Source organism: Balaenoptera physalus (genome assembly GCF_965194825.1).
Source record: "Balaenoptera physalus genome assembly, chromosome: 1".
NCBI classification, from domain to species: Eukaryota; Metazoa; Chordata; class Mammalia; order Artiodactyla; family Balaenopteridae; genus Balaenoptera; species Balaenoptera physalus.
This window is the reverse complement of record NC_138882.1, coordinates 94,917,263-94,989,351: the sequence shown is the minus strand read 5'-3', so window position 1 is coordinate 94,989,351 and position 72,089 is coordinate 94,917,263. Positions and strand designations below refer to the sequence as shown.

Genomic DNA, 72,089 nt, shown 5'->3' with positions numbered 1-72,089 from the left:
CTCATCTTTCTCCTGAACCCCAAGAGTTCAGACTCCTAACCACAAACAGGCTGTCCCATTCACATCCTTCCTCTGCAGGTGCAGCTCTTCCTCTAGAGCTTTTGTCTGAAATGTTAAGCTGACTACCTTGACTCCTAACTCCCTGGCTTCAAATCCTTCACTGCTCTCTGGATAAGGTGAACAAACCCCACTATGATCTGGTTCCTACCTTCCCCTCCAATCTCATCCCCTGCTTCAAATTCTGTGCTCCAGCAAAATTGAACTGCCTGTTGTTCTCTAATACACGGTTCCTTATATTTTCCTCTCTGCCTGGGATGTTTTACTACCACCTCACCCAGGCCCTTTTCCTAATTAACTCCTGCTTATACTCAAAGGTTCAGCTCCAGGTCAGTGCTTCCAGAAATCCTTCCTAGACTTCCCTCATCTTCCCTTACCAAGTTGGATTAGGTGTTTATCTATTTATGCTGTAATATGCCTAGCTTTGGGATAATGCTTTCCACATTATATAGTATTTATCTGTTTCCATGATTGTTCCTCCACTAGTGAACTATGGTAAGAACTAAGTCCCATTTAACTTTATACCACTAGTTCTTTTAGTCTCTGACTTACAAGAAGCGTATGATAAATGTTTATTGAGTAGGTAAAGAGATTGATGGTTTAGGACATCACCTTTAGGACAAGTGATGTTTAACACGTTTGTATCTTGAAGACCTGACTCAATATGTGTTTTTGCTGCTGATAAGGATGATTCCACATTGCTGTTCTTTGGGTTAAAGATGCCACGGCAGACTCTTGACCAAACCTGTGCCTCACAGCAGGCCTGCAATGCCTGCCTGTTCTTCAACACACATCTTGGTTTACATTGTATAATAATAATAATAAAAATAATTACAAGTTGAGTGGTTGCTCTGTGTGTATTACATGTTCTAACACGTAATCACTAATCCTCAGCAAAACACTGCGAGGTTAACATTATTCTTTGGCAAAGAAACTGAGGCACAGAGGAGTTAAATAACTCTCCCTAGATCATACATCTAGTCTTTGGCAAAACTGGGATTTGAATCCAGGTCTATCTGGCTACAAAAGCTTTAATATTTCCATAAAATTATCTTTTTCCTACCTATAATTTATATTTTAGCAACATCAACAAAACTATAGAGTAATAGGAAAAAGAAGGAAAGAAAGAAAAAAGGGAAATTTCAGCCACAACCCTGCCACATGAAGAAAATCCAGGTGTTTAAATTAAATTTGCCCATGGTCTTGTCCTGTACCTATCTATATGTGTATCAAGTGAACATGGGTAGAGATACCATTAATGCTCTGCTTTTTTTTCTTTTTTAACTCAGTGTTACATCAGAAACATTTTTCAATGTCTGGTTTTAGTCTTCATAATTGTAATTTTAATGACTTACACTTCACTTCTGATCTCAGTGTTAATAACAAGACTCTTCCAACTACAGTGGCACCTCTGTCCCTTCCCCTTTGTACTCACTGCTCTGTAAATGCATCTGGCCTTTATTGGAGGCAGCTGTGAAGACAGTGATGAACTTGGTGTCAGAGAAGTTGGACATAGTCCCAGATCTGACAGTAAATGGTTGTATGACTTGGGCAAGTCAAGTTTGTTCAATTCCAAGCTCCTCCCTTGGTTTCCCAGTAGGGCAGGAACTTTTTTATTTCTCCTTTGTAGGCCTGTGTCTGGCACAGATTATGAGATCAATACATGTTTGATAAAGGCTTTCAACTTTCTCATCTGTAAAATTGGATAATTAAGCCTATTCCATAAGGGTATGGTAATTAAATGAAGTTTTGTACACACATACACTTACACATATATGTACCCTGCAGTTGGTAAATCATTATGGAAATATAAGTTGGCATAACTATTTTAATTGATAGGTTTATACAATTCACATAAAAGTCTATTCAATTATATGGAAGAACAGTGAGTTTCCTAACTGAATGTTGCATCTTCTATCCAGATGTTTGGCATCCTGTAGGCATGGTAGACCAGAGAGAAAGGAGTCACCATTCAGTGTTTATGTTGAATTGTCTGTATTCCTTCTTCATGATGTTCTCTGCTTTGACAACAGAGATTGCATGTGCTTAACTTGCTGGGTACAACACTGTGCTCAGTCAGGACCTTAATAAGGACACTTTGGTATGATTAAAATGAAGGACGTAGAATGTTAAATGTTCAGGTCTAAGGGACAGAGTTTGTAAGAACTAATTTTAGTTGGTGCAGTCCTTGCCTGGGGTCAGAAGCTGCTAGGGTGGGTTGGTTTTATCATTGAGGAAATAGAACAAGATTGTGGGAGCAGTTTTCCATTCTTCCCCAGGTGTAAGGACCATGACCTTACACACACACACACACAAAAGAAACAGTGTAGAGACTTGCAAAGTAATTCCTGTTCATCTATTCTTATTATAATCCCCTTTTCACCACAAAGTCCTGAGAGCCATATTTTCTCATCATTTACACAATATCAGCATTGTAATTCTCAGTCTTAACAAAGATTAAGTTGTTTTCAAGGTTAGTTGACTCAAAAAAAAACCTGGAAACATGTTGGCTACACATAACACTTGGAAAAAATAAAATGAAAATTCAAAACGACCCTATACCTAGCTAAATTTAATTTAAAGATCAAAGAATAAACAGATACAAAGCAAAGTTATTTTTAAACGTACTTCTTCTGCTTAAGTGGTAAAATGGGCTTAAATTGTACAGTAAAAATATTTTCTAGTGTGTTAGAAAATAAAACCAAATGTAAAAATCACCAAACACATTATTTTTTATGGAAAGTTGTTCAGGTGTGCAATACAAAAATATTGTTTAGTCTGATTAATGTAGTTTAAAAGAAGTTATAAAGGAGTGTGTGTCTAGTAATGATAAAGTAGCTTCTATTGTATTAACCCTCCTATGGGTAACAATGATACACTCTGAATTAAAATGTTAAAATCAACCATTTACAGGCACTGGAGAGTGACCAAAAGATAGTGCGAACTGGAGGGATGTCATGCCATGAAAGAGGGCAACTGAGCAAGGTTTTCATACCCAAGCATTCTACCTAGTCTGCGTGGTGCAGGAGGGCTGGACTTCATGCAGAAAGCTCCAGTATTACTGCCATAAAGTGTCAGAGGACAGAGTTTGGGGTTGCCAAAATTGTTGCAAAGATAGGGAGAAGATCCTGGAAAGCAGAGAGCTGCAGAAGGGGGAGCCCAATTTCTGTGTATAAGCTTTACCCAGTTTTTGGCTAATTACTAATTTATGCAACTGGAGGGGAAACTCCAGGGAACCAGGTAGAAAGGAACTGCTGGAAGACTGAAGGAACTAAGTGGATATTTCAGCTGCTGCCCTAATCTGTATCCTAGAAGAAAAATTAACCCCTTTCTGAGGAAAATAACAGTCTCCAGAGACTCTGAAAGGTATCATATACAATAATTGTACAATAAAAAAATCACTAGATATGTCAAGAAATGGGAAAATGTGACTCACAGTTAAGATAAAAAATCAGCCAATAGGAACCAGCTATGAGATGACTCAGATGTTAAAATTATCAAATAAGAACTTTAAAGCAGAACTTATAAATATATACAATGACTTAAAGGGAAATATGATTATAAAGAATGAGAAGATGGGAAATCTCAGCAAAGAAATGTAAATTATATAAAAGAACCAAATGGAAATCCTGGAATTGAAAAATACCATATGTGGAATGAAAAATTCAGTGGATGAGCTTAACAGCAGATTGAGAATGGCAGGAGAAAGGGTCATTACATTGAACTTAGATTAACATAAACTATCCAATCTGGAGGACAGAAGGAAAAAAGATTAAAGAAAAATAAATAGAACCTCAGTAACCAGTGGAAAAATATCAAGTGATCTAACATATGTGTAATTGGAGACCAGAAAGAGAAGTAAGAAAGAATGAGACAGAAAAACGTTAAACAAGTAGTCCCAAATTTGATTTAAAAAAAAAAAAAAAAATATATATATATATATATATATATACACAAATATAGATCTAAGAAGCATAATGATCACTAAGCAAGATAAAACACATCAGGAATAGTGGAAATAAAAGATAATGGAATAACATCTTTAAAGTACTAAAATAATAATTGAAAAACTGTCAAGCCAGAATTCTATAGTCAGCAAAAATACACTTCAAAAATGAAGGCAAAGTGAAGACTTTTTCAGATAAACAAAAGCTGAGAGAAACCAATGTCAACAGACATGACTGCAAGAAATTCTAAAAGAAATTCTTCATATGAAAGGGAAAAGGTCCCAGATGGAAATTTAGATCTACAGGAAAGAATGAAGAGACCTCAAAATAGTAAATATGTAAGAAGTATAAAACATGCTGTATTTTTCTTCTTTCAATTTCTTTAAAAGATATCTAAGTTCCAGTTATGATGGATTAACAAGGACCAGACTTGACTTCCCATGATAAATGACCAGAAAACAGAACAAATATCTGAAACAGTGTTTTCAACAATAGACTACAGGCAGGGTGAGCCTTTGATCCCTAAGAGAAGAGAAATGTATGAGATGAAGTCTGTGATGGCCCTGACATTCTACTTGGAGACACACTCTAAATCAAGGTATAGGGAGGAGGATCTCAAGCAAAATATAGTAGTCCTGCTAGACGATGATATAGAGTTCTAAGTTTAAGGAGGCTGAGGTGACTGGAACCTGTGGGCCAGAGTTTTGTAATGAAGGGAGCTAAACAGAAAGGGAGATCCAAAAATCTGTATAGGTGTCTGATTGAGTCTTTGCTGAATACTAAGCTGCACATGTGTAGAGTGAAGTTCCATAAGGGTGGGCAAAGAAAGACTATGAAGCTATAAGCCAAACAATTACTAGACCTCACATGGGCCTGGGAGGCAGTCGTGTCCCAATCAGCCAAAATAGCGTCCTTATTAATCACCCAGGGCACAAAGAAGAGACTCCTGCAGGGTCACACTTTATTAGTAAGGTGAGAATATCTCTATAAGCATATTACTCTAGAGTCACACTAAGAGAAAGTTGGAAAACAAGCTCTGAAAGGATTAAGCTCATCTGCAATTTAACTTCCTACAAAAGTAAAACACAATCCTATTTTTATGAAAGGCAACAAATTGAGATACTCAGCAACATAAAATTCACAATGTCCAACAAATATTTTTCAGCTTCATTGAGGTGTAATTCACCAATAAAATTGTAATTATTTAAATTGTACAACATGGTGATTTGATATATGTATACACTGTGAAAGAATTTTCACCAAGTTAATTAACACATTATCACCTCACATATTGGCCCTTTTTTTTTTTTGTGAAAACACAAGTTTTACTCTCTTAGCAAATTTCAATTATGCAATACCATATTATCAATTATAGTCACTGTGTTATACATCAGATTCTCAGACCTTGCTCATCTTATTAACTGAAGGTTTATACCAATTTGCCAGCCTCTCCCACTTTCCCCCATTCTCCAGCCCCTGGCAACCACCATTCTATTCTCTGTAGACATGCAGACATATTGTTGTGCAGTATTATTATTGTCTTTCTTTGTCTGGCTTATTTCACTTAACATAATGCCCTCTTGGTTTATCCATGTTGTCATGAATAGCAGGCTTTCCTCTTTTTTTATTAAGGCTGAATAATATTCCATTATACACACACACATACACAGTTGACCCTTGACTTGAACAACATGGGTTTGAACTGCATGGCTACACTTATATGCAGATTTTTTTCAATAGTACATACTACAGTTCTACAAGATCTGAGGTTGGTTGAATCTGCAGATGCAGAATCTCAGAATTGGAGAAACTGAGTATATGGAGGGACAATGATAAATTATATGCTGATTATTGACTGCACAGAGGGTCAGCACCCCTAACGCCTTAGTTGTTCAAGGGTCAACCATACATATGTCACAGTTGCTTTATCCATTCATCTGTTGAGGAACACTTAGATTGTTTCCATACCTTGGCTATTATGAATAATGCTGCAGTAAGCATGGAGCACAGATATCTCTTCAAGAAAGTGATTTTGATTTCTTTGTGTATGTACCTAGAAATGGACTTACTGGATCATATGGTAGTTCTATTTTTAATTTCTTGAGGAACCTTCATACTGTTTCCATAGTGGTTGTACCAGTTTACATTTCCACTGCAGTGTACAAGGGTTCCCTTTTCTCCACACTCTCACTGATAATTGTTGTCTCTTATCTTTTTGATAATAGCCATCCTAACAGCTAAAAGGTAATATCTCATTGTGGTTTTGATTTGCATTTCCCTGATGATTAGTAACGTTGAGCATCTTTTCATGTACCTGCTGGCCATTTTTATGTCTTCTTTAGAAACATATCTATTCAGGTCCTCTCTCCATTATTCAATTGGGCTATTTATTTATTTATGCTATTGAGTTGTATGAGTTCCTTGTATATTTTGAAATATTAACCCCTTATTGAATATGTGGTTTACAGATATTTTCTCTCCCATTCCATAGGTGCCTTTTCATTTTGTTGATGGTTTCCTTTGCTGTGCAGAAGCCTTTTAATTTCATGTTGTTCCATTTATTTATTTTTGTTTTTGTTGCTTTTGCTTTTGGTGTCAAATCCGAAAAAGTCATTCCCAAGACCTATGTCAAGGAGATTATCCCCTATGTTTTCTTTTAGGAGCTTTACAGGTTCAGGTCTTACTTTCAAGTCTTTAATCCATTTTGAGTTGATTTTTGTGTGTGGTGCAAGATAGGGATCCAATTTCATTCTTTTTCATGCAGATGTCCAGTTTTCTCAATATCATTTTTTGAAGAGACTGTCCTTTTCCACTGTATATTTTTGGCCTCCTGTCGAAAATTAATTAACCGTATATGCATGGGTTTGTTTCTGGGGTCTCTATTCTGTTCCATGGATCTATGTATCTGTTTTTATGCCAGTATAATACTGTTTTGATTACTGCAGCTTTGTAATATAGTTAAAAATCAGATAGTGTGATGCCTCCAGCTTTGTTCTTCTTTCTCAAGATTTCTTTGTGCTTTGGCATCTTTTGTGGTTTTATATGAATTTTAGCATTTTTTTCTATATCTGTGAAAATGCCATCAGAATTTTTATAGGGATTGCATTGAACCTGTAGATGGCTTTGGGTAGTATGGACATTTTAACAATATTAATTCTTCCAATCCATGAACACAGTATATTTTCTTATTTATTTGTATCATCTTCAATTTCTGTCATCAGTGTTTTATAGTTTTCAGTGTATAGATCTTTCACATCCTTGGTTAAATTTATTCCTAAGTGTTTTATTCTTTTGGATGCTGTCATAAATTGGATTGTTTTCTTCATTTCTTTTTCCAGTAGTTTGTTGTTAGTGTACAGAAACACACCTGATTTTTTTTTGAAAAGTACTTGGTATGTAGTAACTGGATTTTTTTTTTCATGCTTTAAATATAACATTTTAAATTAATTATTTATTTATTTTTACAGTAGGTCCTTGTTGGTTATTCATTTCATTTATTTATTTATTTTTTAGATACATATATTTAAAACAAAATAGGTAATACTCATGACAGTTAGAGTCTTTGTTTTTGTAACTGTTCACATGGTTGTAGCTGGTATTTATAACTGCCTTCTACTTATACCTTCTGTGTTTCTTTTGCCTTCAGCAAGCACCTCAGTTGGTCTTGGTTCTTTAACTGGTGAAGTGACTCCAACTTTCATTCCCAAAGGGTCTGGACCATTAGTAGTCTTGCTTGGATTGGATTGCTGTAGTTTTCCATTGACTTCCATTGTGGAGCAGTACCCCAGTTTCCCCTTGGTGATCAGGATGAATCACCCCAGCAAGCACATTAACACCCTTCTTTGCTTGCCTCTGGTGATTGACTGAAGCCACTTTGGTTATCCATTTTAAATATAGCAGTGTGTACATGTCAATCCCAAACTCCCAATCTATCCCTCCCCACCACCCTTCCTCCCTCGTAACCATAAGTTTGTTCTCTAAGTCTGTGAGTCTGTTTCTGTTTTGTAAATAAGTTCATTTGTATCATCTTTTTTTAGATTGTGCATATAAGCAATATCATATATTTGTCTTTCCCTGTCTGTCTTACTTCACTTAGTATGATAGTCTCCAGATCCATCCATATTGCTGCAAATGGCATTATTTCATTGTATTTAATGGCTGAGTAATATTCCATTATATATATGTACCACATCTTCTTTATCCATTCATCTTTTGATGGACATTTAGATTGTTTCCATGTCTTGGCTATTGTAAACAGTGCTGCAATGAACACTGGGGTGCATGTATCCTTTCAAACCATGTTTTTCTCCAGGTATATGCCCAGTAGTGGGATTGCTGGGTCATATGGTAGTTCTATTTTTAGTTTTTTAAGGAACCTCCATACTATGCTCCATAGTGACTGTATCAATTTACATTCCCACCAACAGTACAAGAGGGTTCCCTTTTCTCCACACCCTTTCCACCATTTATTGTTTGTAGATTTTTTTGATGATAGCCATTCGACTGGTGTGAGGTGATATCTCATTGTAGTTTTGATTTGCATTTCTCTAATAATTAGAGATGTTGAGCATCTTTTTATGTGCCTCTTGGCCATCTGTATGTCTTCTTTGGAGAAATGTCTACTTAGATCTTCTGCCCATTTTTTGATTGGGTTCTTTGTTTTTTGGATTTTGAGCCACATGAGCTGTTTGTAAATTTTGGAGACTAATCCCTTGTTGGTCACATTGTTTGAGAATATTTTCTCCCATTCTGTGGGAACAACTGATTTTTGTATATTTATTTTGTATACAACTTTGCTGAATTTATTTATTAGTTCTAACAGTTTTTTTTTTTGGTGGAATCTTCAGGATTTTCTATATGTAATATTGTGTCATCTGCAAAGAGATACAGTTTTACTTCTTCCTTTCTGATTTGATGACTTTTATTTCCTTTTCTTGCCTAATTCCACTGTCTAGGACTTCCAGTACTATGTTGAATAAAAAAAAAGTGGCAAGAGTGGGCATCTTGATCTTAGAGGAAAAACTTTCAGTTTTTCACTGCTGAGTGTGATGTTAGCTGTGGGCTTGTTATATATCACCTTTATTATGTTGAGGTACATTGCTTTTTTACCCAGTTTGTTGTGAGTTTTTATAATGAAAGGATATTAAATTTTGTCAAATGCTTTTTCTGCATCTATTGAGATGATCCTATGATTTTTATCCTTCATTCTGTTAATGTGGTATATCATATATATTGATTTGCATGTGTTGAACCATCCTTGTATCACTGGGAGAAATCCCAATTGATTATAATGTATGATCCTTTTAATGTGCTCTTGAATTTACTTTGCAAATATTTTATTGCAGATTTTTGCATCTATGTCCATCAGGGATATTGCTTTTAATTTTCTTATCTTTAGTGTTCTTGTCTTGTTTTAGTATCAAGGTAATGCTGGCCTTATAAAAGGAGTTTGGAAGTATTTCCTCCTCTTCTATTTTTTGGAAGAGTTTTGAGAAGAATTGGTATTAATTTTTCTTTAAATTCTTGGTAGAATTCACCAGTGAAGCCATCTGATCCTGGACTTCAGTTTTTTGGGAGATTTTTGATTACTGATTCAATCTTCATAATCGTTATTGGTCTGTTCAGATTTTCTGTTTCTTCATGATTCAGTCTTGGTAGGTTGTATGTTTCTAGGAATTTATCCATTTATTCTAGGTTATCTAATTTGTTGGTGTATAATTTATCATAATAGTTTCTTATGATCATTAGTATTTCTGTGTTATCAGTTGTAATATCTCCTACTTCAATTCTGATTTTATTTGAGTCTTCACTCTTTTTTTCTTAGCCTTGCTAAGGGTTTGTCAATTTTGTTTATCTTTTTAAGAAACCAGAATTTAGTTTCATTGATCTTTTATATTGTCTTTTTAGTCTCTATGCCATTTATTTCCACTCTGATCCTTGTTATTTTCTTCCTTCTACTAATTTTGAGCCTAGTTTGCTTTTCTTTTTCTAGTTTCTTGAAATGTAAGGGTAGTTGTTTATATGAGATTTTTTTTCTTGTTTTGTTTTATTTTGTTTTTATTGAAGTATAGTTGATTTGCAGTGTTGTGGAGATCTTTCTTTTTCTTAAAGTAGGCATTTATTGCTATAACTTGTCCTCTTAGAACTGGTTTTGCTACAACTCATACGTTTTGGTATTTTGTGTTTTCCATTTTCTTTTATTTCAAAATATTTTTTGATTTCTCTTTTGATTTCTTCCATGACCCATTGGTTGTTCAGGAGCGTGTTGTTTAATTTCCACATATCTGTGAATTTTCTGTTTTTCTTGTTGTAATTGATTTCATAACATTGTGGTCAGAAAAGATGTTTCATATAATTTCAATCTTAAATTTATTAAGACTTTCTTGTGGCCTAACATATGATCTATCCTGGAGACTGTTTCATTTTTGCTTGAAAAGAATATGTATTGTGCTGCTGTTGGATGGCCTGTTTTGTGTGTATGTCTGTTAGGTCAATCTGGTCTAACATGTAGTTTAATTCCAGTGTTTTCTTATTGATTTTCTATCTGGATCATCTATCTCTTGTTGAAAGTGCATTATTGAAATCCCCTACTATTATTGTATTGCTGTCTATCTCTCCCTTTGCCTCATTAATGTTTGCTTTATGTATTTATTTGCTCTGATGTTTGGTGCATGTAAATATTTACAATTGTTATATCCTCTTGATGAATTGACCTCTTTATCATTTTATGTCTCTTGTTACAGTTTTTGACTTAAAGTCTATTTTGTCTGATATGAGTATAGCTACCCCTACTTTCTTTTGGTTTCAATTTGCATGGAATATGTTTTTCACTTTCAGTCTATGTGTGTCCTTAAAGTTGAAATGAGTCTCTTGTAGGCAACATAGAGTTGGGTCTTGTTTTTTATCCACTGAGCCACTCTGTATCTTTTGATTGGAGAACTCAGTCCATTAACATTTAAAGTAATTATTCATACAAATGGACTTAGTTTTGCCATTTTGTTCATTGTTTTCTGGCTGTTTTCTAGTTCCTGTTTCTTTTTTCCTTTCTTCCTCTCATGCTATCTTCCTTTATGTTTTGATGATTTTCTACAGTGGTATGCTTGAATTCCTTTTTCTTTTTGTTTATCTACTATAGGATTTTGCTTTGTGAAGCTTACATAAAACATAACTATCCATTTTAAGGTGCTAACTTAACTTCAAATGCATACAAAAGCTTTACATTTTTATATCCCCCAAGTTCACATTTTTGATCTATTTTCATCTATTTATATTGTATATCTATAACAAATTATTGTAGTTATATTAATACTTTTGTGTTTTCATTGTTATACTAGAGTTGAAAATGATTTACCCTCAACCATAATGATATCATCGTATTCTGAATTTAACTCTATATTTACCTTTTCCAGTGAGTTTTATAGTTTCATATGTTTCATGTTACTAATTAACATCCTTTTGTTTCAGCTTGAAGAACTCCCTTGAACATTTCTTATAAGGCTGGTCTAGTGGTGATGAACTCCTTCAGCTTTTGTCTGGGAAACTCTTTATCTCTCCTTCAATTCCAAAGTATTACTTTGCAAGGTAGAGTATTCTTGGTTGGCATTGTTTTCTCTTTCACCACTTTGATATATCATCCACTCCCTTCTGCCCTGCAAGGTTTCTGTTGAGAAATCTGCTCTTAATCTTATGGGGGTTCCCTTGTCTGTAACATGTTGCTTTTCTCTTGCTGCTTTTAAGATTCTTTCTTTGTCTTTATGTGTCTCTTTTGTTCTCCTTATTTGGTATTTGGGTTTCCTAGATCTGAATATCTGTTTCTTTCTTCAGGTTAGGAAAATTTTCAGCTATTATTTATTTTTATAAGCTTCTGTCCATTTCTGTGTGTCTCTTTTTTCCCCCAGGACTCCTATAATGCATATATTAGTCCTGTTGATAGTGTCCCTTAAGTCCCTTAAGTATCTTCACTCTTTTTCATTCTTTTTTCTTTTTGCTTCTCTGGTGGGATGAATTCCACTGCCCTGTCTTTGAGTTTGCTGATCTTTTATTTCCTGCTTGATCTAGTCTGCTGTTGAACCCCTCTATTGAGTTTTCAGTTCAGTTAGCTTATTCTTCAGCTCTATAATTTCTTTTTGGTACTTTTAAAAAATATTTTCTATCTCTTTCTTGAAATTCTCACTTTGTTCATTCATTGCTCTTCTGACTTTGGTGAGCATCTTTATGAATTCTCTTTTGAACTCTATTAGGTAAATCACTTATCTCCATTTCATTAAGATTGGTTTCTAGAGATTTGTTCTTTCGTTTGGGACATATTTCTTATTTCTTCATTTTCCTTGACTCTCTGTGTTGGTTTCTGTGTGTTAGATAAAAGAGCTACCTTTTCCAGTCTTGGCAGACTGGTCTCATGTAGGAGATAAACCTCATCAATAAACCTGGCCATAGCTCCTAGTTGACTCTCAGATTTTTGTGGTTGTCCAAGCTACTGTCTTTGTTCTTAGTGACTCCCAGCAGTTGAGGGTGTGCTAAGACCTGTCAGTGTCCCACAGGGGAGGGTCTCAGTCAGCACCTAGATGCAGTTTGATTGGAAAAAAGTTGGGACATTAAATGTTGGGTCCAAACCCTTCACTCCTCAGGGAGAAACTGAGAGTTGTGAGTTCCCTTCTGCCTGTGTGTTGCTGCACCAAGGGGGAAGTTTATGAACAGACTGTTTCTGTCTCTTCCACCTATTTCAATGTTTCTTTTTTTCCCCTCATTTGCCTGATGTGTAGGATTTGCTCAGCTAGTTTCTGGATTTCTTTCCATATGTGACCGTAGATTTGTTGTGTCTGTGGGAGGAGGTTAGTTTAGGAGCCTCCTATGTTGCCATATTGAACCAGAACTCCTCAGTACTTCTTTTCAACATTTTACTGGAGGCCACAAATGATAATCTTGCACATGAAAAACCCTAAGGAATTTACAAAAAAATTGCTAAGAGTAATAAGTGAGTTTAGCAAGATCACAGGGTTAAAAAGTTAAGATACAAAAATATACGCAGTTCTATATATTAGCAATGAAATTGGAAAATAAAATTAAAAACGAATACCACCTACAATAATGTCCAGAAACGTGAAATACTTAGGGATAAATTTAACAATTGTGTACCAGACTTGTACAATGAAAGCTACAAAGCATACTTGAGTGAGAGTTAGAAAACTTAAATAAATTGAGAGATAAACCATGTTCCAGGATCAGAAGACTCAATATTGCTAAAATTGCAGTTCTCCCTAAATTGATCCATAGGTATAATGGAATCCTAACAAAAATTCTAGGGTGTTTTTTCATTAAAAATTTTACAAGCTAATTTTAATATTTTATGTAATTGAAAAGAATTTAGGCCAAAATACTTTTTAAAAGAGGAGGAAATTTAGGGGATTGAACTATTTGATTTGAAGACTTACCAAAAAGCTGTAATAAACAGTGTAATATTGATGTAAGGATAGACATGTAGAGCAGTGGGATAAAATAGAGAGTTCAGACCCACACAAACATGGACACTGATTTTCACCAAATGTGCCAAGGTAATTCAGTGGGAAGAGTACAGTCTTCTCAACAATGATGTTGAAACAATTGGTTGCCCATTTGGAAAAAATGAACCTCAGCACTTGACTTATTCCTTATGCAAATATTATCTTGAAATGAATCATAGATCTAAGAGTAAAGGTTAAAACTATAAAACTTCTAGAAGAGAACATAGGAGAATATCTTTGCAAAGTTGGGTTAAGCAAAAAAATTTGTGGATAGGACAAAGGAAAAAACCTGATGAAAAATTTTTTTTTCCACACACACACACTATATTTTATTTTTACAAGAGATAAATATACTGACACCAAGCATTGTAAATGGATGACCACAACAAAAGCAACAATGATTGCAATTACCAAACACGAAACACACTCATGCTATGTCATAATATTGACATTCAGTCCAGTAATCCTCCACTGTAACAGCTCCTTTACTTTGCAGTGAAAATTGATTTGTATATTCTTTGCCTCTGAGTCCTTGTGGGATTTTTTTTTTTAGTTCAAACAGAAAGTCACAAAAATTATAATCAGTCCTCATCAGTTCACTCAGTCCCATGTAATTAATTTTTTTTTCATCTTGATCTTTTGTTAGCACTTTTATGAGTTCATCAGTTTTTCATTAGAGTTCTGAAAATGCTTAATCATTCAGTTCAGCAGTACAGTCAGTTACCAGAAACATGTACTTGTCAGAGTCTTTTCCATGAATTCGTTGAAGATGAAACCCTTTTATAGGAACATATTTGCAAAAGCATCAGAGTACACCCAGAACTGTCTGTAAATGACAAAAGACTTAAAAATGACCACGGTTAAAAATTTGATGAAAGTTCATAATAATGCAATTGACAAGGAAATTTAGTTATTTCTGAGATATACCTTTTAAAGTAATAAACATATAAGATTTTTAGAAATTTCATGTAATGTCTGAAACATTTATATTAACATATTTCCCTACAAATAACCCAATGAAAGTTTAGTATTACTTGTTTTGTTTGTTTGGTTTTTTTTATACTGCAGGTTCTTATTAGTCATCAATTTTATACACATCAGTGTATACATGTCAATCCCAATCGCCCAATTCAGCACACCACCATCCCCACCCTACCACAGTTTTCCCCCCTTGGTGTCCATATGTCTGTTCTCTACATCTGTGTCTCAACTTCTGCCCTGCAAACCGGCTCATCTGTACCATTTTTCTGGATTCCACATACATGCGTTAATATACGATATTTGTTTTTCTCTTTCTGACTTACTTCACTCTGTATGACAGTCTCTAGATGTATCCATGTCTCTACAAATGAGCCAATTTCATTCCGTTTTATGGCTGAGTAATATTCCATTGTAAATATGTACCACAACTTCTTTAACCATTCGTCTGTCAATGGGCATTTAGGTTGCCTCCATGACCTGGCTACTGTAAATAGTGCTGCAATGAACATTGGGGTGCATGTGTCTTTTTGAATTATGGTTTTCTCTGGGTATACGCCCAGTAGTGGGATTGTTGGATCATATGGTAAATCTATTTTTAGTTTTTAAAGGAACCTCCATACTGTTCTCCATAGTGGCTGTATCAATTTCATTCCCACCAACAGTGCAAGAGGGTTCCCTTTTCTCCACCCACTCTCCAGCATTTGTTGTTTGTAGATTTTCTGATGATGCCCATTCTAACCGGTGTGAGGTGTTACCTCATTGTAGTTTTGATTTGCATTTCTCTAATAATTAGTGATGTTGAGCATCTTTTCATGTGCTTCTTGGCCATCTGTATGTCTTCTTTGGAGAAATGTCTATTTAGGTCTTCTGCCCATTTTTGGATTGGGTTGTTTGTTTCTTTAATATTGAGCTGAATGAGCTGTTTATATATTTTGTAGATTAATCCTTTGTCCGTTGATTCATTTGCAAATATTTTCTCCCATTCTGAGGGTTGTCTTTTCGTCTTGTTTATGGTTTCCTTTGCTGTGCAAAAGCTTTGAAGTTTCATTAGGTCCCATTTGTTTATTTTTGTTTTTATTTCCATTACTCTAGGAGGTGGATCAAGAAAGATCTTGCTGTGATTTATGTCAAAGAGTGTTCTTCCTATGTTTTCCTCTAAGAGTTTTATACTGTCTGGTCTTACATTTAGGTCTCAAATCCATTTTGAGTTTATTTTTGTATATGGTGTTAGGGAGTATTCTAATTTCATTCCTTTACATGTAGCTGCCCTGTTTTCCCAGCACCACTTATTGAAGACTGTCTTTTCTCCATTGTATATCCTTGCCTCCTTTGACATAGATTAGTTGACCATAGGTGCATGGGTTTATCTCTGGGCTTTCTATCTTGTTCCATTGATCTATGTTTCTGTTTTTGTGCCAGTACCATATTGTCTTGATTACTGTAGCTTTGTAGTATAGTCTGAAGTCAGGGAGTCTGATTCCTCCAGCTCCGTTTTTTTCCCTCAAGACTACTTTGGCTATTCGGGGTCTTCTGTGTCTCCATACAAATTTTAAGATGATTTGTTCTAGTTCCCTAAAAAATGCCATTGGTCCAGAGCCTTCCATCAAGCCTCTTAGATAGCCTCAACCACCAGAGGGCAGACAGCAGAAGCAAGAAAAACTACAATCCTGCAGCCTGTGGACCAAAAACCACAGTTACAGAAAGATAGACAAGATGAAAAGGCAGAGGGCCATGTACCAGATGAAGGAACAAGAAAAAAACCCCAGAAAAACAACTAAATGAAGTGGAGATAGGCAACCTTCCAGAAAAAGAATTCAGAATAATGATAGTGAAGATGATCCAGGACCTCGGAATAAGAATGGAGGAAAAGATTGAGAAGATGCAAGAAATGATTAACAAAGACCTAGAAGAATTGAAGAACAAACAAACAGAGAAGACCAATATAATAACTGAAATGAAAACTACACTAGAAGGTATCAATAGCAGAATAACTGAGGCAGAAGAACGGATAAGTGACCTGGAAGACAGAATGGTGGAATTCACTGCTGCGGAACAGACTAGAGAAAAAAGAATGAAAAGAAATGAAGACAGCCTAAGAGACCTCTGGGACAACATTAAACGCAACAACATTCGCATTATAGGGGTCCCAGAAGGAGAAGAGAGAGAGAAAGGACCAGAGAAAATATTTGAAGAGATTATAGTTGAAAACTTCCCTAACATGGGAAAGGAAATAGCCACTCAAGTCCAGGAAGCGCAGAGAGTCCCATACAAGATAAACCCAAGGAGAAACACGGCAAGACACATAGTAATCAAAGTGGCAAAAATTAAAGACAAAGAAAAATTATTGAAAGCAGCAAGGGAAAAACGACAAATAACATACAAGGGAACTCCCATAAGGTTAACAGCTGATTTCTCAGCAGAAACTCTGCAAGCCAGAAGGGAGTGGCATGATATACTTAGTGATGAAAGGGAAGAACCTACAACCAAGATTAGTCTACCCGGCAAGGATCTCATTTAGATTTGATGGAGAAATCAAAAGCTTTACAGACAAGCAAAAGCTAAGAGAATTCAGCACCACCAAACCAGCTCTACAACAAATGCTAAAGGAACTTCTCTAAGTGGGAAACACAAGAGAAGAAAAGGACGTACAAAAACAAACCCAAAACAATTAAGAAAATGGTCATAGGAACATACATATCGATAATTACCTTAAACATGAATGGATTAAATGCCCCAACCAAAAGACATAGACTGGCTGATTGGATACAAAAACAAGACCCATATATATGCTGTCTACAAGAGACCCACTTTAGACCTAGGGACACATTCAGACTGAAAGTGAGGTGATGGAAAAAGATATTCCATGCAAATGGAAATCAAAAGAAAGCTGGAGTAGCTATACTCATATCAGATAAAATAGACTTTAAAATAAAGAATGTTACAAGAGACAAGGAAGGACACTACATAATGATCAAGGGATCAATCTGAGAAGAATATAGCAATTATAAATATATATGCACCCAACATAGGAGCACCTCAATACATAAGGCAACTGCTGACAGCTATAAAGGAGGAAATCAACAGTAACATGATAATAGTGGGAGACTTTAACACCTCACTTACACCAATGGACAGATCATCCAGACAGAGAATTAATAAGGAAACAGAAGCTTTAAATGACACAATAGACCAGATAGATTTAATTGATATTTATAGGACATTCCATCCAAAACCAGCAGATTACACGTTCTTCTCAAGTGCGCACGGAACATTCTCCAGGATAGATCACATCTTGGGTCACAAATCAAGCCTCAGTAAATTTAAGAAAATTGAAATCATATCAAGCATCTTTTCTGACCACAACGCTATGAGATTAGAAATGAATTACAGGGAAAAAAACGTAAAAAAGACAAACACATGGAGGCTAAACAATACGTTCCTAAATAACCAAGAAATCACTGAAGAAATCAAAGAGGAAATCCAAAAATACCTAGAGACAAATGACAATGAAAACACGACGACCCAAAACCTATGGGATGCAGCAAAAGCAGTTCTAAGAGGGAAGTTTATAGCTATACAAGCCTACCTAAAAAAACAAGAAAAATCTCAAGTAAACAATCTAACCTTACACCGAAAGAAACTAGAGAAAGAAGAACAAACAAAACCCAAAGTTAGCAGAAGGAAAGAAATCATAAAGATCAGAGCAGAAATAAATGAAATAGAAACAAAGAAAACAATAGCAAAGATCAATAAAACTAAAAGTTGGTTCTTTGAGAAGATAAACAAAATTGATAAGCCATTAGCCAGACTCATCAAGAAATAGAGGGAGAGGACTCAAATCAATAAAATCAGAAATGAAAAAGGAGAAGTTACAACAGACACCGCAGAAATACAAAGCATCCTAAGAGACTACTACAAGCAACTTTATGCCAATAAAATGGACAACCTGGAAGAAATGGACAAATTCTTAGAAAGGTATAAGCTTGCAAGACTGAACCAGGAAGAAACAGAAAATATGAACAGACCAACCACAAGTAATGAAATTGAAACTGTGATTAAAAATCTTCCAACAAACAAAAGTCCAGGACCAGATGGCTTCACAGGTGAATTCTATCAAACATTTAGAGAAGAGCTAACACCTATCCTTCTCAAACTCTTCCAAAAAATTGCAGAGGAAGGAACACTCCCAAACTCATTCTATGAGGCCACCATCACCCTGATACCAAAACCAGACAAAGACACTACAAAAAAAGAAAATTCCAGACCCATATCACTGATGAATATAGATGCAAAAATCCTCAACAAAATACTAGCAAACAGAATCCCAACAACACATTAAAAGGATCATACACCACAATCAACTGGGATTTATCCCAGGGATGCAAGGATTCTTCAATATACGCAAATCAATCAATGTGATACACCATATTAACAAATTGAAGAATAAAAACCATATGATCATCTCAATAGATGCAGTAAAAGCTTTTGACAAAATTCAACACCCATTTATGATAAAAACTCTCCAGAAAGTGGGCATAGATGGAACCTACCTCAACATAATAAAGGCCATATATGACAAACCCACAGCAAACATCATTCTCAATGGTGAAAAACTGAAAGCATTTCCTCTAAGGTCAGGAACGAGACAAGGATGTCCACTCTCACCACTACTATTCAACATAGTTCTGGAAGTCCTAGCCATGGCAATCAGAGAAGAAAAAGAAATAAAAGGAATACAAATTGGAAAAGAAGAAGTAAAACTGTCACTGTTTGCAGATGACATGATACTCTACATAGAGAATCCTAAAACTGCCACCTGAAAACTGCTAGAGCTAATTAGTGAATATGGTAAAGTTGCAGGATACAAAATTAATGCACAGAAATGTCTTGCATTCCTATACACTAATGATGAAAAATCTGAAAGAGAAATTATGGAAGCACTCCCATTTACCATTGCAACAAAAAGAATAAAATACCTAGGAATAAACCTACCTAGGGAGACAAAAGACCTGTATGCAGAAAACTATAAGACACTGATGAAAGAAATTAAAGATGATACCAACAGATGGAGAGATATACCATGTTCTTGGACTGGAAGAATCAACATTGTGAAAATGAGTATACTACCCAAAGCAATCTACAGATTCAATGCAATCCCTATCAAATTACCAATGGCATTTTTTACGGAGCTAGAACAAATCATCTTAAAATTTGTATGGAGACACAAAAGACCCCAAATAGCCAAAGCAGTCTTGAGGGAAAAGAATGGAGCTGGAGGAATCAGACTCCCTGACTTCAGACTATAATACAAAGTTACAGTAATCAAGACAATATGGTACTGGCACAAAAACAGAAACATAGATCAGTGGAACAAGATAGAAAGCCCAGAGATTAACCCATGCACCTGTGGTCAACTAATCTATGACAAAGGAGGCAAAGATATACAATGGAGAAAAGACAGTCTCTTCAATAAGTGGTGCTGGGAAAACTGGACAGCTACATGTAAATGAATGAAATTAGAATACTCCCTAACACCATACACAAAAATAAACTCAAAATGGATTAGAGACCTAAATATAAGACTGGACACTATAAAACTCTTAGAGGAAAACATAGGAAGAACACTCTTTGACATAAACCACAGCAAGATCTTTCTTAATCACCTCCTAGAGTAATGGAAATAAAAACAAAAATAAACCAATGGGACCTAATGAAACTTCAAAGCTTTTGCACAACAAAGGAAACCATAAACAAGACAAAAAGACAACCCTCAGAATGGGAGAACATATTTGCAAACGAATCAACGGACAAAGGATTAATCTCCAAAGTATATAAACAGCTCAATATTAAAGAAACAAACACCCCAATCCAAAAATGGGCAGAAGACCTAAATAGACATTTCTCCAAAGAAGACATACAGATGGCCACGAAGCACATGAAAAGATGCTCAACATCACTAATTATTAGAGAAATGCAAATCAAAACTACAGTGAGATATCACCTCACTCCTGTTAGAATGGGCATCATCAGAAAATCTACAAACAACAAATGCTGGAGAGGGTGTGGAGAAAAGGGAACCCTGTTGCACTGTTGGTGGGAATGTAAATTGATACAGCCAGTATGGAGAGCAATATGGAGGTTCCTTGAAAAACTAAAAATAGAATTACCATCTGACCCAGCAATCCCACTACTGGGCATATACCCAGAGAAAACCGTAATTCCAAAAGACACTTGCACCCGAATGTTCATTGCAGCACTATTTACCATAGCCAGGTCATGGAAGCAACCTAAATGCCCCTCAACAGACGAATGGATAAAGAAGATGTGGTACATATATACAATGGAATATTACTCAGCCATAAAAAGGAACGAAATTGAGTCATTTGTTGAGAAATGGATGGATGTAGAGACTGTCATACAGAGTGAAGTAAGTCAGAAAGAGAAAAACAAATATCGTATATTAATGCATGTATTTGGAACCTAGAAAAATGGTACAGATGAGCCAGTTTGCAGGGCAGAAGTTGAGACACAGATGTAGAGAATGGACATATGGACACCAAGGGGGGAAAACTGCGGTGGGGTGGGGATGGTGGTGTGCTGAATTGGGAGATTGGGATTGACATGTATACACTGATGTGTATAAAATTGATGCCTAATAAGAACCTGCAGTATAAAAAAACAAACAAACAAAACAACTAATACTAAACTTTCATTGGGTTATTTGTATGGAAATATGTTAATATAAATGTTTCAGACATTACATGAAATTTCTAAAAGTCTTATATTTGTATTTGTATGGAAATATATATGGAAATATGTTAATATAAATGTTTCGGATATTACATGAAATTTCTAAAAATCTTATATGTTCTGATATAATGTTATAAGTAATAATCCTAGTTATTGCTTTAAAATGTATATCTCAGAAATAACTAATTTTCTTGTCAACTGCATTATTATGAATTTTCATCAAAACTTAAAAAAAAAATGCCATTGGTAATTTGATAGGGATTGCATTGAATCTGTAGATTGCTTTGGGTAGTATAGTCGTTTTCACAATGTTGATTCTTCCAATCCAAGAACATGGTGTATCTCTCCATCTGTTGGTATCATCTTTAATTTCTTTCATCAGTGTCTTTTTTTTTTTTTTCATCAGTATCTTATAGTTTTCTGCATACAGGTCTTTTGTCTCCCTAGGTAGGTTTATTCCTAGGTATTTTATTCTTTTTGTTGCAGTGGTAAATGGGAGTGTTTCCATACTTTCTCTTTCAGATTTTTCATCATTAGTGTATAGGAATGCAAGAGATTTCTGTGCATTAATTTTGTATCCTGCAACTTTACCAAATTCAATAGTTAGCTCTAGCAGTTTTCAGGTGGCAGTTTTAGGATTCTCTATGTATAGTATCATGTCATCTGCAAACAGTGACAGTTTTACTTCTTCTTTTCCAATTTGCATTCCTTTTATTTATTTTTCTTCTCTGATTGCCGTGGCTAGGAGTTCCAGAACTATGTTGAATAATAGTGGTGATAGTGGACATCCTTGTCTCATTCCTGATCTTAGAAGAAATGCTTTCAGTTTTTCACCATTGAGAATGATGTTTGCTGTGGGTTTGTCATATATGGGCTTTATTATGTTAAGTTAGGTTCCCTCTATGCCCACTTTCTGGAGAGTTTTTATCATAAATGGGTGTTGAATTTTGTCAAAAGCTTTTTCTGCATCTATTGAGATGATCATATGGTTTTTATTCTTCAATTTGTTAATATGGTGTATCACATTGATTGATTTGCATATATTGAAGAATCCTTGCATCCCTGGGATAAATCCCACTTGATTGTGGTGTATGATCCTTTTAATGTGTTGTTGGGATTCTGTTTGCTAGTATTTTGTTGAGGATTTTTGCATCTATATTCATCAGTGATATGGGTCCGGAATTTTCTTTTTTTGTAGTGTCTTTGTCTGGTTTTGGTATCAGGGTGATGGTGGCCTCATAGAATGAGTTTGGGAGTGTTCCTTCCTCTGCAATTTTTTGGAAGAGTTTGAGAAGGATAGGTGTTAGCTCTTCTCTAAATGTTTGATAGAATTCACCTGTGAAGCCATCTGGTCCTGGACTTTTGTTTGTTGGAAAATTTTTAATCACAGTTTCAATTTCATTACTTGTGATTGGTCTGTTCATATTTTCTGTTTCTTCCTGGTTCAGTCTTAGAAGGTTATACCTTGCTAAGAATTTGTCCATTTCTTCCAGGTTGTCCATTTTATTGGCATAAAGTTGCTTGTAGTAGTCTCTTAGGATACTTTGTATTTCTGCGGTGTCTGTTGTAAGTTCTCCTTTTTCATTTCTGATTTTATTGATTTGAGTCCTCTCCCTCTTTTTCTTGATGAGTCTGGCTAATGGCTTATCAATTTTGTTTATCTTCTCAAAGAACCAACTTTTAGTTTTATTGATCTTTGCTATTGTTTTCCTTGTTTCTATTTCATTTATTTCTGCTCTGATCTTTATGATTTCTTTCCTTCTGCTAACTTTGGGTTTGTTTCTTCTTCTTTCTCTAGCTATAAACTTCCCTCTTAGAACTGCTTTTGCTGCATCCCGTAGGTTTTGGGTCGTCGTGTTTTCATTGTCATTTGTCTCTAGGTATTTTTTGATTTCCTCTTTGATTTCTTCGGTGATCTCTTGGTTATTTAGTAACATATTGTTTAGCCTCCATATGTTTGTGTTTTTTATGGTTTTTTCCCTGTAATTCATTTCTAATCCCATAGCGTTGTGGTCAGAAAAGATGCTTGATGTGATTTCAATTTTCTTAAATTTACTGAGGCTTGATTTGTGACCCAAGATGTGATCTATCCTGGAGAATGTTCCATGCACACTTGAGAAGAACGTGTAATCTGCTTTTTTTGGATGGAATGTCCTATAAATATCAATTAAATCTATCTGGTCTATTGTGTCATTTAAAGCTTCTGTTTCCTTATTTATTTTCATTTTGGATGATCTGTCCATTGGTGTAAGTGAGGTGTTAAAGTCCCCACTATTATTGTGTTACTGTCGATTTCCTCTTTTATAGCTGTCAGCAGTTGCTTTATGTATTGAGGTGGTCCTATGTTGTGTGCATATATATTTATCATTGTTATATCTTCTTCTTGGATTGATCCCTTGATCATTATGTAGTGTCCTTCCTTGTCTCTTGTAACATTCTTTATTTTGAAGTCTATTTTATCTGATATGAGTATAGCTACTCCAGCTTTCTTTTGACTTCCATTTGCATGGAATATCTTTTTCCATCCCCTCACTTTCAGTCTGAATGTGTCCCTAGGTCTAAAGTGGGACTCTTGTATACAGCATATATATGGGTATTGTTTTTGTATCCATTCAGCAAGCCTGTGTCTTTTGGTTGGAGCATTTAATCCATTCACGTCTAAGGTAATTATCGATAAGTATGTTCCTATGACCATTTTCTTAATTGTTTTGGGTTTGTTTTTGTAAGTCCTTTCTTCTCTTGTGTTTCCCACTTAGAGAAGTTCCTTTAGCATTTGTTGTAGAGCTGGTTTGGTGGTGCTGAATTCTCTTAGCTTTTGCTTGTCTGTAAAGCTTTTGATTTCTCCATCGAATCTAAATGAGATCCTTGCCGGGTAGAGTAATCTTGATTGTAGGTTCTTCCCTTTCATCACTTTAAGTATATCATGCCACTCCCTTCTGGCTTGTAGAGTTTCTGCTGAGAAATCAGCTGTTAACCTTATGGGAGTTCCCTTGTATGTTATTTGTCGTTTTTCCCTTGCTGCTTTCAATAATTTTTCTTTGTCTTTAATTTTTGCCAATTTGATTACTATGTGTCTCTGTGTGTTTCTTCTTGGGTTTATCCTGTATGGGACTCTGCGCTTCCTGGACTTGGGTGGCTATTTCCTTTCCCATGTTAGTGAAGTTTTCGACTATAATCTCTTCAAATATTTTCTCTGGTCCTTTCTCTCTCTCTTCTTCTTCTGGGACCCCTATAATGCGAATGTTGTTGCATTTAATGTTGTCCCAGAGGTCTCTTAGGCTGTCTTCATTTCTTTTCATTCTTTTTTCTTTAGTCTGTTCCGCTAAAAATTGTTTTCCATAAACATTAAAAACTTTTGCTCTTTGTTACCATTAAGAAAATGAAAATGTCAGGCCCTATACTGGGAGATAATGTTTGTCTTACATGTATCTGACAGAGGACTTCTATGTGGAATATATAAGGAATTCTTATAATTCTACAATAAAAAGACAAGCATTCTAATATATATTTTAACAAAGAAAGATATGCAAATATACTCTGAGGCAAGTTGTATGAATAGAGAAAAGAGAGCCATTTCATAATGATGTAATGTGGGGGTTTCATAATGAATTTATCAGGAAAACATAACAATCACAAATGAGTATTCACTTAATAGCAGAGCTTTTATATTTATGAAGCAAAAACTGACAGAACTAAAGGGAGACACAAATACACATCACTGATGGAGTTTTTTAAAGTTCTCTTTCAGAATTCCTCACCTTACCACGTTTCTACACTGTGCGTAACACTGGATGAGCCTCCCTGGCCTCAGGGAATGTCTGTCAGGCACCAGGGCACAATGGAGAGGGGGATCTACATCCCGGGACTGGACCTGACACCGTGGTTCAGTTATTCAACAGATATAGATTGAGCTTCATGCAAGTACCAAAGAGTTCTTAGATGCAGCAATCCAAAGGCAGTCTGCCCTCAGGTTTATGGGGTAATGAAGCACACAGGTAAGTACACCTCTCTGAGTCTCAGATTCCTATTTATGAAGTATGGGTAATAGCAATAATATGGAAACATCATAAATGACCATCAACATATGAGCACATCACTAGATTGTGGTATAAGTGTGAGAATTCTATAGAGCAGTGAAAGTGGATGAATTAGAACTACACTTATCAATATAGATAAATAAGTTAAGTGAAAAAAGCAAATTGAAGAAGGATACATTTGTAGGGTTATTCATATAAAGTTGTAAAATATGCAATGCAATAATGAATTATGGATACATATCTTTGTAATAAAGGCAAGAGATTATGCATGGGAATGATATGCCAAATTTGTAAAAGAGTCTGGACTTTTATGTTCAGAGAGCTCTTGAAAGTTTAGAATATAATGGCAGAAATTAAAAATTCAATAGAAATGTTGGAATAAAGTTGAAGAAAACTTTCAGAAAGTATAGCAAAAATCCAGAGATGAAAGATAGAAGTGAAAAGATGTGAAATTGGAGGACCCATCCAGGAGGTTCTATAACTGAATAATTGGAATTCAAGAAAAAAGCCAGAGAAGACCAAGGTGAGGAAGTTATCAGTGAAATAGAATTTCCCAGAACTGAAGGCTATGCGTCTTCAGGACCCAGTTACTAACTTGTATAATGGTTAAAAATAGAATCACATCAAGGCATATCCCTGTGAAATTTCAGAATATTGATATATTTGTCAGGGAAATTAATGCTGGAACCCCCCCCAGCAGACAACCCTCAAAAATCTTAGTGGTTTAACAAAACCAAAGTTTGTCACTTATGCAAAGCCTGATGTACTTCAGGAGGTCCAACTCCACCTTATAAATATGTCACCTGGATTGTGGGTCTCCTGAGGTAGTTGTGGGAAGGGAAATTAGGGTTGGAGGAGGCATACTGGCTTGTAGCCTGGAGGTGACATGTGTCACTTCTGCTCTCAGGCCATTGGCCAGAACTAGTCATATGGCCCTGGTCTAACTGTACTCAAGGCTAGAAAGGCTGGAAGACCTAGAGGAGTGCATGCAATACTTGGTGTTTTGCACACCAATAACTGGAAACAAAAAGAAGATCCCTCACCACTGGTCATATACAAAGGATCAGGAAGCAAAATGGCCTTGCACTTCTTAGTGGTAATACTGGAAACTAGAACACAGTGGAGTAATGCTTCCAAAAATTTCAAAGTTAGTGATTTATAACTTAGAATTCTATACCTAGCCAAACTATCAATCAAGGGTCAGTGTAGAATAAAGCCATTTCAGACGACGATGTATCAAATAATTTACTTTCCATGTACCCCTTCTCTGGAAGCTGCTGGATAGATAATGTACTCCATTAAATTGAGAGAGAAGCAAGAGGAAGAAAAAAGATACAAGACACAGGAGATCCAATGCAGGAAAGAGGTGAAGAGAGTTCTTAGGACTACTATGGAGGGAGATCCCATGATGTGAGCTGGGCACCTGGCACACAAGGAGAACAGAAGCAGGTGAGAAGATTCCAGGGGAGGCTTCTTCAAGAAGATGTAATCAACAGACTACCTGAACTATCTGAATATATTGAGAAAAAAATTTAAACAATTGGCAATGAATTTGTTGAATTAATCATAGTTACTTAGGAAATAAAGAAAATGGAAAAAAGATAATTATTAAATACAGAGAAAACAAAAAGTTGTGTGGGGAAGGAATTTAATTATAGCTTACTACAAAACTCAGCTGTGAATTCCAGAATAGTCACCATCATGTTTCCCAAATACTGATCTAGTCAAAATTGTGCTGTAAGTATATTGCGAGAGTGAAATCATGGGAAGAATACATGGGGGAGAATGAGGTGGGAAGGAGGAAAGAGAGCCAAATTTCTCCTTCTACTGTGCGAAAGTAATTGATAATTCCTAAAACAAACAAACAAACAACAGTAGCAAGCATGTTATTAAGAGGTAGGAAGTCAATACCAAAAGAATCATCCAGAGGAATTGCAAGTGGTTGCCTGTGGGAAGAAAGAAATGGGACAGGGAGGCAGAGGACCATTGTTTTGACTTAATAAACTTGATTGATCTAGTTGACTCTAAATTATGTGCTTGTATAACTTTGCTAAAAATAAAAAGATAATAAAAGAAAAACCAAGCTCTAGACTGATGGATATAGCATGATACAATTTTTATAAATGCCCCCACACTGTATAGGAACATACAGGTTTGTGTGAATGACTTGAGAAAGACTGGGATAGTCACCAAACTGGAAACTCTTATCTCTGGGGAGGTGAGCCTGACATTTGAGGCTTATGTGTAGTGTTTAATGGAGAACTTGGCCTTATTTTCATAAAAATGTATTTATGTGTTATCTATGAAATTAAGTGTAAATAAATAATAAAAAGCAAAAAAGTATTTTAGATCTGGAATGTAATGGACTAATTAAGAAGTCATTTTTGAACTTAACCTCACTTTCACACAGCTGATGGTAGAAATGTCAACAGGGAGAGTCAAGCTGAGAAAAGGGGCAACCATGAGAGTTACAAGAGTGGCACCAAGGTGGGGACAATGCAGGAGACTTTCATTTAATCTCACTGTATGTAACTGTGTGACACTTATCCAGTCCAAGGCCCCAGAGAGATCTGCACATTTTCTACCCCTCCATCCCCTATTCACTATCCATTCAATATCCATCTTCATTCATTACCCATTTACTATCCATTCAATATCCATCTTCATTCATTATCCATTCACCATTCACTTGCCATCTATCCGTCTTCCTCCATGATACATTAAACCATCCATTTACCATCACTCATCACCTACCACCCATCCACTATCTCTCCACCGTCTACCCATCCACCATTCACCTGCTGTGAATCCATTTTCGAAAATGTAGCTATCTGTCATTTACCCATCATCCACCCATTTATCACCTAATCATCATCTATCCATCCAGAATCCATCCATTCATTCTATCCACCCTCCACCTTCTATCTACACTTCCACAGGACACAACCCATTATCCATCCACCTAGCAACCATCCATTTATTTACCATCTATCCCCCATTCATGCACCATCCAGCCACCATTTACTTGTCCACCATTTTCAATTACAAAGTCCATTCAAGGTGGAAGCTATTGTTTACTATCCTCAAATTCTAGCCAGTGAGAGAAAGCTGAGATACAGGGTGTAGGTGAGGGGCCTGCCTGGCGTCAGGCACTGAATCAGGAAGAGTGCTGAGTTGCCCAGGAGTTTACTTCCTCGTTACAGCTTCTCCCTGCTGAATACTCAGGCAAAGGGACCTGGGTTTGAATAATGAACTCCCTACTTATGGTCATGTGAGGTTGGTGACTTCTCTGAGCTTCAGCAACTTCACTTAAAATGGTAATAATGCATGTAAAATCCTTAGTGACTATGTATTATATGCCTGGCCCATAGTAAGCACTCAGTAAATGTTGATAATAGTAATTATCAATAATAATTGGAAAGTCAACCTTTTATCTACCCTTCCTCAGAAATCAAATGGCATGTTCCAGGCCTAAATAGATATGCTTAGGGTTATCTGTTGTTTGGGTTATTCATACTACTGTACAATTGACTGATTATAAGGATTAAAGAACTAATTATCTTTGCAAGTTCAATGTAGCACTAAACTTTTATTTCGATATATTTCGGGCATACCAAAAATAGAAATAATATAACAGACACCTGTGTACCCTCTAGCTCCCTGAAAAGTAAAGCATTTCGGGTTAGATGAAAACTCCTGAGCATCTCTTCTGGCAAACTCCTGAGCGTGCGTTCCAGTCCCTCTCCCTTTCTCCCCAAAGAGAACTGTTTTTCCAAATTTGGCATATCATTCCCATGCATAATTTCTTGCCTTTATTACAAAGATATGTATCCATAATTTATTATTGCTTTGCATATTTTACAACTTTATATGAATAATCCTGCTAATCTATCCTTCAATTTGCTTTTTTCACTTACTTATCTATATTGATAAATGCAGTTCTAGTTCATCCCCTTTCACTGCTCTATAGAATTCTCACACTTATACCACAATCTAGTGATGTGCTCATATGCTGATGGTCATATATGATGTTTCCATATTGTTGCCATTACCCACACTTCATAGATTGGAATCTGAGGCTCAGAGAGGTGTACTTACCTGTGTGCTTCATTACCCCATAAACCTGAGGGCAGACTGCCTTTGGATTGCTGTGTCTAGGAACTCTCTGGTACTTTCACGAAGCTCAGTCTATATGCATTGAATAACTGAATGAAGTTTGTTCAGAGAAACACAGTGTCAGGTCCAGTCCCGGGATGCAGATCCCCCTTTCCACTGTGCTCTGGTGCCTGACAGACATTCCCTGAGTCCAGGGAGGCTTGTCCAGGGTTAAGCACAGTATGCAGAAAGGTGGTAAGGGAGGAATTCTGGAGGGAGGAATTCCTTTCCTTCCTGCATGTGACTGGGTCAGGACCTCTGTCATTCACAGGACTGCCCAGACAGGACAGGCAGTACGGCTGGCTTCTTGACAGGAAGTTGGTAAAGCAAGGGGACTGTGAGAGGGACGTGCTTTACCAGGAGGCAGCTCACATGACTCTTGGCCTTGGTTTGCTTCCTGCCGATTCCTGCCCACTTGCTGCCACCAGGAGATGCCCACTGTCTGGCCTAACTTGACTTTTTCCTAAAGAGTGCAGGGATACTTCTCTCCACTCAGGCGGAAGCTCCAGGGAGGTTATCCTTTCCAACAAATTCAGAGTAGAAGCTGGTACCGGTGCTTCCAGGCACAGCCATATCTGTGACATGTCAAGGCTTAATTTATTCACCCAGAATTAAGACCCACTTGAGCTGGCCAGTTAACCATCTCTGCTTGTCCAGTCCTGCTGTGCCACTGGCCTTCATGCGGTAGCCCTGCCCCCACCTCCTGTGCAGAGGCCTGGGTGGTTCACAGCAGGCCCGTGCCCCGTGGCCTCTTTGTGACACACCATGCTGGGCTGGTGTCCTCTGTGGAAACCCCTTGAGTGCAGATAGCCCCTTTATGACAGAAACATGACAAGAACATTCCCCAAGGATGCTGTTTGCTGTGGTAGTCATCTACAGATTTTCCCACCAGGATCCTGGAGCAGGTCCAGTGCAGAGTTGCCACTGTCCAGAGAAGGGAACAGATGACCATGGAATTAAGTAATAGCCCTTCCCCCCTTCCCTCTCCAACCCTTTGATTTCAGAGGCTCTGCGCTCGTTGTTAGTGGTCAGGAGTCCAGCACCTCCTCTGTGAACTAGGAACACATGGGAATGAGAGGTTTTCTGGGCTCTTAAAAGCAGCAACAAATAGCCCACAAAACCACTATCTGCAGCTTGAGCAACCCTTGCTACAAACCTCCCTGGAGGACAGCCAGGAAAACAACCAAGTCAGCCCCCAAAATAGGTTCCTTGCAGGCACTTAAGGAAAAAAAAAAAAAAAAGGAGAGAGAGAGAGAGGGAGGGAGAGAGAGAGAAAACTAAAGTAATGTTCAGAAGTAGTAATAATATTTGTAGAATGCATTTTTTTTTTTTTACTGTCACTCACTTGGTTTAAGTCTAATTATGTGTGAAAAAATATGTTATTGGCTGACAAATAGCATGGCTGTCAAGAAATTCATCACCATTTTTTTCCAGAAGCAGCCAATTTTAGGTTCAAGTGAGGGCTCTGTAGAGTGTAGATTTTGCCTTTACCAACACTGTCAACAAAAAGATCTGTGAGGTGTGGAGAAGATTCCTTTAGAGGGTGATCCCCATATTTTTCTTTGCCTTCTTCTAGAAGGCCTTACAGATTGAATAGAGCAGACAGCCATTTACTGAAAGAGGCCTCCGTTGTGCTAGGTACCATACTAGGCACTTCTGCAAATGTTGGCTCCTTTGATCCTCAGAACAACTCCTCTTGGTAGGTATCACCACTAACTCTATTTGACAGACAAGCACAGTGAAGATTGGAGGCGGGGAAGCGACTCGCTCAGTTAGTGGCAGATGATTCTGGTCTTATGAGGCTGAGTTAGTGTTCTTTACTCTCCTTACAACTACTCATTCATTTTATCATTTGACAACTTAATGAAAAGAGTTAATAACAGATTACACTGACTCACATCCATGTCCTGCCAAATTAGACTTGTGCCCTGAAAACCTGAACTCGATCAAAATTCTGGACTCATTTCCAGCTGTCTACTCAACACCTCCGTTGGATATCTGATAGTCTTCTCCAACTTGATGAGATCAAAATAGATCTTCTGAGTTTTACCACAAAATCTGCTACTTCCATAATCTTTCCCATTTCTGTAAATTGTCCCAGCATCTAGCCACTAGCCAAAGCCAAGATCTCATCCATTGGAAATCCTATTGAAAAATACTACAAAATCAGTCCACTTCTTTCTTCTCTGCTGCTACCCTAATCCTTCTATCTCTCACCAAGATTACTGCAGTAGTCTCTTTGCTACTCTTTTTATTACTCTTGCCCTCAAACTCCTTCTCCATTTTCCATACACAAATCAGATATGCAGCTCTCTACTCAAAGCTCTTCAATGGCTTTTTGATTAAAATTCAACCTCCTACAAGGCTTCCTTACCTGACCCTCAATTCACATCAGTCTCCCATCACCCATGAAGCTCCAGCTACTCTGGTATACTCTGTTTCTTAAACACGCCTCAGGGTGTCTATAGCTCCCTTGTGCCCCTGATTTTTATGTATCTGTCTCCTGCTTGTCATTCAGATCTCAACTTAAATGTCACTTCCTCAGAGAGGTCTTACCTGACCACCCAACTTGAAGAGACCACTCAGTCATTTTCTATTACATCACGCTTTCTTCATTTCTCTTTATGTGTTGCTATCTGGTTATTTTCATATACTTATATATTTACCTGCCACCATAGAATGTAAGTCTGGACTGGTCTTTCTTGTTTATCTCTGACACCCAGAATAGTTGTTTTCAACATCTAGAATAATGTCTGGCACATATAATAGGCACATCATATACATTTGTTGCTTGAATGAATGAATGCTTTTGTGAGTAGCAGCAAAGGATGGTTTCCGCAGGAAGATCTTTCTTTGTGTTCTCTAGGACCCAGTCCTCAAAGGTAGAGGTGTATACTGTTTTGTGTTATCCATGTCCAGATAAAAATATGACAATTCCAGAGATCAGTGCAGCATCCAAGAACATGAATCTAGTCAGTGATAGAATTACAACTAGACTAAAGTTCTCTTTTCATGAGACTACTATCATCTTTCTAATCTCACTCTGCCTCTACAATTCCATGGGCTTGCTTTGTGAATAGTGAAGTCCTTTTCACCTTCATCAAATATAAGTATTTCTTTATTTATTTATTCTTAACTCAGTTTATTTAATTTACCACGCATTCATCAAAAATATATACTCAGTGTTAAATATTTGCAAGCACTTTGCTATGATGGTGGAAGATGGTCTTTATTTATGGCCTCAGCTTTCTGAGAAAAAAAAGTCACTGATTGTAGCTTCTGGGAGGTTTCTGGCCAATCAGAAGAAACACTTGACCAAAGAGGTGAGTCAGCCCCCATGAGACTGAGAGTTGACCTATGGGGAAAATGCTCAAAGACCCCACTGCCCCACAATATCTTTTTCTTTCTTTCTTTTTTTTGTTACAAACAAAATCTTTAATCAATATCCTAAAAATATACATTCATTTCGGAATACTATACCTCACAGGCTACTGAATATGAAATGAAATGTTTTGAATGTTTTCTCTTTTTTACTTTCTTTAATTTTTAAATTTTATTTTATTTACTTTTTTATACAATAGTTTCTTATTAGTCATCAGTTTTATACACATCAGTGTATACATGTCAATCCCAATCTCCCAATTCAGCACACTACTATCCCAGCCCCCCGTGGCTTTCCCCCCTTGGTGTCCATATGTTTGTTCTCTACATCTGTGTCTCAACTTCTGCCCTGCAAACCGGTTCAACTGTACCATTTTTCTAGGTTCCACATACATGCGTTAATATGCGATATTTGTTTTTCTCTTTCTGACTTACTTCACTCTGTATGACAGTCTCTAGATCCATCCACGTCTCAACAAATGACCCAATTTCGTTCCTTTTTATGGCTGAGTAATATTCCATTGTATATATGTACCACATCTTCTTTATGCATTCATCTGTCGATGGGCATTTAGGTTGCTTCCATGACCTGGCTGTTCTAAATAGTGCTGCAATGAACATTGGGGTGCATGTGTCTTTTTGAATAATGGCTTTCTCTGGGTATATGCCCCGTAGTGGGATTGCTGGGTCATATGGTAATTCTATTTTTAGTTTTTTAAGGGACCTCCATACTGTTCTCCATAGTGGCTGTATCAATTTACATTCCCACCAACAGTGCAAGAGGGTTCCCTTTTCTCCACATCCTCTCCAGCATTTGTTGATTGTAGATTTTCTGATGATGCTCATTCCAGCTGCTGTGAGGTGATACCTCACTGTAGTTTTGATTTGTGTTTCTCTAATAATTAGTGATGTTGAGTAGCTTTTCATGTGCTTCTTGGCCATCTGTATGTCTTCTTTGGAGAAATGTCTATTTAGGTCTTCTGCCCATTTTTGAATTAGGTTGTTTGTTTCTTTAATATTGAGCTGCATGAGCTGTTTATATATTTGGGAGATTAATCTTTTGTCCATTGATTCATTTGCAAATATTTTCTCCTATTCTGAGGGTTGTCTTTTGGTCTTGTTTATGTTCTCCTTTGCTGTGCAAAAGCTTTGAAGTTTCGTTAGGTCCCATTGATTTATTTTGTTTTTATTTCCATTACTCTAGGAGGTGGATCAAGAAAGATCTTGCTGTGATTTATGTCAAAGAGTGTTCTTCCTATGTTGTCCTCTAAGAGTTTTATAGTGTCCGGTCTTACATTTAGGTCTCTAATCCATTTTGAGTTTATTTTTGTGTACAATCTTAGGGAGTGTTCTAATTTCATTCTTTTACAGGTAGCTGTCCAGTTTTCCCAGCACCACTTATTGAAGAGACTGTCTTTTCTCCATCGTATATCTTTGCCTTCTTTGTCATAGATTAGTTGACCATAGGTGCGTGGGTTTATCTCTGGGCTTTCTATCTTGTTCCATTGATCTATGTTTCTGTTTTTGTGCCAGTACCATATTGTCTTCATTACTGTAGCTTTGTAGTATAGTCTGAAATCAGGGAGTCTGATTCCTCCAGCTCCGTTTTTTTCCCTCAAGACTGCTTTGGCTATTCGGGGTCTTTTGTGTCTCCATACAAATTTTAAGATTTTTTGTTCTAGTTCCGTAAAAAATGCCATTGGTAATTTGATAGGGATTGCATTGAATCTGTAGATTGCTTTGGGTAGTATAGTCGTTTTCACAATATTGATTCTTCCAATCCAAGAACATGGTATATCTCTCCATCTGTTGGTATCATCTTTAATTTCTTTCATCAGTGTCTTATAGTTTTCTGCATACAGGTCTTTTGTCTCCCTAGGTAGGTTTATTCCTAGGTATTTTATCCTTTTTGTTGCAGTGGTAAATGGGAGTGTTTCCTTAATTTCTCTTTCAGATTTTTCAGCGTTAGTGTATAGGAATGCAAGAGATTTCTGTGCATTAATTTTGTATCCTGCAACTTTACCAAATTCATTGTTTAGCTCTAGTAGTTTTCTGGTGGCATTTTTAGGATTCTCTATGTAGAGTATCATGTCATCTGCAAACAGTGACAGTTTTACCTCTTCTTTTCCAATTTGTATTCCTTTTATTTCTTTTTCTTCTCTGATTGCCATGGCTAGGACTTCCAAAACTATGTTGAATAATAGTGGCGAGAGTGGACATCCTTGTCTCGTTCCTGATCTTAGAGGAAATGCTTTCAGTTTTTCACCATTGAGAATGATGTTTGCTGTGGGTTTGTTGTTTATGGCCTTTATTATGTTGAGGTAGGTTCCCTCCATTCCCACTTTCTGGAGAGTTTTTATCATAAATGGGTGTTGAATTTTGTCAAAAGCTTTTTCTGCATCAATTGAGATGATCATATGGTTCTTCTTCTTGAGTTTGTTAATATGGTGTATCACATTGATTGATTTGCATATATTGAAGAATCCTTGCATCCCTGGGATAAATCCCACTTGATCATGGTGTATGATACTTTTAATGTGTTGTTGGATTCTGTTTGCTAGTATTTTGTTGAGGATTTTTGCATCTATATTCATCAGTGATATGGGTCTGTAATTTTCTTTTTTTGTAGTATCTTTGTCTGGTTTTGGTATCACGGTGATGGTGGCCTCATAGAATGAGTTTGGGAGTGTTCCTTCCTCTGCAATTTTTTGGAAGAGTTTGAGAAGGATAGGTGTTAGCTCTTCTCTAAATGTTTGATAGAATTCACCTGTGAAGCCATCTGGTCCTGGACTTTTGTTTGTTGGAAGATTTTAAATCACAGTTTCAATATCATTACTTGTGATTGGTCTGTTCATATTTTCTATTTCTTCCTGGTTCAGTCTTGGAAAGTTATACCTTTCTAAGAATTTGTCCATTTCTTCCAGGTTGTCCATTTTATTGGCATAGAGTTGCTTGTTCTCTTAGGATGCTTTGTATTTCTGCGGTGTCTGTTGTAACTTCTCCTTTTTCATTTCTAATTTTATTGATTTGAGTCCTCTCCCTCCTTTTCTTGATGAGTCTGGCTAATGGTTTATCAATTTTGTTTATCTTCTCAAAAAACCCGTTTTTAGTTTTATTGATCTTTGCTCTTGTTTTCTTTGTTTCTATTTCATTTATTTCTGCTCCGATCTTTATGATTTCTTTCCTTCTGCTAACTTTGGGTTTTGTTTGTTCTTCTTTCTCTAGTTCCTTTAGGTGTAAGGTTAGATTGTTTATGTGAGATTTTTCTTGTTTCCTGAGGTAGGCTTGTATAGCTATAAACTTCCCTCTTAGAACTGCTTTTGCTGCATCCCATAGGTTTTGGGTTGTCGTGTTTTCATTGTCATTTGTCTCTAGGTATTTTCTGATTTCCTCCTTGATTTCTTCAGTGTTCTCTTGGTTATTTATTAACGTATTGTTTAGCCTCCATGTGTTTGTGTTTTTTACGTTTTTTTCCCTGTGATTCATTTCTAATCTCATAGCGTTGTGGTCAGAAAAGGTGCTTGATATGATTTCAATTTTCTTAAATTCATTGAGGCTTGATTTGTGACCCAAGATGTGATCTATCCTGGAGAATGTTCCATGCGCACTTGAGAAGAAAGTGTAATCTGCTGTTTTTGGATAGAATGTCCTATAAATATCAATTAAATCTATCTGGTCTATTGTGTCATTTAAAGCTTCTGTTTCCTTATTTATTTTCATTTTGGATGATCTGTCCATTGGTGTAAGTGAGGTGTTAAAGTCCCCCACTATTATTGTGTTACTGTTGATTTCCTCTTTTATAGCTGTTAGCAGTTGCCTTATGTATTGAGGTGCTCCTATGTTGGGTTCACATATATTTATAATTGTTATATCTTCTTCTTGGATTGACCCCTTGATCATTATGTAGTGTCCTTCCTTGTCTCTTGTAACATTCTTTATTTTAAAGTCTATTTTATCTGATATGAGTATTGCTACTTCAGCTTTCTTTTGATTTCCATTTGCATGGAATATCTTTTTCCATCCCCTCACTTTCAGTCTGAATGTGTCCCTAGGTCTGAAGCGGGTCTCTTGTAGACAGCATATATATGGGTCTTGTTTTTGTATCCATTCAGCAAACCTGTGTCTTTTGGTTGGAGCATTTAATCCATTCACGTTTAAGGTAATTATTGATATGTATGTTCCTATGACCATTTTCTTAATTGTTTTGGGTTTGTTTTTGTAGGTCCTTTTTTTCTCTTGTGTTTCCCACTTAGAGAAGTTCCTTTAGCATTTGATGTAGAGCTGGTTTGGTGGTGCTGAATTCTCTTAGCTTTTGCTTGTCTGTAAAGCTTTTGATTTCTCCATCGAATCTGAATGATATCCTTGCCGGGTGGAATAATCTTGATTGTAGGTTCTTCCCTTTCATCACTTTAAGTATATCATGCCACTCCCTTCTGGCTTGTAGAGTTTCTGCTGAGAAATCAGCTGTTAACCTTATCGGAGTTCCCTTGTATGTTATTCGTTGTTTTTCCCTTGCTGCTTTCAATAATTTTTCTTTGTCTTTAATTTTTGCCAGTTTGATTACTATGTGTCTCGGCATGTTTCTCCTTGGGTTTATCCTGTATGGGACTCTCTGTGCTTCCTGGACTTGGGTGGCTCTTTCCTTTCCCATGTTAGGGAAGTTTTTGACTATAATCTCTTCAAATATTTTCTCTGGTCCTTTCTCTCTCTCTTCTCCTTCTGGCACCCCTATAATGTGAATGTTGTTGCGTTTAATGTTGTCCCAGAGGTCTCTTAGGCTGTCTTCATTTCTTTTCATTCTTTTTTCTTTATTCTGTTCCGCAGCAGTGAATTCTACCATTCTGTCTTCCAGGTCACTTATCCGTTCTTCTGCCTCAGTTATTCTGCTATTGATTCCTTCTAGTGTAGTTTTCATTTCAGTTAATTGTATTGTTCATCTCTGTTTGTTTTTTCTTTAATTCTTCTAGGTCTTTGTTAAACATTTCTTGCATCTTCTCGATCTCTGCCTCTATTCTTTTTCCGAGGTCCTGGATCATCTTCACTATCATTATTCTGAATTCTTTTTCTGGAAGGTTGCCTATCTCCACTTCATTTAGTTGTTTTTTTGGGTTTTATCTTGTTCCTTCATCTGGTACATAGCCCTCTACCCTTTCATCTTGTGTATCTTTCTTGAATGTGGCTTTTGTTCCACAGGCTGCAGGATTGTGGTTCTTGTTGCTTCTGCTGTCTGCCCTCTCCCCACAATATCTTCTTCACTGTAATTATCCCCCACAGTTATGTGGGTACCACTGTGTATATATCCCTGCGGGACTCACAGCATGGGCCTCCACTGCCATGGATCCCCAGCTTGATAACCTGGGGTCTAGTTGTAACTCTACAGTTGTTTACAGATTAAGGCAAATGGAATAGCCCAGGGAAGACCTACAATGGAGCTGAACTGGACTCTGACCTTTTTAGTTACCTGTTTAGTACTTTCTCCCAGTGTCCTGCCCTCCCCCCATCTTATACGCCCTGAAAAAAATAAACTGAACAATATATTTTGAGCAAATGTCACATAAGGGAGGCCTTTGCTGACTATCTTAATCACATTTGTAGCCTGGCTCCCCACCCTGGCACTCCCCATCCTCTATGCCCAATCTACTTTACTTCATAGTATTTATTATTCTCTAACATATTAGAGAATATACTTCTTTCCTTATTGAAGCCTCCCACTAGTAGAATGTAAGCTCTTCCATGAGAATAGAGAATTTTTGTCTGTTTGGCTCTCTGCTGTATCCCTAGCACCTTTAAGAGTGTCTGGACCTTAGAGGTGCTTGGTAACTATTTGTTGATGGAATGAATGAATCAATGAATCAGACACTTTGACATGTGCAGTATTTTTTGACCCAGAATTTATATCTCTAGGAATCCATTTTTCTCATATTGGCTTGAATGAATGGAAAATATATGAACTAAGAGGGTTCATTTCCTCATTATTTATAAGCATGAAAAAATGGGAAACAGTTCTTTAACAATAAGGGAGTATTTAAATAAATTGTGTTATTAAACCACTAAAATTTACATCTTAGAAGAATATTTAATAACATGGGAATATGTTAAGGATGTTTTGTTAAATGAAAATAGTATTATTATAATTTGATTGTAAGTGTAACATGACTATGTATATATGCATTGAAAAAATGGTAGAAAGGTAAAAGCATCTGTAGGAGACAGGATTATTTGTGGTTATTTGTGGCAGGAAGGATTACAAATTATTTTAATTTTGCTTTTTTGTGTTTTCCTCTGTGTTTAAATTTTCTAGGGAAAGCGGAGGAGGCTGGTGGTGGTGGTGGGATGTCTCCCTGGAGCCTGGGGGTTTGGAAGAAGTGGCCTCCTAATTATCTCCTGGTAACCAGGCCCTTAGACAGGTTCCTCCCACACTGACTCTGGGTTAGGTCATATGACTTGCTTTGGCCAGTGGGAGTTTAATCCTCACTCACATGTCTGAGGTGTCAGTTGGGATGGCTGGAATGGCTGGAATTGCTGGAGCTTCTCTTCACATAGCCTCTCATCCTCCAGGAGACCAGCCCAGGTTTGTCTGCATGACAGAGGAAGAGTTTCTTTCAGCAATAGAACACCAGTGCACGAGTGAGGTCATTCTAGACCTTCACTGTCCTATACAGTGGCTGTTGAGCACTTGAAATGTGGCTAGTATGAATTGAGATGTGCTGTAAGTTTAAAATGCACACTGGATTTTGAAGACTTGTATAAAAGAATGTAAACTATTTCATTAATAATTTTTATATTAATTACATATTGAAATAATAATACTTTGGTTATATTGGGTTAACTTAAAATATATAATTAAAATGAACTTCACCTGTGTAAGTCTTTAAACTGTGGCTCCCAGAAAATTTCAAATTACAGACATGATTTATATTATATTTCTGTTGGGCAGAAATATAATATCCTAGACAATCTAGCCACAGACAAGCCATCCCAGATCAGAAGAACTACCTAGCTGACCCACAGAATTGGAGCAAATAAAATGATTGTTGCTTTAAATTACTAAATTTTGCCATGTTTTGCTGTGTAGCAAAGCCCATTTGTTGCCAGAAGCATACTGTGATTTACAAATCCTACCAACTCAGCTCCTTGACCTTTACAGGAATGAGCCAGACTCCCAGAGAAGTTTGGAAAGAAAGCAGGATATGATGGAGAACAATGACCAGTGACCTGGTGCTGGAACCAGGAACATAGGTGAGAAGGTTGCAGGGTGTGGAGAGGGTGAGGATGTTGAGAGACCTTCACCTTCTCAGAGTCCCAGTCTGGAAGGCCGCCTCCTCAGCCTGCAGCCCTGGAGGGCAGGGGCTTGGGAATTCCTAGAGAAGCACTTACCCACCTTTCCTACTGCCACTCTCCTTTCCTATGTGCTCTGTGTGTGCTCTGCTGTCCAATCCCACAGAGCTCTGTGGGAAAAACACTACATCAACAACAACAAGATAATAAAGGGCATGTCAGTGAGAGAACAGGAGGGAGAGGAAAGGGTGATTTTGGCACTAATACCCTATCATCTAGGGCCTCTGTGCTTCCCTCAACTCCCTCCTCCCTGAGCCAAATGTGATTGGACATCAGAGCTAGAGGAAGCCTTAGAGATCGTCCAACCTAACCCCTTTCTGTTACATATGAGGAAACTAAGGCCCAAAGATGTTAAATGACCTGCCTAGGGTCACACCAGAAATTAGTGGTGGTCAGATCTAGAATTCAGTTTTCAGACTCTCAGTCCAGTGCTCTTTCTTCTGCTTCCCATGATACCAACTCATTGGGTATCAGTCATGCTACATTCAGCCTGGGCTTTTGGCGGCTCATTCATGCCTAAGAGCAGCGTGAGTGCAAGGGTTTCTCTTTGCACGAGCACCATTTCTCTCTCTGAACTCATCCCTCCTCTACCTCTCAGACTCTCTGCTACTGAACTTTTGCTCTAAGATGTGAGAGGTTCAGAGTACATTTACTTGGGGGCCTGTCTCCTCCCTGTGGTGCTCTCCGTGGATGGAGTCACACTCATGTTCCCACTCACCTTCTGCTGGATGCTGATTGAACAGAGCTATGGGCTCTGGAGTGATTGCTGCTCTGGTCTTTGTGTAGCCGGCACACAGAGGTGGATCCTGAAGCATAGGGGCAAGGATTGAGAGCTTTGCCAGAATCTCTTGGGTGGTAGGATACAGGAGTGGGATGGGTTGGAAATAATGGGGAGGAGGGTGAGGAAATCCCAGAGGCAACACTTCTCTCCCAGTGGGTGCCCAAACCATGAGGTTGGCTGCCATAACCCTTGCATCTCCTCTGCGTCTAGACCATTGTTCCACCATCTTCTGAGTATAACACTTCTTTGGAAGGCCAACCCTCTCCTACTGCCTCATTTACTGCTTTGCTGCTTTCATCATTTGACATCTGGTGGACAATCTTAGCTGTTCTCCATGATTTGAGCACAGGTTGGTATGTGCTGATTATCCCAGGGACTTTGGCATCCAGGTGGAGGCATCTCTGCCCTCCCAGCTCCATTCCCTGATGGAGTCAGCTCCAATGACCTTTATCTCTGTTCTCTTTAGTTGCTTATCAACCATATCTTGGGACTGATTGCTGCATGGTGGCTGAACTCAGAATTGCTTATCTTCAAGATTTCAAAATCTCTGACCCCCAACCTCCTGTACATTGTCTCCTCACCCTGCTGCTTCTGTGAAGTATTCTCCTAGCTCTCCTCTGTTCTGACTTGCTCCCCTGCTGGGATGAAGGCACTCAGTTCTTCCTTATAGTAGCTTGCCATCCTTTCTTGGAACAGAAGAACACTTACCTGGAAGGCTGCTTGTTGTTGGCGAAGCAGCATGCAAGGAGACATTGAAACCAATAACCCCAAAAGAATCTGGATTTTAAAAAAATTTTGTTTTGGTGTCTGGAACCTTGTTACCATGATGATTTTCTGAAAAGATTTTCTACTTTTCACCCAGATAGTTAAAGTCAGGAAGATACATCCAGTATTGTGGTACTACAAAGCTGCTCACTCTCTCAGGAGGCAAATAGTGAGAATGTGGTCCAATCCAGGGAAATCAGCCATGGCAGATGATGGCCATCAGAGGTCTAAGGAATTGGTCTTTGGGTTATTTCTGGTCCACATGGCAAGCGTTCAAGGTGAGTGTCTTAGTCTGTTCTGGTTGCAATAACAAAACAGCTTATACACAATAGAAATTCATTTTCACAGTTCTGGAGGATGGAAGTCCAAGATCAGGGTGCCAGCATGGTCGAGTTCCGGTGAAGGCCCTCTTCCAGATTGCAGACTGCTGACTTTTTGCTTTGCCTTCACATGGTGGAAGGTGCAAGTGTTGTCTCTGGGGTCTCCTGACCTAATCACCTCCCATTCATCTTGCGGGATAGGATTTCAATGTATGAATCTGGGGTGGGGACACAGAAGTTCAGACCACAGCTGTGAGGAGGAGCAGAAAAGCTGCATGAGGTGACTTGAAAGTTGAAAAGAGAAAAGTGTGGTGCTATCCAGGAACCATCTAAGGAAAAAACTCCTGCAAGGCAGATTGAGAATTTTAAAACAACGCTCTCCCACCCAACTGCCCCATGACATCTGTTAACACAAGAGGCAGAGCTATTTCCTGGAAAGGCTCCTTATGTTTACAAGGGTGAGACCTCTTGATGTTTTTGCAACTTTAATTAAAGAGCTGAGGGATGGATTTATATCCACAGCGGTTCCCATGGGGGAACACACGGGCTGTTTGTACACAATGCTGCACAGTCAAATGAAAAGAGAAAAAGTCAATCAATTATCCAGATGTTTCGGAATTTTACATAAATGTAGTCACAATGGGGATTTGATCCTTGATAATAACGTATTATTCTTCCATAATGGTGGAGAAAAATGTTCTTGAAAGGAAGATGAGAGTGTTTTCCTAATACTCTTTTATTCTTTCTTCTCCTTTCTGAGTTTATACTTAACAGCATCAAGCACAACAGAACATGGAGACTGAGGACAGAAAACAGAAAAAAGCACAGGGCATGGCCCCCTCTCCAAATTGCAGTGGGTGCTCCAGGTTGGGGCAGAATAGCCTTGGGGTGGAGGGGAAGGTGGGGAACAGTACTTCGGCAGAGTCTTGCTATTCTGGGATGTGCAGACCACAGCATAGTAGATGTGTGCTCAGAAAGCATTAATGGCATTCAACATAAGAGTTTCTCATATAGTTCTTTAACCTTTCTCTAAAGGCTGAAATTTCACCATTAGAAATCTAGTTCTTTGACTTAAAAAAAAAGGTTCCCAGACATTAGTGTGTATAAGAATCATTCTAGAAATGAATTAAATGATAGATTTCTAGTCCCCACTCTCAGATTCAGATTCAGTAGGTCTGGGGTGGTGCCCAGGAATCTGCACTATGAACAAGTACCCCCAGCGGTTCTAGCGTGTCTCTGCCTTGTGAAACAATTAAGACATTGCCTACTTTAGCTGTTCTTTTTCAAAAGGAGACACACAGGCTGAAAGAGCAACTGTCCAGCCATAACATGGGAACAAGGTGCCGGAACGTTAGAATCTAGTCCCAACCCTCATCCTTCCAGCGCTGTGACTTTGGGCCAGACATTTAAACTCTAAGGATCTCAATTTCCTCTTCCATAAAACGGAGACGAAAATTTCTGTCCTATCTAACCAATGGGCCAATGTAAGAAACATTATCAAGTGAAATGATTTAATGTAAAAGCCTTGAAAACTGTTCAGTGCTTTGAACAGTATTTTATTCCATACATTTGTAAAGTGTTGTTATTGTTATTTTCCATTATCATCCATTAACACATCTGTTTGAATGAGTTTGAGAGATTAAGTGATGGGGGAAGGGGTGAACTTGGAGCTCAGGCGACTGCAGGACGGGGGTGGGTGGGTAGGCCACTGTCCCATGCCCAAGGCTGCCAGGAAGCCTCAGGAGGGTATCACGGTGGTGAGAGAAGCAAGCAAAGTGTGTGTGCCTGTTGGGGGCAGGAGAAGTGTTGAGTGTTGGAGAAAAACTTAATTTTACAGTTTTGTTTCAAGTTTCAGCTTATTGGGCACTAATAACATGCCTGGAGGGACTTCTGTGTTTTTTATCCTCAAAAATTTTTAATAAACCTTGAGAGTCACAAATAGGAAAGTATAGGAGGATAGTTTTTCATGGAAAAATAAAGAAAAGGAACATTATGGAAATCGTATGGGAAAAGAATCAACTTCGACGTAAAACTTCAAGAATGTATTCAAACCAGCCACAGACGGTCCCTCACCTTCTGGATATTCTCTCTCTCTTTTCGGACAACAAGAATGGTCAGCTATCTTCATATCCCCCAGGCTGGTTCAAAATAGCCACTTCCCTTGGGAATTCAAGCCAAAAAAGAACGCTGCCTTCCAGGGACAAGAACGGAGCTATGTGTGTGTGCACATTTGTCTCCCACAAATGTGGAGGGCGACGTCTCCATCTTCCCTGCTGTTTGTGATTAGCAGCTTTGGGAACAGGGGATTGTGCTTGTCCTTTCCTTAGCACACAGCATCAGAGACTCGAAGATGTGATTCTCAAGGGAAGGAGAAAGTACAAGGTAGAGGGGGGAACAGAGCCAGTTGCACGAGGAGCCCTCTCCCCCTAGAGGTCAGAACGCATCAACCTCCGGATGCAGTAGATTGCATCTTGACTGGTTAGACCGCACTCCGAGTGGAGACCGTGCTGTCAGCTCAGCACCCCGATTGGAGTTTGTGCGGTCACTTATCATGGCTCCATGGGTCAGTGAAGGGCATCCATCGCTGAGGGTGGAAGTGCCAAACTGTTTAAAAATCAGTGGGGAGAGTGAGACAGGAAATAAAGAGCAACGCATCTCCCATTTAAAATTTTTGCAGAGCAGGGAAACAGATGGAGATTGGATTATTAGCTCGGATTTGGGCTGGGAACAGCGGAGTCTGAAATGCTGAAGGGATGTGGTCCAAACTGCCTGCAGAACAAAAGGCCAGGGAGGCCTCCTGTGGTCAGGAGGAGTCGCCTGGAGGCCTGGGCTGACAGGCTGGATGGAACCCTGCTTTACTAGTGAGGCCCCAGTGAAAAGTCTCTGGTCCATCCGGAGCTCGGAGAACGGAAGTCGCCATGCAGATGTGGAGCTGTTTTCTCATCCCTCACACATCCCAGATTTGTGGGGCTGAGGGTCAGGTCCGGTTGTGTGAAATTCCCGCTGTTTTCCCTTTTCTAAAAGAGCCACAGGATGAGATGTCAGACCTGCTTCTTTAAGCAGGATGCTAAAATGTGTCACAATGCAGTTGACCCTAGGGGAACAGTGAGGTGGATAATCTCTAGCTCTGGAAAAACCCCCAAATCACATGTCATTAGCTTTGGAATGTGTGTGTGTGTGTGTGCGCGCGCGCACGCGTGCGTGGGTGCGTGCGTGTGTGTGTGTGTGTAGAGTGAGCGGGGATGGGGGAGGGAAGGAGAATAACAGGCTTTAGCTGATATTAAAATGCAGAAGCACTCCCCGGATCCTCACTGACTAATGTTAGGTGCTAGGATACCCTGCGCCGTTTTTGGACACGGGGGGATGTCACCCTGTGATGGCAAATGAGGTGGAAAATTTGTAAAGTAACGAAGTTACCCATGGGTAATGAATGAAGTGTTCACTGCACTTGAGGATTCTTTAAAAATTGAACATAATGTAAACTCGTGGTTAAGCTTCCGTTCCTCTTAGTTCTCTGGGTGCTCTAGGAAGGGGAGGATCTTTCTTCTATATGTAAAGTACGTTCTTAACACCTCCCCCCTCACCCCCCCCCCCCCCCCCGCATGACAAGCCCTGTCCTGGAGGTGGCTGATGATTAGAGTGATTAATTTATGGATATATTCCTGGGAAGGGAACCTTCCAGAAGCAAAAGCTCAGATGGACTTCTGAGAACTTTGGCAAAAGTCCCCACAGGAGTATGTATTTCATGAGCCCTGACTTAACAACAGGGCTGTCACACCCCCTGGGACTGCATGCTTGCTACTTGCTACCTAGAATAAGACATATTTTGCGGTGCTGCAATTTTGCTGGACTCCTGAAGGGGAAAAATCCTCTTGCTTTTACATTGTTTACTTTTTACATTGTTTTGCACTGTGCTAACTTTATCCCTCCTGGGTTGAGTGTGGGATTGAATTCTCTGGCCTTTTAAAATGGTCTGTACCTTGCTTACTTGGGTTCTCTTTAATGTAGTTTCATGCCCCCCACTTTCTTATTTTTATCTTTTTTATTTTTTATCTGAAGTCTCAGGGGAAGCTGAAGTCTCCCCTAAACTTTCTTGCAGCCCAATCATTCAACCTACCCACCCGCCTACCCACGGGGCTGGTTGTATTTATGGAGTATCTGCTTTACATTCTCTGTGGGCCAGGCAGACACAAAGTACAACCTATGGGCTCTGCTCCCCCAGAGATTATAATCTCATGAAGAGGATGATATATTTTGTAGACATACAAATAATTGCTTTTTCAAAAATGGCCATGATGTGCTGTAGTCCGAGGTGGAAGGTTAATAAATTCTGGATTTCCCCAGAACATGAGTGAGTTTTCCCTCTCAGGTAGGAATTTTACATAGTAGACTGATACAGTTACCATACCTTCTGGATGTTCCACAGCCAACAGCATATAGATTTGGGTGAGCTTTAAAGACTTGGCCCTGGTAAGAGCACCTTGAGTTGAAGTCCCCAGGAGTCTAGCGATATAGGGAAGGTCATTAGACTTTCCAGAGTCCCCTGATGGAATTCTTTCTCTCCTAATCGTGGAGTGGAAGGTGGCGCGGCAAAGATCTGAATCCTTACTCCATCATTTATATTTAAATGATTCTAGCCTTACTGATCTATAAAATGAGGACAATACCACCTACTTGCAGGGTTGCTGTGAGGATTTGAGTTAGTGAATATAACTGTCCAAATACATGGCTCATAGTAGAGCCTTAGTTGGTAGCAACTATTACAACTGTTTTTCAGTCCTAGACTCTTGAGACAGGTAAATTCTCTTCAACTGGTCACGGAAATCAGCTAGAAAAGGTGATGGGGAATTGCTGCAGTAGAAACAAATGAACGGTACCAGTTTATCACCTAATAGCTCTGGGACTGAGAAAAATACATAAGCTCTCTAAGTCTCAACCTCTCATCTATGTTACCTGCCTCATAGGTTTGTTGGAGGGATTGAAACAGCAATCCTGAAAATGTTTCCACGTTAAATGTAAGACCTCCAGATATGATTTGACTCAAATTTGTGCCGGTAGGTATGTTCCTTAGCAAAGCTGAGGGAATCTCAGGTGTGCTCTCATAGTTCTGAAAGCAATTCCTGGGCTAGGAAGGAAATGGTTTTTGCAATTCTTTTTTTCTTTTCTTTTTTTTTTTTTTTAAGGAAGTTTCTCTCCCCACAGAGATTCTACAAGTCAGTACCAGTTTGTTTATTTTTTTTAATTTATTTTTTTATTTTTGGCTGTGTTGGTTCTACATTGCTGCACGCGGGCTTTCTCTAGTTGCAGGGAGCAGGGGCTACTCTTCGTTGTGGTGCGCGGGCTTCTCATTGCGGTGGCTTCTCTTGTTGCAGAGCACAGGCTCTAGGTGCACGGTCTTCAGTAGTTGTGGCACGTGGGCTCAGTACTTGTGGCTCGCGGGCTCTAGAGCGCAGGCTCAGTAGTTGTGACGCACGGGCTTAGTTGCTCCGTGGCATGTTGGATCTTCCCGGAGCAGGGCTTGAACCCGTGCCCCCTGCATCGGCAGGCGGATTCTTAACCACTGCACCACCAGGGAAATCCTTGCAATTCTTTCTTATATAAATAGGAAAATTGAGACTTAAAAAAGTTGTGACACGCCCAAGACTGTGTCAAATCCAAATAGGAACTTGGTTCTCCGGTCTGGCAGTTTCTGTCAGACAACTTTAAAAGCAGGAGATGGCCGCGTGTAACTGCAGGACTGCTTCCCACCCTCTCCACTCCCAGTTTTCACGAGTGAGATTAGTGGAGCATGCAACCCCACTCTGGTGAGAATTTGTCAAAGCCTTTCTTGTCCTGGAAGGTTTACAGTAAATAGAGTTTCAGGTACTCAAAGGGATTGATTTTAGTATCAGGTACTGTAGAGAAAGTACTCTTAAGTCTCTTCTAAAAATAAAATTCTTCCAAGGAGATGTTTGGCCTGTGGCTAATGTGTTTGAAACATGTTTTCTATAAAACTCAACCTCATTAATCTACTTGCAAATCCAGAAAGACAGCTTTCATTGCACATATCAGGGCTTGTCCCAAACTTTCCCCATTCATAGTGGGGGATGAAGAGAAATGAACTGCAGGCTCAAGGTGCCTCTGTCTTGTTTTCCCCCCCAAGTAGTTAAGCAACTGAGGATGTGGGCCTAGTGTCAAGTCCAGCCTCAGCTCTGGAAGTCAGCACTCGAGACCCGGGCACCAACAGGGAGGCCATTTTCTTTCCCCCTGTCTTAGCACTTCCTACCCTCTATGCCATAGGTGGAGCTTGGAAGGGGCTGAAAGCTGTCACCCTCTTACCAACCAGGTAGAGTCCTTCCTTTCCAAGAAAGGCTTTTGCCTCTCTCTGGGTCCTGGCTATCTCCATGGCTCCTGAAGAGTCAGCCTGTGATGTTTCAACTATTCATTCATCAGAACTGTCAAACCTTGTGAATCTCTTTTCCCTTCCTCTGGCTGGCAGTCTAAAATACTCGTCCTCCACAAGTTTTGAAATCACTGAAGAAAGGGAACAATGCGAAAACTCAATTCCAACTAACATTTTAATTTACTGCTGTGTAACTTGGCGAGTTGCCATTTAGTAAACGGAGGTGACTATCTTAAAAAGGAATGAAGTAGTCAGGTAAACTCAAGGATCAGGACCTGAGTGCTCACAGACTCCCCTTTTTTCTCTTAGTTTATGAGATTGCCGATCCAGGGACAGAGGGGAGCATTCACAGGATGCAAGTCCCAGCTGTGTCCTTGGTGAACCAGGGTTGAATCCTACATTGGACAGACTTTGCCACCTTTCATCAACTTTGCTCAGGACACTGTCCTTCAATATCATGCCTTGAACTGATGTAATTTCTTGTAATAAAAGGATTAAAATCTGTCTTTCTTGACCTACATATTCCACATGCCTATTAAGAGGGTTGTCTTAGGAGCAGCAGTTTTACGCTGGGAAATCTGAGCCTGGGTTTTGTGTCGGGGAAGCTTTATGAGGCATTCCACAATGTCTAGGTTTTAATTTTGCTTTTATTTCAATGTGACAAGATGTGTTGGACTGAGATATCTTTGGGCTCTAGCCCTGGAATTTATGAATAGAGAATGCTGCAGGGTTATGGCATGGGTGAGGCTGGAAGATGTCACCCGCACACAAGGGTTCAGCACAATAACATATGTTAGAAGAATACACTAACCTTGGAACAGTAAATACATATACACACACACACATACACATACACACACTCCTACATATACACATATGATATTTAGCAATGCCAGTGTCAGATCCTAGACACCCTCTGTTTGGTTCTCAGGTCTGCCTTTTCCTCTTAGTCTTGTGAAGGTTGGGGAGCAGCTTCATCGGTATTCTTCATGTCTCCCTCTCATGCACAGGAATATGAGGACAGGAGTCAGAAGCCAAGTGTCTGGGCCCCTCTCAGCCATTCTTCATTTCCACTTATTATTGGAAGTAATTCATCCCACTCAGTCCTCTCTCTAATCTCTCTCTGGAGCCTTCCCCTGAGCTGCCTCCAAGGTGGCAGGTGACAGGCTGGCCTGGCCAGGAACAAAGACAGTTATCCTTGGCTGCCACCTGTCTCCCTGAGCGCCTGCCCTGTCTTGTCGCGCTCCCTCCACGTGTCTAATCGACACCACAAGCCCTCCGGGCAGGGGCTTATTTTCTTCCTTTTAAAAAATTCTCTGCTCTCTTCTGTGGTTAGATGGCTTATGTCTGATGTTTAACTTCTCCATACCTCCACTCCTCTTCATTCTTAAAAAATGCTGACAGAAAATTCTTCAAAATGAACACATTTGGTCGCTGTTAGATATACAGAAAAAAAAAAAAAAAAAGGCAAAATGAAGCGTGGGAGATGCCATGGTTTGAATGTTTGTGTCCCTCGGAAATTCATATGTAGAATTCCTGACACTGCCCCCCACCTTCAGGCAGTATTAGTGCTGCCAAAATCTTGGCTCCCTGTACCCGGATGCCGAAATGAGATACGGAGACAGAGTTTTGGAGCAGAAAGAAAGGGTGACTTTATCCTTTGCCAGGCAAAGCGGGGAACACAGCAGGCTAGCGCCTCAAGAACTGTGCCTCCCTCCCTGGGGAATAGGGAGGTCTTATAGGCAGGGCTCGTGGTCAGGGGTATGTCTTGCATTCTTCTGCAGAGTTTCAAAAGAGTGGGGTTGCTGACAAGATTAGGGTGTGTGCAGGGTCTCAGGTGGTCTCCTAATCTCGATGAGCTTCTCTGGTCCCTTTAATCTTGCCTCAGGTGGTTTCCTGGCTGCTCCTCCCTTGATTTGCAACTTTTTGAATCTGCTCTTTGGAACTCAGGGAAGGTCATGGAGGCTGGAGTCTTGCCTACAAGAAATGGGGAACAAAAAGGCCTCCATGCCTGGGGAGCCCCATAGGGCCCCGCTCGGTTTCATTCCTCCCTTTTCTTTGATACTCCTCAATCTTGAGGAGAACAGATGTTGGATGAAAAAGGGAACAATCATTTTGGATGGAGATGTTAATCATAAACTCAGCAGAGCGACTCGGTCTTAGGGGGACTTGGTTTTAATCCCCATTTTGGTTTTATCTTTCTCCAAATCTTTCAGGGAATGGGATGACGACCACTCTAACTACTTCTTGCTGAGATGGGGCATAGTCCTGCCTAAATTTTGGGGAATAGATACCAAATTAGAAATATTTGAGTTTCAAGTCCTGGATCCAAGTCTTATATGATTAAGCTCTCAATCCCTTGTCCTGCCATTTTGGTGCAATAGACCCAGTTAGAGGTAAGAAGAGTGACAACTAGAACTTTAGTAGACAGAATAAATCTCATTTCCTTAGGAATTCAGGAGAATAGGTCTGCAGTCCAGTCTGGAACCGGCACTTCAGAGACAGTTGTTTCCAAACCGTTTCCTGTATGGGGAAAACCCATCAAGGCAATCCTGAAGACCCAGAAATAGGAAGCTGAACACATATCTAGCAGTTAGAATTATCGAAAGAATCAGTGTATGAATAAGGTATGAGAAAGGATAAGAAAACAGAACTTTCATTCATCTTGTTGGAACAAATACTTAAAATTTCTCAAAGGGTGAAATGCCTGCTTCTCAGGAGTCTGCTTGCTGGCTGTAGGCAGGCTTGGCTGGTCAGTCTCTGGTAATTTTCTTGCTCTGGTGTGATGTACCCACGGTTTTACTCCATCCAATTTTAGAGAAGAATGTCGTAGGATCCCTTCCATTTTTCTTCAAGCTGCTGCTCAGGTGATTGCTCTTTTTCATACTTTCAGTAGCACCCAGTCTCCTGCTTTGAGGGGATGCAAGGGAGCTTTCAGGCGAGGGGGAGACGTGTGTAACACAAACTCATGCATAGCGGTTAACGATTGAACATAGCAATTGTAAAGACCTTGTCCCATTTTAGATGACTTTTCCAGCATAGCTTGGTGAGAGTTTTCTTAATTATGTCCTTAAGAAGGGTTTTTGTCACTTCCAATGTTTTTTCTGGCTGTAAAGGCTTTTATTCAACCTTGATTCAGGCATAATCCTCTCAGATCTTCAGCCAAAATCTCATTGAAGAGGGTGGGGGAATTTTTAAAACCTTGTGGAGTCTGATATAGCTTAGAAAATTCAAGTTTGCAACAATACAGGAATGATTGCGTCTGAGATCACATCCACAGTGGTCACCTAGTTTTACCATAGTTATTCCATTTTGACTTTCAAATGCTTTCCCCTCCTCAATGTTAAAGCAGATGTCACTATTAATGATTTCACTGCTTTTCTAGATATGGGAAAATGCAACAATTCGGGCTCATAAAATCTTCTCCTGAAAATATCTAACTGTCTGAAGGCCTGTTCTGCCAGTTTTTCCCCAGAGCACAGACTGCCTCATTCCTTATCTCCACCCTGAACTCCTTTCGGCGGGTGTTGAAGGTCAATGGCCACAGTGGCCATTGACTTAATCCTTGCAGAGGCAGATGGCAAGTGCCAATTTTCAGTTGGCAGGGCCCCTTCAGGGTCATAAATTTGACCATAGTTTGGGGGCACATTTCATGACCATTTCGTCCCGTGGTGCTAGGAATGCTTATTCCGCGGTCTGGCGAAGATTTCACTGATAGGCCACTCAATGTGCTATTATTTTTGGACTAGGCCTCATTAATAGTGCCAAAAGTCTCCGGACCACCTGTCTCACTAATCTCTTATGGCCCAGGAAAATATTCCCTGTTGTTGCTTCTTTCCATATCTAGAGTTACACTATTACAATCATTGATCTCATATGGAACTATACATTATCATTTTATCAGAGGCTCAGTCACATATTTGGTAATGCAAGAAACAACAATTTTGTAAAACAGACAATGTAAAAAAAACAAATATAGAGCTAGCAGATTAGTAAGATCATAAGTAAGAATATATGTCAAGAAATTCCATTAGGTGCAGCCCGGTATATCCAAGGTCATCTGACTTAGTCTGTTCTGTATCAACCCTTATCTTTAAGGGAAATGATATATTGGTACTGTCCATAAGGCACCCAGCCTAATACCCTAATGTTACTAGACTGATTATCCTTAGTACAATTTAATTGTTCTCAACATAGAGGAGCCTTTAAACTTAAATTAGCATAGTTTGGTGTTAACTACATAAATCCATCCCATAGTTGTGGGAGGTTTTATTCTTTGGCTGAAATTTTGCTTGTTGCCCTGATTGAGCCTGAGTAATAGAGGAAAATTAATATTTATGGCCAGAGTCAGAACAAGTATTATTAATTGGCTAGGTGAGGGGATCCCATCTAGTAATATCAAGAGTAGCCTGAACAGGACTGAACCTTCTTTCTTCTAAAGTAAATTTCCTAAGGGCCATCCAATTAGAGCCTTGGAATGGAGAAATCCACCAAGGTAATCCAGAAGTACTAGACACAGGTAATTGGCCACAAACCCAACAATTGGACTGATTTTTTAAAACTAGCATAGGATCATGTCCATGATAGAAAAACATTCGATTTATATGCAAAAGTCCAAGAAGTCAAGAAAACATTATAAATGATCATACAAATCAGGTCCAGCATCTAGGGTAAGCTGTCTGCTTCTGATGTTGTCTTCTCATCCTGGTATGAGTGTAGTTTTTCCTTTGTTTGAGCATTGTTTTAAGGTGAGTTTGAGGTCAGCAGTCTTCTCTGATAAGGGTCCTTCTGTCCACGTTGGAGATAGTCCTTTAAATTATGTCTTTTCCAACATGTATAATCCCCTGGTTGCAGGTCGTGGGACATCTGATCTGTTAGTGAGGTAGCCTTCCTAATTTATCTGATAAAGCTGCTGGGAACCTAAGAGTTTCCAATCTCCAGTTCAACATTATGGTCTGAAAGTCAGAAACTTGTATTAATCCAAAAGTCCTTTCTCTAAGTCTTCTTGAAGAGGAAGCATTTTTGCAAAGGCATTAGAGTAAAACCATAAGTGTCTATAATGACAAAAGACTTAAGAAGGCATGTTTAAAATCTGCTTACAATGCAATTGACAAAGTAACTTGGTTACTGCTGTGACATACAACACTTTAAGATAATAACTAGAATTATGACTGATAACATTTTACCAGGACATGTCAGATCTTTAAGAATTCCCTATAATTTCTAGAATATCTATATTAGTAAACATTTACCATACCATATAACCTAAGAAGATTTATTACTCACTTGACAATACTTCCCATGTAATTTAACATACCAAATGAACCTTAGTTAAATATCTCTTTTTGGGATGTTTCAGGGGCCCTTTGAAGCATTCCAAAGTTAACTAGAGGTTGAAGAAACTTCATTATAATTTGATTTGGGAAGTTTTGTCAAAAAAAAGGAAATATCAAAAGGGTTTAGAATACGCAGTCATATAGAATTACAGGTCACTGTGAAACAGTGTTATTCACTCAGCCAAAGTAACAATAAAAGTTTTCCAAGGCAATTACAGAACAGATCACTTAAAAGCTAAAGAAACTTGAAATCTGTTATCATAGGCAGTTCAACCTTTTAAGAAATCTTGTCCTCTTAAGAGAGAGAAAAACCAAATTCAAGTTTTGCACCTGCTTACTTTTAAAATTCATTTACTCAATTAAGTTTATTTTAACCTTAGTCAATCCCGACCATGCACAAAACTCTTTTCTCGGGGTCCACTTTCCACAAACTTTTCTATCACTTTTTGTATCCATCACTTTATTTCCCCATTCAGAATCAGCCAGCTATAAGTCAGACCTACTTCCCTTTCCCTTAATAAAATGCAATTCCATTCCTCATGCCTTCTTTACTGAAAACATACATCCTACTTTCCTACTGTATACTGAAATGTTTCATTTATTATTTCTATTAGCTTTAATTACATGTTTAAATTGGAAGCCTCAGCTCTTAAAACCTTAATTTCTTGTGAAAACTAAGAAGTAAGCAATTATGAACTGTCCTTTACATCAGCATTCTGTAGATTGGTGAACATAAATACCAGTGATATTTTCTAAAAACATTCGCTTTTTTAGAGAACGTGGCACCAAACATATTCATTAATAGTTCTAAATACCTTTTGTTTCTCTGTAAAAGGAAGCCAATGTTCAGTAATTAATGTTTCAGTATCTTATTTTATTTGGGAATGACCTAGCTATTCAATAAGCTTCCATCACTTGACTTAGTTTAGCACAACTCTAGAATTTCAAGTTACCAGAATCTATTTTAGATAGACATTCCTAAAGTATAATTATTATTAATAGAGTTTATCTAAAAGCTCATCTCTTTCACATTTTCTTTCCTTAAAAGTTTCTTCACATTGAGTTACTTTCCTTGCTGACAAATTTGCAACAGATATAATAAGGTCTTATTTAACTCATATGAAACCTAGGTGCAGTGAAAGTATTATACTTAATGTTGATGACTCTGAAGACATGTGTATATTAATTAGATCAACAAACTTAAACATTAATACCAGGTATTAATTTAATACTGACTATTTCCCAGTTCTCATGAGCCTAAAATTCATTTAGCTTAATTTCTCATGTATTTAGAATCTTTTGATTTGTAAGTGCTTACTTTAAGCACTTTTCTTTAAGCCAATTTAATAGAGCTCATTTATAAATTAACCTCAGCAATAATATCCAAAGACATATACTGAGACATACATATATCCAGACAGACACAACAAGAGATCTCATAGCTTCATTTTCCAAACTTAGTCATGAATCAGATATCACAATATAAAACTCACTAGTTTATAAACAGTTGGAATAAGAAAAAATTTTAAAAGCTTTCTTCCTCTTTTTTTTTTTTTTCTTCCCTAAGTCTCAGGAATTAGGGATGGTCTAGATAAGATAAGTATTCCTGAGAGCCATGGTCTCAAGGTACAGGGAGAGAAACCATGTTCTCCTAGTAGGACTTGTTCCCTCAGGGTCAGAATTCTGAAAAAAAAAAGTATTTTAACAAGCTAGCTTTCTCTAATTGCACATGCAAAATTAACTGAATTTGCAATTTCAAAAAAGTTTTATCTTAACCAATTTTCTCCAGAGTCTAAAGAATATTGTGGCCACACTGTCAAAAATCACCTTTCTTTTTCTGTGATCATAGTTCATAGCTAAAATTTAGACCAGATAGTGCTCAAGTTGGCCCTGATAACAAGGGCAGACTGGCTGATAAAATGTTGTTCCAGCAGGGATTGTCCCTGTGGGGAGGTGGGGTCTTAGTATGATCAGAAGAATCTGAAGGTGTAAGGAAACTTGCAGAAGTGGGGGAAGCTTGGTTCACCCCTGAGACAGGAGAGTTTTTTCTGATTCCCTAGGAGAAAGTCCTGGAGATAAGGGAACCTCCATCCATCCATTTTCCCATCCTGCAGCAATAAAGATCTAATTGTAAGAGACCCATTTTTAGGCCTTTTTGTTATTGGATCATAGCTATAGGTTGACCAGTCATTCAAAATTTTCCCCAAGGGGCTCCCAGGTGGGGATGGAACCTTAGAGGAAGCACTTCCCATTTTAGCTCTAGCAGTTAGTACCAGATGTCTGTGCGCTCAAACCAAAGTAACCAAACCAAAACCTCACCAGCTGGAAGTCACACTCAAGTTAAAACAAAAGGCAAAGAGATGCCCAGAAATCAAAAGCCAAATGGCAAAAATGCCCCAAATGTGACTTCCCAGTCCCACTAGACCTGTGACCTTTGTCCAAAGTGGCACGTTACAAACGGAATTTCCCTTCACAGGGAGAATTCCCCAAATTGGCACTGAAGTTCCCCACATTGGAACCGAAGTTTCCCAAATGGACAAAGTCAAAAAGATCCTGGTGTGCATTCCGGGGGACTTACCAAATTGCTGGCGGGTGTGTCACGATGAACCAAATGCCCTCTTTCTGATCGTCCAAGAGTTAATGTCTCCTCAGAGTGGAAGTCCGGGCCGATGCAGGGAAGGGAAAAAGAAGGTGTCCTCAGGCAAAGAAAGCCTTGGCAGCTGCTAGGGCAACCTGTTCCCCCGTTCTCCACTGCAGCCTCGGAGTTCCGCAGTCCAGATGGCAGGCTGGGTGTGATCAGGGCACGGCCCACGGCAGGGAAACCCTGGTGACCTGGCTTCAGAGAAATCCTCCAACCCTCTGCTTTCCCTGGGGACACTGGCGTGGAGAGAAATCCCCAAGCGTCTGATCAAGCTGAGGGGCCCTACGGGGCTACCTGCCCACGAGTTGATCCTGGAGGAGCCCCCAAAATTTGCTGCCAAAATCTTGGCTCCCTGTGCACCAATGCTGAAATGAGATACGGAGACAGAGTTTTGGAGGAGAAAGAAAGGGTGGCTTTATTCTTTGCCAGGCAAAGGGGGGAACACAGCAGGCTAGTGCCTCAAGAACTGTGCCCCCCTCCTTGGGGAATAGGGAGGTCTTATAGGTGAGTCTTATAGGCGGTCAGTGGTATGTGATAAGGATCAACGCAGTAACAGTCTTACATTCTTCTTTCTTCTGTGGAGTTTCAAAAGAGTGGGGTTGCTGACAAGATTAGGGTGAGTACAGGGTCTCAGGTGGTCTCCTAATCTTGATGAGCTTCTCTGGTCCCTTTAATCTTGCCTCAGGTGGTTTCCTGGCTGCTCCTCCCTTGATTTGCAACGGTTTGAATCTGCCCTTTGGAACTCAGGGAAGGTCATGGAGGCTGGAGTCTTGCCTACAAGAAATGGGGGACAAAAAGCCTCTGTGCCTCGGAGCCCCATAGGGCCTGTTAGGGTTTCATTAGGAGGTGGGGCCTTTGGGAGGCCATGAGAGTAGAGCCTTCATGAATGGGATTAGTGCCCTTATAAAAGAAATTCCGCAGAAATCCCTCCCTAGTCCCTTCCACCATGTGAGGACATAGTGAGAACACAACCATCTATCAATTAGGAAGAGGGCTCGCTCCAGACATTGAATCTGCTGATGCCTTGATCTTGGAGTTCCCAGCCTCCAGAACTGTGAAAAATAAATTTCTGTTGTTTATACACCACCTAGTTTATGATATTTTGAACTAACTAAGACAGGAGGCTTTTGATGGCTATTGGTGGGTACCTGAGAGCAGCTGGTGACTTCAGGGAGAAGAGGGGTTAGTCAAGGAGGGGGGTCTCCTTGTTTTTACTGAGGGTGGTAACCCAGGTCCAGGCCCTCTGATTGCTTTGCTCAGAACAGAATAGACTTTATGATTTGGACCTTGAGGTTGGCAGTTCCCTATCATAGAAAAACTGACTGGCCTCATGACCAGAGAAAAGTACCTTTCTTAAGTACTTTTATGAGTACTGTGCTTAAGATTCTTGTACCAAATATAGGAATTTAGGGTTAGACAAGGTCCAGGGTTTGGTGGAAGTCACTGTTTACTTCTTTAACCCATTTATCCATCCATCCATCATCCATCCATCTATCCATCCTTTCATCTATTATGCATCCACACACACTGATTAACTACAGTGAAACAGAAGAAAGTTTTAGAAGATAAACGTGGATAACATGCCCCCAAACTTCATCTACTTGCACATAAGTCACTGCAATGTGGCTAGTAGATTAGAGGGCTAAAAATGAGAGGAGAAAGGCAATGATCTGGGCTAGGAGGGGTCAACTTGGGAAGGTTTCCTAGAGGATTAATTGATTGAGATAGAAGAAAGGGGATGTGGAGGAGGCAAAGCATTCCAGGTTGGGAGAAAGATGTACAGAATGCTTGAGGGTGGGGATGAAGAGACTGGTGGACGTGGTCCAGGGCCTGGAACGGGCTATCCACGGATAGGCTACTCAGTAATGAGATCAGTAATGACAGCTGGGGGAGAGCTAGTACAATAGATAAGGATGATGGGAACTGCCAGGGTGCTGTTGAGACTCCAATGAAGAAATCATACATTGCAGGCTTATTTAGGGAAGTGCAACAAGCAGAGAAATGGTCCTCAGTACAAGCAAGGATAAGCATTCCATATCAGGCTGTCTGCCCTACAGCTGAGGGCCCATGCTTGTAGCTCTGAGTCTGTGTCTGTTGTGGAGGAAACAGTCTGGTTGAAACAGTGACAGTGTGTAATGTGTTCACGCCCAAAGGGCCAGAGGCCACTTCTGTGGCACAACGAAGGTATTGAGAGTCAACAGTCCCAGAGAGTAGGAGCTCTAACAAGATGCCAAGGCCTAGAGAAACAAGAATTGAGCACTTGCCATGAAGGTGCAGAGAGCTGTGGTCTCAGCCTTTAGAAACAGCATCAAAAGAAGTTGTTCAGAGCAAAATGCATTCCATGTGTTGGCTCTGCCCATGTGTTTCTTGTCAACGAGGTTGATCTTCCTGGGTTTGGAAGGATTTCTGTTTGAAATTTTATGAGCCTTGGTTGACAAGCAGCACTACCCCCAAATTGTGGGAATTAATGGCCTTTTCTGGCGGTATGACTCTGGGGGCCCAGGGGGAGTTCTCAAACGCCAGGCAAGGAAAAACCCATAGCCCATATTTCAACTTAAAATTGAACTTTATTTATAGGTAGCCTGGGACAAAGACTCTCCAGAGCCCTTCTTCAGCATCACCTCAGAATCTGATGTGGTGTATCTGGGCTCACAGGGTCTTCCTTGGGTCAGCACTTAGAGCTCAGGCCAGCATTCTTACGAGGAATATACCCAAGTTAGGGGCTCTTCGGTCCCCCATACCAAACAGGGACATCAGCCTACGTTCAGAGCAGGAGCCACATTTGTTCCTTAGTCTTCCTACTTAATATTACTTAAGTAGAGAAGTACTTAAACACAGAAGTAAACATTAGCCCTTGACACACTGATGCCTACTTAATTTACTTCAACCAGCATTTATGGGGCAGAGACTGGGAGTTGATCATTGTATTGGGCACCATGGTAGATGCAAAGGGACAAGAATGGGATGGCAATCCAGAGGACCTTAGTTCAAGCCCTGCCCTTCCATAATCTATCAAGTTATGTCACTATTGCAAATCATTGCCCCTCTCTGGGCTTCTGTCTTCTCATTTGTAAAACAAGGAGCTTGGACCAGTTAGTACAAGTGCTGAAGAAACTCAAAGTAACGGAAAGATTCTTAAAATATTAGTCTAAGAGGAGTAAATGAAGGAGGCTCTTGGAATTTATTCAAATGTTGGTGTTTTGTATGTGTTGCTTAACTGCTTATTATCTATGGTAGATGATCTACTTGGGACAGCGTAAGAAAGACTCCTTACTGCTATCCAGCTTGGCTCTTTGAGACCCCTTGCCATCCAGCATCTTTATGCCAGCCTGATATCTCATATGCTAATTCCCTACAGATGAGCTGCTGTTTACAGCAATGATCCCAGACCAGGTCCTTGACCTGTTCCCATTGCAGTGTTCTTTCTGCCTGTGCCTGACTCTTGGCCTTGGCTGCTGTTTACTGTCTCCTGTCCTTGGACTTGGGGTTGCTCTTTGTTCTTCTTTGCTTGACTCTTAGCTTCCCCTCAAGGTCTTGGCTGGGACCCACTCATGGATTCAACTCTTTTCAAACTACCTCAGGTAGGATTTGAGTGCCCCGTTTGACCCCTCAGGACTCAATTCCTGTTGTTGGGCAAAAAAGAATGAAAAGCAAGGGAATTGGAAACTCTTGAATATAGTACTCCTAGCTGGTCAATAAATATTGCACCAGAATTTTAGCCAAAAGGAGTATGGATAAAGGAAACTGTGTGATCCCAGAGGGCTCCAACCATTGGTCCTAGTTTTCTCTTTCGAGGTCACACATGAACAAGTCTAATTCCTTCCTTATCGGACAACTCTTCACATATTTAATTACAATTATCAAGCCCTCAACCTTCTGTTATCATCTCATACCCCTGCCAAGTCAGCTCTTCCCCAGGCTAAACATGTCAAATTTTCCAACATTCCTCAGATATTATGGTTTTGAATATTTGTGCCAACCTGACTGCTGTTACTAATCCTGTCCAACTGACTCTCTTCCTCTTCCTTTGAGGTGCCCAGAGCTGCATGCCACACTTTAGATTAGGCTCTGATCAGCCCAGGGAGCTGGATTCCTTTGCTATAAGTCATACTTCCCAAAGTGAGTTCCATTCATCCCAGCTCCTGGGACATGATGCTCTGAGGTCAGGAGTGGGAGGTCAGTTGGTTTCAGTCAAATATCGTTGGGCAATCCTGCAGATTTATCCTCCCTCTTGGAGATTTCAAAGTGCACATTAGAGTACTAAAGGACCTGAGTAGCCCTGTTTACCTTTACCTAACCCAGTGTTTCCCAATTTTATTTGACCACAGAGCTATTTTCTAAAGTATCACGCATTAGCCTCCCTCGTGTGCCATGAAGATTTGGAAGGCACTGCTCAACTTCTATTTATGTCACCCGAAATCATTTATTTTTTTCCTCTTCTTTCTCTTTCCCTCTTCTTTCTTTCCTACCCCCTTCCTTTCTTCCTTCTTCTGTCCTTCTATTATGACATATGGAGTTTAGTATCAGTCAAAACTCTTAGATATTTTTCAAACCTATTGCTGATAAATCATGGCTGACTCTCCCACCCCCATTCCTGTATTTGGACAGTTGTTATTTGCTATTCCTCACTTATGTATCAAGCATGCCTTGTACACCTTAATTTAAGCCATTAATAAAAATATGGAGCTCAATAAATATTTGTCAGAAAATTTAAGCATAGGGTAGAGACCTACAACCTTTGGATATGGTAGTTCAATTAGTTATAATTGTCCTAATTTTACTATTTAGCTAGTAATTCTAGTACCTAGCCCTTGTTTCTCTATGCTTGTTCATGAGGCTATCTTGAAATGCTCATCTGCTTTGCTGCAGTCATGTACATTACCAGGTCAGATTCCCTAATATGTTAGTCTAGAATAATCTTGTCCTAGAAGATGAAATTGATGTGGCAGGACTTTGCGCTTCAGAATCCCATGCAGAAGTTTAGAAATAGAGGCAAGCCTTGAAGGGTAGGTAGGATTTAAATAAGCAAAGAGGATCAGAAAGAGTAGGGGTAAGCATGAGTAACGTTATCCAGAGTTTACTGTTGTAAGGCTCTATGCAGGGAGCTGCAAGGAAGAGGGTTGAGTAAGATGGATAAATAGCTAATAATTTAGCTTTATAATTACTGCTTAAAGGATGAGATGTGATAAGTATTAAATAAAAGGAATGAGCAAAGTAACACAAAACTTTTATTACTAAGGGAACTGGAGAAAGCTTCACAATAGAAGTAGACCTTGAGCTAGCCGTAAACATTGGGAAGTCTCCGCCAGGCAGGGATGGAGGGCTTCAAGTTCAACCCTTTGGTGATGGAACAGATCCCCGTTACCATGAATTCAGTGTGATTGAGGGAAGACAAGACTTGGTAGGGATGGGGAGTCACTCACATGACATGGCAGCATAGCATGAGAAAAGACCCCGTCCTGCAGACAGTGTAGGAGGGAAGACATGTGTAGCAGGAGGGCCATAAAACAGATGCAGGGGGATGAGGGCCTGGGCTAGGGTTGTAGCCACATAGATGAAAACCAACAGCAAATGTAAATGTTCTTCAAAGGAAGAAATAGCAGGATATAATGTCATTGGGATCAGGAATAATGGAAAGAAAGAGTAAACAAGTGTTTGTGAAGCTTTCAATCTATGAGGCCCGAAGGGGGACCGTGGGAGGTGGTGTCACGAGCAGGGGGGTAGGAGGGCAACGAATTCAGTCACAAGGAGGGGGTTTCTGCTGGCAAATACCCTCGTTACCCACAAGCGGGTAAAAAGCCTGGGATTAAACATTCTGAGCGATTAGAGTTGGTCCAGGGCCAACTGTGATTTTTATTTTGTTTCAAACGTTTCTGGATGTGGTAAGGTTAGCTCATGTCATTTATATGAGCCAGTTTCACAGAACAAAACACATTTCTGTATTTGTTGGACATGGGGCGGTGCAGGAAGTAATTCTGGCATATGTTTCCCTGGAGCCAAAATGGTCAACAGGGTCTTTTCTTGGAGGGTTTTCCACTGTGGGACTTTTCAAATGTTCAAACACTATGACTCCTGTTCTGGGGCTGAAGCGGGTCTAAGACAAGCCCAGATAGATCCCTAGAACCTCCACACTGGCTCCCTTTTGCTCTTCTCCATTGATGCCTCCGGCATCAATCTACTGAAGCAAACCAGCTGGAATAATTGCAATTAATTGATTCGTTGATTGATTGCTTCTTTCATTCAAGAATGTTCTATTTTGCTAATTTCTTGTTGGTTCTTGTGGGAAAGAACAGCTCTTACTTCCTCCTGGCCATTCCTTCCCCAGAGTCTCACATCATATTTTTTGTCTGTTTTCCCACCTGTTTCCATTTTCTGGGTGAGGGCCGTCTAAGAGGAAGGATGTACGGTGAGCTGTAGGACAGTGATGACTATCCACTGCCACCATGCTGTCACGTGCTTATCACCTCTCTACACCTAAATACGCTTCAAGGTCTTGCAGGACCATCAAGGTGGGAGAGGGCAGGTTATCACCTCTCTACACCTAAATACGCTTCAAGGTCTTGCAGGACCATCAAGGTGGGAGAGGGCAGCTAAGGGATAATGAGGAGCTTATGTAGCTCCCTCTGTTCCTCATCTCTCCTGAGAAGTGACTGGCTGGCTCTGTCCAGGCCACTGCTTCATTCAGTAGCAGCACCAAGGGACCAGGTGACCAAGGGACACTGTGTGAGGGTGGCAGACCCCTCAATCATGGTCACAGCGATTGTTCTTTAGCCAGAAAGATGCCTTAGAGCGATGCTCTCTGTTCAGGAGCCCTGCTCTCTGTACCCCCACCCTCTCCTGAACCTTAGCCCTTCTCCCCTCGGGGTCCCTGCCCCCAGTCCTGCTTCCCAGACAGAGGAGCACTGTTGAAGTGTCTGGGGACTCTGAGGGATTCTGTGTCATCCATTTCTTTTAAACAGTAATGGTGCCTCTCCAATATGGCTGTCGCACTTCTTTTAAACAAAGCAAGTTTTCTTCTAGCGGGAAATCGTTTGGTCTCAAGATTTACTTAAGAAAACTTTATATAAACTAAGCCAAATTTATCAAACAAAAGAGTACAGGCTTTGCAGCAGGACTCACCACAAGTTCCCCAAACAATCGTAGTTATAATCTAATAGTACTTACTACTTGAAAAGACCTTTGCACTATTTCATTTAATTCTTGCAAAAACCCTATGTGACAAGTGATTAGCTCCATTTTACGCATCAGAAAAGATCAAAGACATAGGAAGAGATCGAATAGCTTTCCAGAGGTGAAGGAGCTAGTTAGTGAAGGAGCCAGGATGCAAATCAGAAATATGCCATTGATTCAGGGCTATGTTAGCTTCCACACTGCGGGACAGCCCCTGTAAACCTAGAACGTTCACATCCGTCTTCCTAGGAACACATTCTTGGGGTGAATCCCTCAGTTGGAGAGAATCCTCTCTCCTTTCCCCTAGGGTTACTCGCAGTGTTGGAACAGTGAATACCTCCTAGCTCCGTTTCCCACACAAGCTATGAGTCACTGGTGGAACATTCTCAGGTGATTACTGCCAACAGTTAGCTGTGTGTCACTCTCCCCAGACTCCTGACCCTTTGCTCCTCCCAGTGAAGATTTTGAATTAGTTCAGAGCATCGCAGAGAAAACTAGAGGCTGCAGTTGCCCTCTGCGAGGTTCTCAGGGTGAGCGGGGCTCTGCAGGAATTGCTCTCCAGGAAGCCTTTGGCTCCCTCTGTGGCTGAGCAGGTGGGGTTGGGGCTAGGGAGGGGGTGAGGGAAAGGCAGTTCTAGGCCCAACCACAAGATTATGCCTTTATCAGCCCCAGAACATTTAAGGATTTGGGGATTTCTCGTGCTTTCAGGACATGAATTGTTTGTTAATAACTGAATCTGAGAGGAAGTAAATAGCAATTACTGTGATTTAGTGTAACCTTGGGGACATTATTAAATTCAGCACTGCCCACTTGATTGTAGTTGAATATATGGCATAGAGCAGAGGGAGTGGGCATTCGTCCCAGCGGGTGGGACCACATGTGTAGGGTGGGAGAGGAAGGGGAAGATGAAGAGAAGCTCCTGGGAAACAAGTTGTGCAGACAGAGCTAGGAAGTGCTGACGTGATGGGGCCAGTGGTGCCTCTTGGATCTGGCTTCTGTGACCAGCACATCTTGGGCAAGGATGGTTCTCTCCCTGTGCACTAGGCCCTGTGCACACACTGAATCACACCCCCAGAATGCAGGTGGATGTGGTAGGTCCTAACCTACCATCGAGGCCACTGTCTCATTTTATCCATGAGGAATCTCTGGCCCCTGGAAGTCCTTCCCAAGGTCACCCAGCTAGTTAGCAGCAGAATGGCAGCTAGAATCCAACTTGCCAGACTTTAAGATTCATGAGCTCTTTCTTGGACCTGGGCCCTATGGAACCTTAGACAGAACTGGGTTTTAAAGTCACGCATCTGTGATGGATCAGTCACTTACTGGCACTGTAACCTTGGTCTTTGCATCCCACTTTTATCATCTGTAAAATGAAGCTAGTAGTACTGCAGTGGTGGTGAGGATTGCATAAATATCACAGGTAAATTTCCTACCTACTGGAGGTGCTTAGTGAACCTTCCTCCTCCCCATACAGATGGGCCTCCCCACTGTGTGTGGGCTCTGTGACGAAGGGCTGGGAGCTGGTGAAGGAAGCTTTCCTCTTGGCGCTGACCCAGGGCAGAGAGATCCAGGCTCAGAACTCCTTCTCTAGCTTCACCCTGATGAGGCTGCATTCCTCCGCCCTGGGTGGGGCCAGCCTAGGTGCCAGGCATACTGGTACCTCCTCCCCATAGAGCACAAATGTCAGTGCCATTGCCTTCTGCTCCTGCACCTTCTCCTGGGGGGCTGGGCCTGGCTCTACCCCTGCCAAGTCCAGTGGACGCTGAGTGCTGGAAGGGAGGAGGCTTTTTCTCCTTTTTCTTAAAAAAAAAAAATATATATATATATATATATAAATATATATATATATTATATATACACATACACACATATATATATATTTAAAAGATGTACTACTTCTCTTTAAATATTTATTTATTTGGCTGTGCCGGGTCTTAGTTGCAGCATGCAGGATCTTTAGTTGCGGCATGCAGGCTCTTAGTTGTGACATGTGGGATCTAGTATTTTTTTTAATTTAATTTAATTTATTTTTTTATACAGCAGGTTCTTATTAGTCATCCATTTTATTCACATCAGTGTATACATGTCAATCCCAATCTCCCAATTCAGCACACCACCACCCGCACCCCTGCTGCTTTCCCCCCTTGGTGTCCATACGTTTGTCCTCTACATCTGTGTCTCTATTTCTGCCCTGCAAACTGGTTCATCTGTACCATTTTTCTAGTTTCTACATATATGCGTTAATATACAATATTTGTTTTTCTCTTTCTGACTTACTTCACTCTGTATGAGAGTCTCTAGATTCATCCACGTCTCTACAAATGACCCAATTTCGTTCTTTTTATGGCTGAGTAGTATTCCATTGTATATATGTACCACATCTTCTTTATCCATTAGTCTGTTGATGGGCATTTAGGTTGCTTCTATGACCTGGCTATTGTAAATAACGCAGCAATGAACATTGGGGTGCATGTGTCTTTTTGAATTATGGTTCTCTCTGGGTATATACCCAGTAGTGGGATTGCTGGGTCATATGGTAATTCTTATTTTTAGTTCTTTAAGGAACCTCCATACTATTCTCCATAGTGGCTGTATCAATTTCATTCCCACCAACAGTGCAAGAGGGTTCCCTTTCCTCCACACCCTGTCCAGCATTTGTTGTTTGTAGATTTTCTGATGATGCCCATTCTAACTGGTGTGAGGTGATACCTCATTGTAGTTTTGATTTGCATTTCTCTAATAATTAGTGATGCTGAGCAGCTTTTCATGTGCTTCTTGGCCATCTGTATGTCCTCTTTGGAGAAATGCCTATTTAGGTCTTCTGCCCATTTTTGGATTGGGTTGTTTGTTTTTTAATATATTGACTGCATGAGCTGTTTATATATTTTGGAGATTAATCCTTTGTCCATTGATTCGCTGGCAAATGTTTTTTCCCATTCTGAGGGTTGTCTGTTTGTCTTTGCAAAAGCTTGTCTTTGCTTTGCAAAAGCTTTGAAGTTTCATTAAGTCCCATTTGTCTATTTTTGTTTTTATTTCCATTACTCTAGAAGGTCGATCAAAAAAATCTTGCTGTGATTTATGTCAAAGAGTGTTCTTCCTATGTTGTCCTCCAAGAGTTTTATAGTGTCCGGTCTTACATTTAGGTCTCTAATCCACTTTGAGTTTATTTTTGTGTATGGTGTTAGGGAGTGTTCTTTTTTTTTTTATTTTCAATTTAATTTATTTATTTATTTTTGGTTGTGTTGGGTCTTCGTTGCTGCATGCTGGCTTTCTCTAGTTGTGTCGAGCGGGGGCTACTCCCCGTTGCGGTGCGCGGGCCTCCCATCACGGTGGCCTCTCCCATTGCGGAGCATGGGCTCCAGGTGCGTGGGCCTCAGCAGCCGCGGCCCGCGGGCTCAGCAGTTGTGGCTCACAGGCTCTAGAGCGCAGGCTCAGTAGTTGTGGTGCACGGGCCTAGTCGTTCCGCAGCATGTGGGATCCCCCTGGACCAGGGCCCGAACCCATGTCCCCTTCATTGGCAGGCAGACTCCCAACCACTGCGCCTCCAGGGAAGTTCCTCTCCGGAGTGCCTGAAAGCCACAGACCTCCCATTTTCGGGAATGACTTCCAGCCAGCTGGCGTGGAGCTTAACGCTCCCGCCCTCACCCCAGGGAATGTTCTAATTTCATTCTTTTACAGGTAGCTGTCCAGTTTTCCCAGCACCACTTATTGAAGAGACTGTCTTTTCTCCATTGTATATCCTTGCCTCCTTTGTCATAGATGAGTTGACCGTAGGTGCGTGGTTTATCTCTGGGCTTTCTATCCTGTTCCATTGATGTATATTTCTGTTTTTGTGCCAGTACCATTTTGTCTTGATTACTGTAGCTTTGTAGTATAGTCTGAAGTCAGGGAGTCTGATTCCTCCAGCTCCATTTTTTTCCCTCAAGACTGCTTTGGCTATTCGGGGTCTTTTGTGTCTCCATACAAATTTTAAGAGTTTTTGTTCTAGTTCTGTAAAAACTGCCAATGGTAATTTGATAGAGATTGCATTGAATCTGTAGATTGCTTTGGGTAGTATAGTCATTTTCACAATATTGATTCTTCCAATCCAAGAACATGGTATATCTCTCCATCTCTTGGTATCATCTTTAATTTCTTTCATCAGTGTCTTATAGTTTTCTGCATACAGGTCTTTTGTCTCCCTAGGTAGGTTTATTCCTAGGTATTTTATTCTTTTTGTTGCAGTGGTAAATGGGAGCGTTTCCTTAATTTCTCTTTCAGATTTTTTATCATTAGTGTATAGGAATGCAAGAGATTTCTGTGCATTAATTTTGTATCCTGCAACTTTACCAAATTCATTGATTAGCCCTAGTAGTTTTCTGGTGGCATCTTTAGGATTCTCTTTGTATATTATCATGTCATCTGCATACAGTGACAGATTTACTTCTTTTCCAATTCGTATTCCTTTTATTTCTTTTTCTTCTCTGATTGCTGTGGCTAGGACTTCCAAAACTATGTTGAATAATAGTGGCGAGAGTGGACATCCTTGTCTCCTTCCTGATCTTAGAGGAAATGCTTTCAGTTTTTCACCATTGAGAATGATGTTTCCTGTGGGTTTATCATATATGGCCTTTATTATGTTGAGGTAGGTTCCCTCTGTGCCCACTTTCTGGAGAGTTTTTATCATAAATGGGTGTTGAATTTTGTCAAAAGCTTTTTCTGCGTCTATTGAGATGATCATATACTTTTTATTCCTTAATTTGTTAATATGGTGTATCACATTGATTTATTTGTGTATATTGAAGAATCCTTGCATCCCTGGGATAAATCCCACTTGATCATGGTGTATGATCCTTTAAATGTGTTGTTTGATTCTGTTTGCTAGTATTTTGTTGAGGATTTCTGCATCTATATTCATCAGTGATATTGGTGTGTAATTTTCTTTGCTTGTAGTACCTTTGTCTGGTTTTGGTATCAGGGTGATTTAGGTCACCCTGGTGGCCTTATAGAATGAGTTTGGGAGTGTTCCTTTGTCTGCAATTTTTTGGAAGAGTTTGATAGGGATGGATGTTAGCTCTTCCCTAAATGTTTGATGGAATTCACCCGTGAAATCATCTGGGCCTGGACTTTTGTTTGTTGGAAGATTTTTTTTTAATTTTTTTTATTTTTTATTTTTGGCTGTGTTGGGTCTTCGTTTCTGTGCGAGGGCTTCCTCTAGTTGCGGCAAGCAGGGGCCACTCTTCATCGCGGTGTGCGGGCCTCTCACTGGCGCGGCCTCTCTTGTTGCGGAGCACAGGCTCCAGACGCGCAGGCTCAGTAGTTGTGGCTCACGGGCCTAGTTGCTCCGCGGCATGTGGGATCTTCCCAGACCAGGGCTCGAACCCATGTCCCCTGCATTGGCAGGCAGATTCTCAACCACTGCGCCACCAGGGAAGCCCTGTTGGAAGATTTTTAATCACCGTTTCAATTTCAGTGCTTGTGATTTGTCTGTTCATATTTTCTATTTCTTCCTGGTTCATTCTTGGAAGGTTATACCTTTCTAAGAATTTGTCCATTTCTTCCAGGTTGTCCATTTTATTGGCATAGAGTTACTCGTAGTAGTCCCTTAGGATGCTTTGTATTTCTGAGGTATCTGTTGTAACTTCTCCTTTTTCATTTCTAATTTTATTTATTTTAGTTTTTATTTCTGAGATACACATTTTAAAGTAATAACTAGAATTATGACTTATAACATTATACCAGAACATATAAGATTTTTAGAAATTTCATGTAATGTCTGAAACATTTATATTAACATATTTCCATACAAATAACCCAATGAAAGTTTAGTATTAGTTGTTTTGTTTGTTTGTTTTTATACTGCAGGTTCTTGTTAGTCATCAATTTTATACACATCAGTGTATACATGTCAATCCCAATCGCCCAATTCAGCACACCACCATCCCCACCCCTCCGCAGTTTTCCCCCCTTGGTGTCCATATGTCTGTTCTCTACATCTGTGTCTCAACTTCTGCCCTGCAAACCGGCTCATCTGTACCATTTTTCTAGGATCCACATACATGCGTTAATATACAATATTTGTTTTTCTCTTTCTGACTTACTTCACTCTGTATGACAGTCTCTAGGTCCATATACGTCTCTACAAAAGACCCAGTTTCGTTCCTTTTTATGGCTGAGTAATATTCCATTGTATATATGTACCACATCTTCTTTAAGCATTCATCTGTCGTTGGGCATTTAGGTTGCTTCCATGACCTGGCTATTGTAAATAGTGCTGCAATGAACATTGGGGTGCATGTGTCTTTTTGAATTATGGTTTTCTCTGGGTATACGCCCAGTACTGGGATTGTTGGATCATATGGTAAATCTATTTTTAGTTTTTTAAGGAACCTCCATACTGTTCTCCATAGTGGCTGTATCAATTTACATTCCCACCAACAGTGCAAGAGGGTTCCCTTTCCTCCACACCCTGTCCAGCATTTGTTGTTTGTAGATTTTCTGATGATGCCCATTCTAACTGGTGTGAGGTGATACCTCATTGTAGTTTTGATTTGCATTTCTCTAATAATTAGTGATATTGAGCAGCTTTTCATGTGCTTCTTGGCCATCTGTATGTCCTCTTTGGAGAAATGTCTATTTAGGTCTTCTGCCCATTTTTGGATTGGGTTGTTTGTTTCTTTAATATTGAGCTGAATGAGCTGTTTATATATTTTGGAGATTAATCCTTTGTCCGATGATTCATTTGCAAATATTTTCTCCCATTCTGAGGGTTGTCTCTTGGTCTTGTTTATGGTTTCCTTTGCTGTGCAAAAGCTTTGAAGTTTCATTAGGTCCCATTTGTTTATTTTTGTTTTTATTTCCATTACCCTAGTAGGTGGATCAAAACAGATCTTGCTGTGATTGATGTCAAAGAGTGTTCTTCCTATGTTTTCCACTAAGAGTTTTATAGTGTCTGGTCTTACATTTAGGTCTTGAATCCAGATTGAGTTTATTTTTGTGTATAGTGTTAGGGAGTGTTCTAATTTCATTCTTTTACATGTAGCTGTCCAGTTTTCCCAGCACCACTTATTGAAGAGACTGTCTTTTCTCCATTGTATATCTTTGCCTCCTTTGTCATAGATTAGTTGACCATAGGTGCGTGGGTTTATCTCTGGGCTTTCTATCCTGTTCCACGGATCTATGTTTCTGTTTTTTTGCCAGTACCATATTGTCTTGATTACTGTAGCTTTGTAGTATAGTCTGAAGTCAGGGAGTCTGATTCCTCCAGCTCCGTTTTTTCCCCTCAAGACTGCTTTGGCTATTCGGGGTCTTTTTTGTCTCCATACAAATTTTAAGATGATTTGTTCTAGTTCTGTAAAAACTGCCAATGGTAATTTGATAGACATTGCATTGAATCTGTAGATTGCTTTGGGTAGTATAGTCATTTTCACAATGTTGATTCTTCCAATCCAAGGACATGGTATATCTCTCCACCTGTTGGTATCATCTTTAATTTCTTTCATCAGTCTTATAGTTTTCTGCATACAGGTCTTTTGTCTCCCTAGGTAGGTTTATTCCTAGGTATTTTATTCTTTTTCTTCCAGTGGTAAATGGGAGTGTTTCCATAATTTCTCTTTCAGATTTTTCATCATTGGTGAATAGGAATGCAAGAGATTTCTGTGCATTAATGTTGTATCCTGCAACTTTACCAAATACATTGATTAGCTCTAGTAGTTTTCTGGTGGCATTTTTAGGATTCTCTTTGTATAGTATCATGTCATCTGCAAACAGTGACAGTTTTACTTCTTTTCCAATTTTTATTCCTTTTATTTCTTTTTCTTCTCTGATTGCCGTGGCTAGGACTTCCAAAACTATGTTGAATAATACTGGTGAGAGTGCACATCCTTGTCTCATTCCTGATCTTAGAAGAAATGGTTCCAGTTTTTCACCATTGAGAATGATGTTTTCTGTGGGTTTGTCATATATGGCCTTTATTATGTTGAGGAAAGTTCCCTCTATGCCCACTTTCTGGAGAGTTTTTATCATAAATGGGTGTTGAATTTTGTCAAAAGCTTTTTCTGCATCTATTGAGATGATCGTATGGTTTTTATTCTTCAATTTGCTAATATGGTGTATCACATTGATTGATTTACGTATATTGAAGAATCCTTGCATCCCTGGGATAAATCCCACTTGATCATGGTGTATGATCCTTTTAATATGTTGTTGGATTCTGTTTGCCAGTATTTTGTTGAGGATTTTTGCATCTATATTCATCAGTGATATTGGTCTGTAATTTTCTTTTTTTGTAGTATCTTCGTCTGGTTTTGGTATCAGGGTGCTGGTGGCCTCACAGAATGAGTTTGGGAGTGTTCCTTCCTCTGCAATTTTTTGGAAGAGTTTGAGAAGGATGGGTGTTAGCTCTTCTCTAAATGTTTGATAGAATTCACCTGTGAAGCCTCCTGGTCCTGGACTTTTGTTTGTTGGAAGATTTTTAATCACAGTTTCAGTTTCATTACTTGTGGTTGGTCTGTTCATATTTTCTGTTTCTTCCTGGTTCAGTCTTGGAAGGTTATATCTTTCTAAGAATTTG

General features: G+C 39.5%; 1 long non-coding RNA gene across 1 annotated transcript; it reads right to left on the bottom strand.

Moving 5' to 3' along the window:
- Positions 1-13,804: 13,804 nt before the first annotated feature.
- On the bottom strand, positions 13,805-70,351 carry LOC309660339. Its single transcript, XR_014263353.1, has 2 exons — positions 69,215-70,351; positions 13,805-14,431 (listed from the first exon to the last, which is right to left on the bottom strand). It is a non-coding gene; the product is annotated as an uncharacterized lncRNA (long non-coding RNA).
- Between the last annotated feature and the right edge of the window lie 1,738 nt (positions 70,352-72,089).